Below are 72,089 nucleotides of genomic sequence, written 5' to 3'. Positions count from 1 at the left end.
CTACCTCCACCTTAAAAATATTCAATGACTCTGTCTCCACTGCCTTCTGAGGCAGAGAGTTCCAAAGTCACACAACCATCTGAGAGAAAAAAAATCTCCTCACCTCTGTCCTAAAGAGGCAACCCTAATTTTAAACAGTGCCCCTCAGTCCTGGACTCACCCATAGAGGAAACATCCTTGCCTTGTCCACCTTGTGAATACTGTTCAGGAGCTTATATACATCAATTAAGTCACCTCTCACTCTTCAAAACTCCAATGGAAACAAATCCTGTCTATCTAACCTTTCCTCATAAGACAATGCACCCATTTTAGGTATCAATCTTGTGTTATGGCACAGTCAATGGGAAATGCTGAGTTTTTCATATCCCGAAGGGAAACTTGAAACAACTGCCACAACTTGTTTTGCAATTTGTATAAATTTTGAGATGTGTGCCTTGAATTCAGTAGTAATAAGACCACCAAGTCTTATAGGTTTTTTACAAAACTAGATTAAACATTTATTAATAAGATAAAAGATTTTAAACATATGCATATATCTACAAATTATTACTACAATAACTTCTAAATCCCTTAATTAACCTGACTCCTAGTTACACTTTCGTTAAAGCAACAATAAGACACATAGATTTTAAAAGACCCAGGCAAGGTGACACACAATACCCTGAAACAGTCAAATTCAAAGTTAGTTTTCTTAACTTTGGTTCTTTGATAACAGCAGCTTGAGGCCTAGATGTTGAAGGCTTTTCACACTAGTTAGATTGTAAAAATGCCTACCCTTACTCACAGCCTTCACTCCTTTATACATATTTTCCCCTTTGAATGCAAATTCCCATTGTTTCACTATGGGCAGATTTTCACCCATGTTAGGCAGGCTCAGTGGGGGTGGGCGGGGGCAGTTGGGAAGCCAACCACCACCCGTGATCGGGGCTGGAAGGCGATTTCACGCTGGCAGGATAATTAAGGCCAGCCCAGCGTGAAATGCGAGCAGCAGCACTGAGCACTGCCTGTGCCGACGGTGGGGGGCGGGGTGGGGTGGGGGAATGTGAGCTGGGCAAGCACGACCTTCAAGCATGCACACAAGTGTGCACTTCATAATCTCCCTGAGGCACAGAGCTGCTTCAGGGAGATGAAGTGTTATACGTAAAAAAATAAAGAAAATAAAAACGTAATGAAACATGTCCCCTCATGTGACTCTGTCAAAAATTTTAAGATTGTGTCACATGAGCAGGGACTTGTTATTAATTAAGTTTCAAAATTTTAATTCATTTTTATTTGCTTTAGGGAACCTTATCCTGCCCGTGGATGAGGTTTCCTAAAAAGCGCAAAGGCTGCTTGGCCTTTTTGCGAAAAATTCAAGTTAACTGATCATTTAATGGCCATAGCGGGCCTTTTAAGTGTTGGTGGGCACGCGGCCGACTTTGGTCCGCACCCGCCGACTGAAATATTGCGCACGTGCGCAATAATGTTGGAACGCTTGCCCGACATCATTCCTCATCATTTTACGTTCGGTTGGGTCACGCCTGCCCGATGAACTAAAAATTTTACCTTAGCTATCTGTTTTAACATTTCTAGCCAGCTTCCTCTCATACTCTAATTTCTTTTTCCTGATTAATCTTTTAGTCATTCTCTGCTGTTCTTTATATTCTGACCAATTATTACCATATCTGCCACTCATGTTTGCAGTTATATGCTTTTTCCTTAAGTTTGATGCCTTCCTTAACTTCCTTAGTTAACCACAGATGTTAGGTCCTCCCCTTAGAATTTTTCTTTATTGTAGGAATATATTTATTCTGAGTATTCTGAAGTATCCCTTTAAATGTCTGCCACTGCTTCTCTATTGATCTATCACCTAGCCTAGTATCCCAGTTCACTTCAGCTAGCTCAGCTTTCATGCCCACATAGTTGCCCTTATTTAAGCTTAGAATACCAGTCTTAGACCCACTCTTCTCTCTTTCAAACTGGATGTAAAATTCAATCATATTGTGGTCACATCTACCTAGGGGTGCCTTCACTCTGAGGTCATGAATTCATCCTGTCACACTACACAATACCAAGTCTAATATAGCCTGCTCTCTGGTTGGTTCCAGAATGTGCTGCTCTAAAAAGCTATCTCAAAAGCATTCTATGAACTCCTCATTTAGGCTACTACTGCCAATCCGATTTTTTCAGTTTATATGTAAATTTAAATCACCCATGAGTATTATCATTCCTTTATCACATGCACCCAATATTTCTTCTTGTATACTTTGTCCTACATCATGGTTACTGTTAAGGGGCTTATAGACCACTCCCAATAATGACTTCTTTCCCCTACTATTCCTCATCTTTTCCAAAACCAATTCTACATCCTGATCTCCTGAACCAAGGTCATCTCTAACTATTGCATCAATGCCATCCTTGGTCAACAGTGCTACCCCTCCACCTTTACCTAGCTTCCTATTCTTCTTGAACGTCATACACCCCTCAATATGCAGGTCCCAATCCTTGTCATCCTACAGCCACATTGACGTAATGGCTATCAAATTGTATTTATTTACTTAAATAGTGCTATCAGTTCATTTACATTGTTATGAATGCTACATGCATTTGGACACAGAGCCTTTAGTTTTGTCATTTTGTTATCTTTGTAGCATCTAGTCTTGACTACTGGTGTGTTCATAGGTTTTATCTCTCTGTCCCTTCATGCAATTCTATGACCCCCATTTCCCAAATTACCATTTTGCTCTCCTGCTTTGACTCTACCCCTTGATTTGCTACATCTACCCAAGTTTGCTCCCTCACTGTCTTGTTTAATTTAAAGCCCTCTTTACTTCCCTATTTATTGATTTGCATGAACACTTGTCCCAGCATGGTTCAGGTGTGGACCATCCCGAAGGTATAGCCCCACTTTCCCCAGTACTGGTGCCAGTCCCCAATGAACTGCAACCCACTTCTCCCACACTGGTTTTTGAGCCATGCATTCCCCTCTATAATCTTATTTGCCCTATGCCAATTTGCATGTGATCCAGAGATTATTACCTTTGAGGTTCTGCTTCTTAATTTTGGACCTAGCTTCTCATGCTGACTATGCAGAACCTTTTTCCTTGTCCTGCCTATGTTGTTGGTACTTATATGGACCACAAAGACTGGATCCTCCCCCTCCCACTGCAAAATCCTTTCCAGCCCTGAGCAGATGTTCTGAACCCTGTCACCAGACAAGCAACACAGCCTTCTGGACTCTTGCTCTTTATTGCAGAGAACAATGTCAATCCCTCTCACTATACTGTCCCCTACTACCACTACATTCTTGTTTACACCCCCCACTTGAACGTCTTCCTGTACCATGGTGTCATAGCCAGCTTGGTCATCCACCTTGCAGACTTCACTTTCATCCACACGGGTTGTGAGCACCTCAAACCTGTTTAACAATTGCAAAGTCTGAGGTCACTCCGCTATTATCTGCTTGGTCCCTTTACCTGCCTCACTCATGGTCACATTCTTCTGTCCCTCACTGCGGACCAGAACAGACAACCCTGGGAGGCATGACCATCTTCTGGAACAATGTGTTCAGGTATTTCTCCCCCTGCCTTATGTTGCACAGTGTCTGCAGTTCAGTTTCCAGATCAATAATCCTAATCCGGAATTCCTCTAGCTGCTTACATTTTCTGCCAACGTGTTTACCATGGATCGCTTGGTGTCCAAAAGCACCCACATTCCACAGCTGCAACAATACACCTGTCCTGCTATTGTTACTTATATTATTTAGTTAATTTAATGTAATTACTGTCTTAGTTAACCTAGAATAACTCCCATTTTTGCCACATCCAGAATTTTAAATTGATCGGGTGGGCACGTGTCCAACCCGAATACACCGTAAAATTGAATGAAATGACGTCGGCGGTGCTCCCCAATGTCATCGGGCATATAAGCAATATTAAGGTCGGCAGGCATGCGCAGGAGTCAGAGCCATGTCCGCCAACAATTTAAGGGCCAATTAAGGCCATTAAAAACCCTTTTGTCCACAATTTTACATTGCCCATGCAATTTCGCGTTCATTCCACAGGCAAAACGGGCAGGCAGGCAGCCTGGGTTTTTAATGAAACCTCATCCAAGGGCAGGATAAAAAGGGTCTGGAGCATTGCCATTGTGAGTCGTGAGGTGTTTTGGAGATAGTTTGCTGCTGGTTGCTTAGTGAAACTTGACACCTTTATCTCTGTTTTGAGCTTCAATCTTTGGAATGCTAGCCTTCATTTCAGGACTCATTAGTGTCTCCAAGGCCCCTGCATGGGCCCTTCCAGTAACCAGACAGCCTTCTGTTTCTCTGGTAGTGGGGATTATCTACTCCACTGGTGGTAGCTCCTCTGAGGAGGAAGAGAGGAAGCCAGGTGTCCGTAGGCAGTGTCCAAGGGTGCAACCTGTGGGAGGAGAGGCACGGGCACAGAGGGCGCAGGGCCAGCAAGGAGTCCAAGGTGAAAGGGGCTGCAGAAGATGTCACTATACTGCTGCCAGAGTGTATAAGCAGCGACACACCTCAACATGTCAGAGGTGCAGTGCCAAAGGAGGCTCCATCTCTTCAGGGAGACTGTGAGCTCCATATATCAGATGATTTGGCGAAAGATCACCTCCAACTGTGTGGGTGGTCACCTCATGCCTGTGGCTCTGAAGGTCACAGTGGCCCTCAACTTCTATGCTTACAGCTATTTCCAGGGGTTAGTGGGGGAGTGTCCCAATCAACTGTCAACAGTTGCATGAAGCTGGTGACTGACACCCTGTTCAGGAAGGTCATGACATTTATTCATTTCCGGATGGACAAGGCCAGCCAGGTTGAGCGAGCCAAAGGCTTTGCTGCGATTGCTGTGTTCCCCCGCATCCAGGGTGCCATCGACTGTGCACATGTGGCCATCAAGGTGCCAGCAGGTGAGCTGGTGCCTTCATCAAAAGGAAGGGCTTCCACTCCATGAATGTCCAGATAGTTTGTGACCACAAGATGCAGATTCTGCAAGTCTGTGCAAGGTACCCTGGCAGTTCCCATGACACATACATTCTCTGACATGCACAGGTGCCAAGGCTGTTCATGGCTCCTCTAGGTGGATGGTTGCTGGATGACAAGGACTATCCATTGAAAAGGTGATTTATGAAGCCTCCCTGGCATCCAAGGAAGAAGTAGAGCAGAGGTATATTAGGAGTCATGCCTCCACAAGGGCGGCGATGGAGAGGACCATAGGTCTGCTGAAGATGAGATTCAGATGCCTGGACCGTTCAGGGGGGCACTTCAATATGCTCCAGAAAATGTATTTCTGATAGTTGTTGGAAGCTGTGTTCTCCATAATCTGTCTCTGGCTCTGGCAAGGGTGGAACCCACTGGAGGAAGAGGATCTTGAGGCAGCTCCACAGACCACAGATGAAGACTCCAGTGGTGGATCAGAAGAGGATCCCAGGGAAGAACACAGTGAGGATATGGAGGCAGACCTCTGCAACCTTCAAGGAGGTAGAGACACCAGGGGGGCCTTGATTCAACGCTCCCATGAAATGACTCATTTCAAAGCCCATTCAATCCCTGTGCAATAAAGTTTAGAGCCACTCACATCCAACATGGGATACTGGTATATCCAGCACCTACAAAAGAAGCGAAGCATACTCAGGCCATTAAAACAAAAGCAAAATTTATAAAATGTTGGCACCCACAGAAAATGAACATAACAATATAAGGCATTAACGGTCACAGCAGTAAAGAAATTAATAAAACATGGCAGAACAGAAGATCACCTGTGAAAAGTCCCTCTTGTGCTCACAGTGCCTTAAAGTTATGTTTGCGAGTGCTGCATCTTGGTGACCTCACTCGCTGGCAGCAGCATTGGAGGCAGCCTGCTGACTGTGCTGTCCTGTTGGCTTTAATGACCTTGGTGGTCGTCCTCTGGCTGGTGGAGCATGTGCAGGCCCTGCCTGGGATGGAGTGTCTAGCGCCACAGCTGGGCACTCCTCAGTCATCGTGGCCTCATCAGATGCCACAGTCACTGGCAGAGGGGTGGAGGAGCTGCTGCCTTCATCCAGCGCATCCAGAGAGGAGCCCTCAGAGAGGACAAGAAACTTGTGCGCCAACATGACATAGGTCTGGATCTCCCTGCTTGCCATTGATGGACGGGCACCATGAAAGTTGCCACTCTGTCAATCACAGATCCATGTCAACTCGGTACTCACCCTTGCCGAGCGCAAAAGATCATTGAATACTTGCGGCACTGTACCCATGTGTGCCGCACAACATCATGGCCATATGGTCAGATGCGGTGGCCTTCTCTTGCCATCACTGGGAATGAGGATTTCTTCACTGGCACTAACCTCCTCCACGAGGATTCCCAGGCACTCATCCGAGAACCGGGGGAGGCTGAATGCCCATAGGACTTGCCCTCCCGCCTGGTGTGCCCAGCAGGTGCAGATGCCATTGCAGCTGAAAAAAATGTTTTGTCAAACAACTCCAAAGCTACAAAGTGTCCTCTGGCAGCCTTCAAGGAGCTGCCTCTGCTGCTTTTAAATTCCCCACTGGGTCACCATTGGACCGGTGCCTGACAGGCTCCTGCCCCCGCCCAGCCCTTCCTACCATTGAGCAGATGTGTTTCACGCTGGGTGGCCCTTAACTGGCCACCTAGTGTGAAATTGTGTTGTAAGCGCGATGTCGCCGGGAACAGATTATACGTCCGCACCTAGGCCCGCCAAGCGTGAAATTCAAGCTCACACCTTTTTCTCCTGTGCACCAAATTCCCACATGAGCCTAATTTACCACTCACCCGGTCTCCGTTTCACTCCGGCATAGTCGCCTGTCTCCTCATACGCCCCTTACGGATCAAGCAGTTTGAAAAGCCTGTCTCTTTTCTAGGCCCTCTGATGAGTCACTAGCTAGTTTAGCTTCCTGCTTCAGTAATTAACACCACATGAACTAACTGCTTTCAGGCGATTGACAGATAACTGCCACTCCAGGCAGTTCTCAACTTAACAAGCTAGCCTAACTTCTTTGAAAATTAGTACTGTGTCAGATCTTGATTCTTAATCTATAGTTAAACTTAAAAAGGACTTACTGGAACTTACCACATGAGCTTAATTCACTACTCATTTGGTCTTCACCTCACTCCGTTGTAGTTGCCTGTCACCTTGCCCTTCCCTTACTGGAACAACGTGTGAACAGCTGTGCTTCACCAAAGAGGTCCTCTCTGAGTTCATCTAATTGCTGTAGCCACAGCTGCAAACTTCAGAGCAGGGAAAGGGCTGTATTGTCAATGGGTGTGAAGGTGGCTATGAACTTTTATACATTTGGCTTTTTCCAGGCTGGAACTGGAGATACTTGCAACATCTCTCTGATTGCCATCCACTGTTGCATTATGTAGTTCACTAAGACTCTCCATTCATGGAGAACTAACTTAATTTAATTCTGTCTTGCCAGAGCCAAGCAGATGGAGCAAGCATGAAGGTTTTCTAGGATCACAGACTTCCCTATGGTGCAGGATGCTATTGATTGCATGTTCTTTGCTTTACATGCACCACCCATCAATTCTGTTATCTACCAGAATCAAAAGGAATTCCACTCCCTCAACAGCAGTTCATCACGCAGGTCAATGCACAGTATTTGGTGGCAGACATGACACCTTCATTTTGTAAGAATCCATTATGCCAGTTGCAATTTAGTCAAGACAGGAAACCAAGAGGTGGCTAATGGGTCACATGGGCTATCCACTGAGCACATGACTCATGACTCCAATTTGCAACCCATGCACACATGCACAACATGCATATAATGAACAACATGCTGCTTTAAGAAATTTTATAGAGCAGACCATTGGTGTGCTGAAGCAACAATTCCATTCTGGACTGCTCTGGAAGAGCCCTGCACTATCTGCTGCGCGCTGCACAACATTGCCATTGAAAGGACAACCCGTATCAGGCAAGAAGCTGAGGAACAGGAGCGTATGGTGGAGAAGGAAGAGGAGAGAGGACGAAGAGAGGTGGCAACCTACAGAGCTCCTTTCTGCTCTACTTTACATGAAGAAACCATTTGAGAGCAATACCAGTTACTGTAACCACAATTCCCCATTCACCAACCATCGCAAACTCTTTATCATCCCTCGGACATCGATTATTACATTGTTCCTTTGACCACAATGCAAAAATAAAAGCCACCCAAAAAAAAAATCCAAACCAAATGTATAAGTAAAACTTTGCCATATTGCCTACAAACATCAATTAATCAACATTGTGCATTCCCATATTGCCTGTCCTCCATATGCCTTTGCTTGCCCTGGTTCTTCTCAGTCAGGAGTTGGTATATTGTGGCACTGAAGTTGCATGTAGCTCTTTAACATTACATTTGCAGCTCCCAGCCTTTTCCAGTTGAATCATATTATCATGAAAAAAAACCAACAAAAAATCAAGTCAAGAAAATGACAAATCAAAGAACCAGAAGGCAACCCAATTTTCTTTATTAAATTATTCATTTGCTCAGGCAAAAATTTAGATATACGCTGTTGGGCTTCAAATGTGGTATTGAACAGCTTTAATAATTGATATCATGGTGAAAAAAATGTGTTTCAATGTGCATATACCTCTTGTTTTCAAGAAAGGATTCACATATGTTGTTATGGAATAAAATGTTTGATGTTAACAAAAAGTTGAATTCTACCTTACAATTGCAAAGCTCAAAACCTTTGCCAAAAAGTATCCATCTGTATTGAAAGAAAATGTGTCATTATTCTCCAGGAAAAAGTTGGAATGCAAATTTAAGATTTGGGTAGTATCAAGATTAAACTTTGAAAACAAAAATAATGCTTTTTACCTATTCCTAGGATGTAAAAACTGGATTTTTGCCCAATCTATATACAGAATTGAAATTAAATGAAATTCAGTAGTAACTGTGGTCAGCATCAAATAAATGCATAATGTTCCTTAAATGTTTGATGAATATGCTTTTCCTTTTAGGATATGCTTATGCTTTTACTCCATTCTTTAATTATTTTAGTCTTGCAGTTTTCAATAGTTTTGATTATAGACAATTTTTTTAAATAAAGTCTCTTCAGGTAAAAATTTTGCAAACCCCTTTCCAGTGCTATTCCCATGGTTGCAGCATGGCTTGTGGAAGGCAGCAGATTTTTAGAGGAGGAGATTGCAGATGGTCTTGCAAGATGACTTCAAGCAGCTCTGGGCCTAAAAGTTGCAGCTTCAGACTGCGCCATCTTGGCATGGGCAGCAGCAGTCTGGGCTGGTTGACTTTCAGTCAACAGCAAGAGCACTGGTGGTGTAGCAGTGGTAGGAAGACAAATGCTGTCATTCTGAGAGAAGACAGCAGGTTCTTTTGCGATGATGCACCTGTCAATGACACCTCAGCAATCCTAGTAAGCTGTTGGTGGACAGACCACTGGACTACTGTGACACATGGCAAACCCTTGATGGTAGTAGTCTGAGTTGTATGACATAAATCTCAGTTACCCCTGCAGCACCCAAAGATTGGGTGCTTTTGCTTGTGCTGCAATGGAAACTGAGGCATCAGTCATCATGGTTCAGTCTACAAGTGTGCTAATGGAACAAAAACAAAAATATCTGGAAAAACTCAGCAGGTCTGACAGCATCTGCAGAGAAGTATACAGTTGACGTTTCAAGCCCGTATGACCCTTCATCAGAACTAAGACATATAGAAATGAGATGAAATATAAGCTAGTAGAAGGGGGTGGGACAAGAGAGTTCGATGGGCCCCCTATCAAGCTCTCCTGTCTCACCCCCTTCTACTAGCTTATATTTCATCTCATTTCTATATGTCTTAGTTCTGATGAAGGGTCATATGGACTCAAAACGTCAACTGTATCCCTCTCTGCAGATGCTGTCAGACCTGCTGAGTTTTTCCAGATATTTTTGTTTTTGTTCTAGATTTTTAGCATCCGCAGTATTTTGCTTTTATCTTAGTGTGCTAATGGAGTTGGCCAACACTTCCACAGTGGAAAGGAAGGGTTTGAGTTCTGCACAACGTCCTGTGCCAAGTTGGTGCTGGATATCTTCATTCTCCTTGAAATTGAACACAGGCTTTATGGCAGGCTTTCCAATGCACCAAGCATTTTGTTGTGTACACCTGATAGCAATCTTCTGTAGCCTGTTCCATCGAAATGCTCATATGAGTCCTTTGGCAAGTTGGCATCTATGCTATCCTTACACCATGCCCTAGCTGCAGCACACTTGTGCTTAGCTTCTCATCAAATATAGATCCTGTCTCTAATCTATCTTTCAAAATGTGTGTAGGGTCATGCATTCTTCATCACTCTCTTATTGCAGTTTTTCTAGGTTGTACTTCTTGGTATCTGAAAGAAAAAAGATGCAGAGTATTGATGGGTTGAGGGGAGGGTTGGTGGGATGTAGGGATGAGTTTAAGGAATTAGGGATATCATGATGTTCAATAATTTCAGCTCTGCTGCTAGGCAGAACCTCCGCAATGAGGTCCTGATATTTTCCAGCACTAGCTCCACCACTGGAGCTCGAGCACCTCTCCTCCTCTGGTTAGTTTTTGTTGCCTTTGGTTGTACGCCGTCTTCTCCTGAAATGAGAGGAAAATGTGCCAGTGAGTATTAGACAATAAGTTTGGGTGATGTGGCTGTCATGTTGGATAGTTGACTATGCAAAGCATGAGATGTGAATGTGAGGCTTGCAACAATGCTAAGCTATGAGGTTGAGGTGAATCATATGAATGTGAGAATGCAAATCCTGATTGATAGAGATTGATGTTAGGTGAATGGTGAGCATATGGTTATTTGAGATGAGTGGTGCAGTGGTAGGATATAGCATTTAGAGATGCATTCACTGACCTTGACCACTTAGGTGAGGTAATTAAACATCTGCAGCACTGCATTCAGGTCTTCTGGGTTTGGTTCCTGGTATTAACCACCTCCAATGAAGTGTCAGAAAACCTGAGTGTCTGTAAAGTCCCATGTTCAGCCAGTCTGCTGACATTTTCAGTCAGCTTCTGCTTCCACAGGATTCCTCAGCACCTGCTGCAGTAATAAAGCACTTTTTTTGAGGTAGTGCAAGTGGTTCTTGCAACTATCAGTTTTGAGCTGCTTGCTGATTTGTACAGTTAATCAACAGAATGTTTAGTACTGGTTGCATACAGAAATCATGTAAGTGAGCAGGCAGGCAAAGATGGCCTGCATTGCATCCAATGGATGTGGGTTAATTGCAACACATTCCCCATGCTGCTTTTGGGGGGCTATCCAATTCCATCATTATTGGTCCAAGCCTCTGGATTACTAGTCAATAAGCATTTCCAGAGCACTACTGTTCCCTATAATTTGAACTCCCTGTGAGGAGGCTGTCACAGTTACCATTTGCTACACTTTTCTGAGTCCTCAGGCAGTTTCAATGAGCTGTACCCTTAGATCACTGATTTTAATTGGTTTCTTTGTTTTGTACATAGGTTTAAATGAATGTATTTTTTTATTGCTGTAACTCTAGGATTGACAAAATGCTGACGTAATCACAAAATCCCGTGAACACGAGAGTGCTGATAACACTGAGGAAGGCAGGAAGGAAGCAGTGTGGTTTAAGTGCATATTACCACCTTCCCTTGTTTGGACCAGTTCAATAAAATAATGATTAGAATGCTAAACAAATAAAAGCACTGTGCTCTGTAGCACTAAGCCATTGAGATTTTGGAGCCTATGCTTTGTTTCTAATCTGTTCTAGGTTGGTTTATTTCAGCCAGGGTAGCAGTTGGGTGCCACAATTGGCCACAGTGTCCATGAGTGAATCTTTGGTAAATTGGTATCATGTGAGGATACAATTTGGCTTGTCTGTGATGTGCCACATGGCAAAATATCCTGTCAGCACTCATTGCTTTGATTCATTCACAATCACTTGGATGATGTGGTGGGGTTGCCAGTACCCATTGAACATACCCTAGTACTTTCACGGGAGTAGTAGGTGCTAAAATTGACCCAAAAACCTAACCATAATTCACCTTCCTTTGGTCAAGTTAAAGCTGATAATACCCACGTACAAAGGTTTTAATGAAGCACAGTGTTTGACTTAATCAAAAGCATCATCCAGCCATAACCTATTAAAGTTTCAGTAATCTCTTTCTAATGATCCAAAACATAAACAGTAAGAGACAAACCAACACAGAACATCAAAAGATATTTTACTTAATTTTATTTGTTAATGACTTTTCATTAAATCGTCCATCTTGACAGTAAAAGGATTAAATTCTTCTGAGTGAGGTTGTCAGAAAACTCGTCAAACATGCTTGTGTTGCAGTGCAAAATAATTACTATCCTAAAGTGTAACTAAAAATTAGCAAGCACAACATGATGACGTTTAAAGCTTCAACTGGAAATTATAGAGGACATGAATCAATTTTCTATCAGAAGTCACTTCACATTCTACACCTGTTCCATTATGTTGAAAATGATGGAAATTTCCAAAGAAAATTATAGCTTGGAAATAATTATGAAACAAAAATGTTGTTTGTGCTTTATTGGGGAGAATTTTTGGCTCGGCGAGCGGGGGCAGGGCCCGCTTGCTGAGGCATAAAATGGCACAGGGTCACGTCAGGCGTCACCGCGCATCATTTCGATTTTTCGACTCGGCTGCGCACCCGCTGAACTGTCAAAGGCCTATTAAGGCCTTTAAAAACTAATTAAATGAATAAACTGAGCTGCCCATCCAACATTAAGGTTGGCGGGCAGACGAAGAGCCCAGGCGGCCTTTGCATTTTTCATCGAACCTCATCCACAGGCGGGATGAGGTGTCATGAAGTGTTTATAAATTGAATAAAAATTTTTATAAAAGTTCATTGACATGTACCAGCTCATGTGACACTGTCACATGAGGGGACATGTCTTAAATTTTTTTCTTTTCTATATTTAAATTTTTAAAACTTAAACTAATCTCCTTGAGGCAACTCTGTGACTCAGGGAGATTTCTGCAGGCCCCGACTCAGGGAAACCACCCCCCCCCCCCCCCCCCCACCCTCCACAACCCTCACAGGGAGCGCACAGTGCTTCTGGGTGCACATCACGCTGGGAGAGCCTTAATTGGCTTGCCCATGTAAAATGGCAGCATGGACCCGATCAGGGTTGCCAATTGGGTCCACGCCCATCCCTGTCTGCCCTTGTACAACCCTCCCCAACGGGGGGAATATTATCCCCATTGTGTTGTGTTACCTACTAACTCAGTACAGACTAACTTTGCACTAGGGATCTGCAAGAGTGGAAGGTTAAAAACAATATTTATTCCTTATGCTGCCTGAAATCCAGAACCAAAAATACATTTCAATTCTGAATATATTCAATGGCAATTTTCTACGTTTCTGATTAAATCAGGATTTATAACATAGCTCATAACTTTATTTATTCTTTCATGGAATGTGGGCATCACTGGTAAGGCTAGCACTCATTGCCTATCCTTAATTGCTCTTCAACTGAGTGGCTTGCCATTTCAGAGGACAGTTAAGAGTCAACTGCATTGCTGTGGGGCTGGAGTCACATGAAGGCCAGATAAGAAAGATGGCAGATTTCTTTCCCTAATGGATATTATTCATATTATTGATTTGTCCTCCCATCTTAGTATGACTCTATTTTGTTGACAGACCTCAAATTGTCTGACTAACTGTATCATCTTCTCCAAAGTTAAGTCTTCTTTGGATTGCTGTAGATCAGAAAGAATGTCATCAGTTACCCAACTACGGTATGGTTCCAAGTCAGCTCAGATTTAAGATCACCGTATACACAACCTTCAGCCAATCAATACAGGCCATCAAATGATAGTTGCATGGTCACCGTTACTGAAACTGACTTTAAATTCCAGATATTTATTAACTAATTGAATTTAAATTCCCCCAGTTGGCATGGTGGGATTTGAACTCATGGGCTGAATTTTCCCCCCATTGGGGGGGTTGTGCAGTAATGGGTGGGGGCGGGTGCAAACCTGATCGGTGCCCTCAATTGGGGACGCATCGCCATTTTACATGGGCGGGCCAATTAAGGCCCGCCCAGCGTGATGCTCGCCTGGAAGTGCTGATCACTTCCTGTGCAGGCTGGTGAGGGGGGGGGGGGGATTCCCCGAGTCGTTCCCTGCGCTCTTTTGCACATGACATTGGTTTGACGTGTAAATTTAAATAAAGGGAAATAAAAACTTGTAAAACATGTCCCCTCCTGTGACACTGTCACGTGAGCTGGGACATGTGAAAGAATTGTTTTTAAAATTTTTATTGACTTTTAAAACACTTCATGAAACCTCATCCCGCCCATGGGTGAGGTTTCATGAAAAATGCGAAGGCCGCCTGGGCCCTTCGCCTGCCCGCCAACCTTAAGGTTCGACGGGCAGCTCATCTAATTAAATTAGTTATATTTAAATGGCCTTAATAGGCCTTTGACAGTTCGGCGGGCGCGCAGCTGATTCAGCGCCCGCCCTACATCACCGCGCATCATTTTACATGTCGGTGAGCAGGCCCCACCCCAGCTCACCGACCGGAGAATTCTGCCCCATGTTCCCAGAGCATTAGCACAAAAAAAATTGGCTGCTCGAATCGATTCTCTAAAGGGAAGAAAGCAGTGAACTGGCCTTAATAATTACTTTAACTGATTAATTTAGAAATTCGGTAAAGTTAGGAACAACTACAAAACCCGACTCAGTGACTGCAATGGTTTTGGTAAAATCCTGATCAGCATGGAAAAACTCCATTACTGCAACAGAAGATTTAAAAATCAAGGCAAGCCATCTAAGAGCTGAAAACAGAATTCCAAATTTACCTTGCCAGAACGATATGGACATATGAAAGGGCCAGACCAGACACAGAATTGGGCACTATGGAGGAAGAGATTTTTAAGATTCAGAATTGCATCCAGATTAAACAATAAATCAGAGGTTGAACAAGGCAATACATTATTATACTCTATTGGTGCAATTCCTGATGATGTGATAGCAAGACAAGGCATTAATGAAACATCAGGCAAATTCGAAGAGGTCTTAAGAGCTTTTGATAATTATTTTAACCTATACAGTAACAAGGCATTAGAAAGAGCCAGGTTTAACAAAAGGGTCTAGTGGATACCTTTATCAATGGCCTGTATCGATTGGCTGAAGGTTGTGAATATGGTGATCTTAAATGTGAGCTGATATTGTACCGCATTGTAGTCAGGTAAGTGATGACACCATTTCTGACCTACTGAAATCCTGACAAGGCTTAACTTTGGAGAAGACGATAGAGTTAGTCAGAAAATTTAAGGTCCGTCAACAAAAGTCATACTAAGAGGACAGAACACCCCTAGTAATGGTAGAGCTTATCAAACAAAAAATGTCAAGGACACTTCGGGGCTAAAAAGACCTTATGGAACAAAATCTCAAGATGTCTGTAAACCATGCCAGAGCTGTGGTGCCAAAAAGACTCACAGGGCGCAATTAGTGTCTTGCAAGCACTGTAGAATGCTCGTAAAAGGGTCGGACATTTCGGAAAGATGTGCAGAACAAAAACATCTGGATATTTAGAGGATCAAGAGAGAATCTTCACACATAAGACCATCAATAAAATAGAGGGGTCTCACCAAAAAAGGAACAACAATCCTTCCTAGGTGAGATCAAAGATCCAAGATCTCTGGAATGTGGATATGTGCGTCAATGGACACATCACTAATTTTAAATTGGACACAGGAGCAAGTGTCACAGTTTTATCTGATAAAGAACAGTGGCTAGCAACCCTAGGGCTGAGGAAAACTGAAACACTGTTATATGGTCCAGGATGGATCAAACTACCAGTTGTAGGCATGCTATAAGCACCACTCCAATACAGGCACAAGCAGATTCTAGAGGTATTATAGGTGCTTTGCAATCAGGAATTTTCTCTGCTAAGCTGAAATGCCTGTGTCGGCCTCAACCTCATTAAGACAGTGGAAGACGTCAAGGAACAGATAGTCATCGATTATGCCAATCAAAACCCCTCAAACCGTCTAATGGCTCTGATGACCTCGATTGGGACTTCGGTACTGATTTTTCGACACTTTTCACTGGATCCAATAAGACGTCTTCCACTGTCTTAATGAAGTTGAGGCCGACACAGGCATTTCAGCTTAGCAGAGAAAATTCCTGATTGCAAAGCACATATAATACCTCTAGAATCTGCTTGTGCCTGTATTGGAGTGGTGCTTATAGCATGCCTACAACTGGTGGTTTGATCCATCCTGGACCATATAACAGTGTTTCAGTTTTCCTCAGCCCTAGGGTTGCTAGCCACTGTTCTTTATCAGATAAAACTGTGACACTTGCTCCTGTGTCCAATTTAAAATTAGTGATGTGTCCATTGACGCACATATCCACATTCCAGAGATCTTGGATCTTTGATCTCACCAATAATCCAGCCTTTTTCCAAGAAGATCTCCAGGGGACAGAAAGTAAACTCATTCTTATTGAAGGGGAAATGAACTGGTTGGATTAACGAGTACCTGAGTGCGATCATGACCTTTCATCACTCGGTGCATCAGCAGAGAGGGTGGAAGATAAAACCCAGTCACATGGGTATGCTGATATAATGCCACATTCATCTGACAAGGTGATCCCTTAGTAAGTGCATCCATACCTATCCATCTATCAGAAGTGGTGGCTCCAGGACTGGAAACAGGCGATGTCCATCTTTTCCACGTTGAAGAAATCTGATCTTCCTGCCACACCAGGGTTACTGGAGTCGGAGGGGCAGCAAGATGTTGATCAAGTGCCTTCCTCACAGCTTCCTGTCTTGCCCACATAATTACCCCTTGAGGTGGCAATCCAGGATTCCCGGAAACCCCACGAACCAGAGGCTACAAGGAATCATTGCTCCAGAGGTAAAGAACGGCAGAGGAAATCATTAAAAGGAACCAGAGTCAAATCAACAAAAAAAGATAGGGAACATAGTCAATGTAAAGAGAGGAATAAACCCATAAAATCCAACCACGAGAAAAAAACAATGGATCAAGCAAAGTACAACAGCAAGAGAGGAAGAAGAGGATCAAGTCTAGATCCAGTTAAGAAAATTTTCTAATATACATTTGGGAGAACCAGATGTTAAAAGTCAATTCACCAGATAACAGAACTCTTACTGAGGACCAACTAAGTCAAAGCAAAGAAGTCCAAGGGGAAACGACCAATCTTCCAAGCCTCACAAGGATACTATTAAGTCAGAGAGTTTGGGGGAAGATATAAATATGTAAATAAAGATATAAAATATATTTGACAAAGACTCGGGTGGGGAGATGTAGTAGTAGGGTCTTCAGGGCTGAAAGAGATCATAGCCAGAGTATTTCCCTCATCGGGCGGGCTTGGCAGGGGTGGTCGGGGAGCCTACTGCTGCCCGTGATTGGCTCCACTCCACGATTTCACATGGGCGGGCTAATTATGGTCCACGCTGCGACTTTGTCGCATGAGCTGGGACATGTTTTTAATTCAAAAATAAATTTTTTAGTTAATGTTTATTTGCTTTAGGGAACCTCATCCCACTTGATGAGGTTAATTTGATTTTAATTAGTTTGTTAAAGGCCTTAATAGGCCTTTCAATTATCGGCGGATGCGCAGCCAACTCCGGTGCGTGCCTGCTGAACAAAATATCGCGTGAACGCACGATGATGTCAGGGCACATGCTCTTGCATACATTCTCGCAGTTAACTCCAAAACTAAGCAGGAAGAGACCTGGGAAGGAGAGAAAATAACAAACACCATTAACAAAAGTAATGAAAATCTTAAAACATTTGCCTTTGGTTTGGGCCACTGAAGGTTCGAAGTAGCTGCACGCCTAATGACACTTGTGATGCCTCTGATCATACACAATGCTCTCACCTTCCCTACTTTTACTTGTCAATTATTTAAAATTAATTACAGCTGCAGTATTGGCTTTGCTTCATTAATTTTGTATGCCTTTTGCTTTAAGATTGGAGTAAGCGGATTTGCTTCCAATAGAAAATTAAAAAGTAGGGGTTTTAAATCACTTTTTATATTCCATTGTAAAATGGTTGATATCCATTTTAGAATTTGCAGCAGAAGCAACACTATTATCATGACAGTTGTATTCTATTATCCTTATAGCTCACAGTGCTGGTGTAAGATGTACATTTGTAAAGATCTACTGGGAAAATAGACTGACAGGTGAATTCTATAACTGTCACTTGGATAAATGTATTGGCCAAGCTGCCAACTGCTTTAAATGCTTTGAGGTATCTCAAATGTTTTAAACATTTGAAATGAGATTTGATTCTGGATGCTTTATTAAAGTGAAATTTCATGATGAATGTTTTGAAATTAAGAAGTATTTAATTTCCCCCACCCCCCACAATTTTCTTTAATCTTCTGAAGATGCTAGCTCTTTTTGGCATGCAGTTTCATGAAAATTGTTTGCATTCAGTTATCTCGCCCAAATAGCCATTCTTCACGTGTAAGCCCAAATAGTGAATACCCAATTCTGAGCCCAATTCTTCAACCCTCCCCAAGTCTACACATAAACACTTTACTGCTAGTTTCCAGTGGTAGCCAAAATGAGCACATGAATGAATGCAGGGAATTCAGGTTACACAGGCATGCTACAGATTAGAAGGGACATGTCCTGGTTGTAAAAAGAAGACTTTCCTCTTTACTCCAGGTGCCTTGAATCAGACAGCTAAAAAATTGTGACCTTCAGTACAATAGGTACTTTAATAATATACATTGCAAAATTTCACTGGATCAACAATTCCCTCTTGGTGTGTAGCTCTCAGTCGGTCTCTAACTTTAACTCTTGTAATTCTCTCATTTGGTCTCTGAATCTTTCTCCCATAGTTCTCTCATTCAGTCTCTAACTCTCTTCAGATGTGTGATTCATTTTGAGTATTTTTTTTTTGAAGCTAGGTTATTTGGAACTTTCCTGTGACAGTCTACTTTTTCTCTAACAGCAAAACTTGTATTGATATAGCACCTTTATTCTACTAAAACAGCCCAGTGCACTTCACACAAGCATAATCAGACAAAGGCCATTTTTTTTCTTCCTTACATATCTTAATGCGCTCCATCCTGCACTTAAACTCATGGTTGAAATGGAGCAATCAAATGAGCTCCCTTTCCTCGATGGGCTAGTTAAGAAATCTGCCAAAGGGTTCTCTACTACTGTCTACTGCAAGCCTACTTTCATTGGTCAATGTACGTGTTGGGATTCCTACAGTTCCATGCACTATAAGATTGGCCTTATTGGCAACCTTGTAAGTAGGGTCTGAGAAATTTGCTCACCATGCAAACTTGATGCTGAAATAATGTGCATCAAAGCCATCCTGCGGAATAATGGCTACCTTCATCAGATCCTTGCTCACTGTATATCGTGCAAACTCATGAATGGGCCTAAGGACGCCACTTCAGTCCTGAAATATGCCCAGGCTACCTCAGATTACCCTGGAAAGGTAAGGTGTCTCAAAAATTTGAGCGACAGGTGAAGATGCCATTTCATGCTGCTACTATGCAGTAGCAACATGAGTGGTATTCTCCACTAATAGGATTCTGCCATCAAGCCAAAAAGACATGCAAAGTAATGTGGTATATGAATTTCAGTGCTGGTGTGATGCCAGGTATGTAGGCTGTATCTCCCAATGATTGGAGGACTGTATCAAACAGCATGTCCTTACAGCTGTTCACAACAGGCAAAGTACAGACCGTACCCAACCAGCACATGTTTGCAAAGCTCAAAACATAGGGCAGAATATTGAGCTTGGTGGGTGGGCGCGCACCAGACCAGGCCGAACGTAAAATGTCACATGATGACGTCGGGCGAGGGTCCTGACATCATCGTGTAGTCCCGTGATATTCCCTCCGGTGTCAGCAGTGCACCAGCTGACAATTAAAAGGCCTATTAAGGCCATTAAAAAGGTAATTTAATTCAAGTTTACACTGCCCATCCAACCTTACAGTTGGCAGACAAACGAAAACGTTAAGCGGCTTTTGCACTTTTTAGGAAACCTCATCCACGAGTGGCATGAGGTTTCCTAAAGCAAATAAACATAAAATAAAAACTTTATACTTGAATTAAAAACATGTCCCTGCTCATGTGACAGAGTCATATGGGGGGATATGTTTTATGACATTTTTGTTTTGTTCATTAGTTTTTTTAAACAGCGCTTCATCTCCCTGAGACAGCGCTGTGCCTCAGGCAGATTGAAGTGCTCTATCGCGCGCATTTTTCAATCAAACAAACAGTGCTGCCGCTTGCGTTCCCCGCTGGGTGGGTCTAAATTGGCCTGACTATGTAAAATTTTAGTGCGGTGCCGATCGCAGGCAGCAGTCAGTGTCCTGACCACCCTCACCCACCCCCGCCGAGCAACTCCGCCAAGGGCAAAATCCTGCCCATAGTGTTCAACATTAGATGTGATTCTGCAATTGGACAGTCCCTGCTAAACAATCCTGATTGTGCTAAGAATTACACTGAAAACCAATTTAAAGTTATCAGTCAGGCTCGCAGTGTAGCTCAATTACACATGTTAGAAGCTACATATATTCACACACAGGGCCCTGTCCTTTGCAGGCAGAAGGAGCATGTCCTCGTATTGTGCCTTTCTCAACAGTCAGCTGAAGATACTGCCACAATGCGGTTAGGAAGAAAGTTTCAGGATTTTGACCTAGCAATAATGAAGGAATGGCTTTATAGTTCCAAATCAGGGTGGCGTGTGAACTTGCAGGTGATGGTGTCCCTATGATTCTATTACTCTTGTCCCACTAGGTGACAACTTACTGCAGCTGTACAGGGCCTTGGTGAGACCACACCTGGAGTATTGTGTGCAGTTTTGGTCTCCTTACCTAAGAAAGGATGCACTTGCTATAGAGGCAATGCTGCAAAGGTTCACCAGACTGATTCCTGGGATGGCAGGATTGTTGTATGAGGAGAGATTGGGCTGAATAGGCTTGTATTCACTGGAATTTAGAAGAATAAAAGGAGATCTCATTGCAACATATAAAATTCTGACAGGGGTGGACAGACAAATGCAGGGTTGATGTTCTCTCTGGCTGGGGATCTAGAACAAGGGGTCACAGTCTCATGATACGGGGTAGACCATTTAGGACTGAGATGAGGAGAAACTTCTTCACTCAGAGGATGGTGAACCTATGGAATTCTCCACCACAGAAAGCTGTGGAGGACAAGTCACTGAATATATTTAAGAAGGAAATAGATTTCTGGACTCTAAAGGCATTTCGGAGTATGGGGAGAGTGCAGGAGTATGGCGTTGAGATAGGGGATCAGCTATAATCTTATTGAATGAGAGAGCAGACTCGAAGGGCTGAATGACCTACCCCATGCTCTTATTTTCTATGTTTCTATATAATTATGGCATGATCAGTGTGGTTAAATCCCCCGGACCATTATAACTGCTCACCCATCTGGTTTCTGCCAGGCTAGATCAGCCCGACTGATTTTCAATGATTTACTTGTAATAACCCACAAAATTGTCATCGTTTACAAATCTTTAAAAAAATTTCTGTATATGTATTAAAATTAATATTTTTAGTAAGACAACATTTCAATAGTCAGAATATTAGAAAATTGGTGCAAGCCAATAGGCTTGAGCCACAGCTACTTCAAGTCACCAAGCATCCAAATACACCTTGACCTTTCATAACCTCTCTGAATCCATTGCCTCACTGCTAGATCATTTCAAATATTCAGTTAATTTTTGAGTTAATTTTTTTCCTGGTCACTGTAGTACAAAAAGATACTGGAGCTACTGGAAAGACACAGAAAAGAGAAACCTGAATCTTTGAGGGGATGGTGAGATTGGATTATGATGAGCAATTACGTGAATTGGGCATATTCTCATTGGTGAAGAGAAGGTTGAGAGCTGATATGATTGTCATTTTTTGAGCTTTAAGGGGACCAGGATGGTAGAAGGTGAACTGGATGGTCCAGGATCTTTTTTCTTACAGCAATTCCCATGTTCCTAAGGGTTGTTTTAAATTTAGTTTCCACTGTTCTTAACTTGCCCTTCTGCACAGAACAGAGGGACACCTGTCAGAAATCAGTGGCGTCATTCCTTGAAAATTGTTAGCTTTAATCTGATGGTCTGTTTGTACACCCACATTTTTATTAGCCTATGATGCTTGAGGATTGGGGCATTTATACCATGGAGCATAGGTGACAGAGGAAGAGCCTGCTATGGATAGGCTTCTCCCCAATAAATTAAATTAGTAATTAATTCCATAATCCATGCTTAACCTTTCAAGGGAAAAGAAAGAATGTGTTAAAATACAACACAATTCAATGCAGATACAAGGCATCAAGATCTATAAATCCTAACAGTAACTGCAAAATCACTGGAGGTTTTTATCCTCTTAACCCATTTGTGGGGAATTCCTTTGTGCAATATTTTAACCCAAGTTACTGACTGAGTGAATTAAACCAATGCAATTGTAATTGTAAGTGAAGGTATAACGCAGTGGAATCCCAAAAAGACCAGCTTTGCTATACTTACTATAGAGACTACCCTATGGGCATTGGGTACTTATAGATCATTTTACGTTATAACGGGGTTAAGATAAATTGATAACAATTTGTGCATTTGGTCTAATATGGAAGCAATGGGCAGATTTTTTCCAGAATTCAATAATTTTGAAATGGTTAATAAAATACATTTACACAAATGTAGAAGAAAATAATAAATATTGTACAGATTAAAGCGCAACAATCTTGAAATAAGAACATAAGAACACATGATTGAAGAAATCAAGTAGCTTTGTTATTATTAGATGTTAAAGAAAGGTTTCTTTCTTTTTATTAGGGTTTGAGCAATGACAGTTTAGGTTCACAGACAAGGATTTCAGGAGAGCGCACCTCTTATCCTGCCCCTCCGCTTTGATTTCAAAGACACATCACCACCGCGTCAAAAGCTCTCTATATAAAAAAAACGGTTGCACTCGTCTGACATCGAGCCGGCCTTCCTTTCCTTCGACTCTTCCTGTCAGCGAGCTCTGAGTGAAACATAGCACTCAACTGATTCGGCTTCATCAGTACATAGTCTAAACATGTCATTGACGAAGTGCTAAAGTCAGAATAGCATTTGGACAGGTACAATCGCCTACTGGAGAGGAAAATCCGTGTGCATCTCTCGGGAGAGGTTCATATTACTTATTGTTTTGTATGTAAGGTGGTTCTAACGGCATCGCTTTTAATTTCCTAAGAAGATGCTGGGCACTTCTGTGGCCCCCTCCATGAATGAGTCTTTCCAATATCTGAACATTGCATGTTTGGAGAATGTCTGTAGCAACACAACAGCAGCTCCGAGACCCCCAGTGTTGATGGACGCCTGGTTGGTGCCCCTCTTCTTCGGGATTCTGATGGTGGTCGGACTGGCTGGAAACTCGTTGGTGATTTATGTGGTAACGAAGCACAAGCAGATGCGAACAGTTACCAACTTTTACATAGGTAACAAAATCGATGAGTAAATTCACGCAGTTCTGTATCTATATAATATCACTCTTCTTCCCCTTTCGACTTTTCCCATTTGACACGGGGTCGCCACAATGCTGGCTGATCACCCTTCATATCTACCATCATTTTTTTTCCATTTAACGAGTAGTTTTAGCCAGTTGCCCTTCCTGCCACCAACCCTCCCCATTTATCCAGGGTGGGGAACGGCACCGATACACCCTGACTTCCCTGCACCGGGGCTGAGTTCTACATCTATACAATCTATACAGATTAATTTATAAAGGACAATCTGTATCTGTAAAATGTATGTAGATGTATGCATGAGTGATAAAAATAATATATCAAACTAACTATAAATTCTACAGTCAGAGGTACTCTGATATTAATTGTAAACCTGGTTAGAAGGGGAAGGTATATTTTATTTCGAAGTATATTAGATAACCAGGCTCGGTAGGTGTAAGTGAAACCTTTAGTTTAAAAAAAAAGATCAATTTCGTTTTGTAACTGTAAATTTTCCAAGTTAATATTTTAAATTAAACCAGTAGTGGTAAAAATTCAGAAAACTATTTTATATTTATAAATCTGAAAGATAGAACTTTGGATAAATATCACTTTGATATATGGGGACAGAGTCAAGACCAATCCTTCAGCTCTTGATTAAAAGGTTTGTATTAACCCAGTTCATTGCTCTGTGAAATAAATTCTAACTTATTTATCTAAATATGGTAATGAGCACTGAAATATTTAAACTCTCTAAATTATAATAATAATTCACAGAATGACGTGAGGTAGCTGCTTGGTCTGCAACTTGATTGATTTCTCAATTCTCTTTGAGATTGCTCTGAGCTTTTGTTTCTTTTTCCAGCAAATCTGGCTACAACTGATATTATATTTCTGGTGTGCTGTGTTCCTTTCACCGCAGTCCTATACCCACTCCCCAGCTGGATTTTCGGGGAGTTCATGTGCAAATTTGTCAATTACATACAACAGGTGAATTTTCCTATGCTTTGTCTGTTACTTCTGACTGAACTTGTAGCTACATTCTTTGAGCCATGCTAACCCCAAATTTTACTGGTCACAGTTAACTAGCATATGCATCTCGACATATTCCAGCCATTTTCAAGCGTTGTCATCGCCAACCTGTAAAGTGTGTAGGTCACCAGATGGTTTAATTTGATAGAACAATGTGGGACATGATTTGCATCTGTGGTCAAGAAGGTGTCACTGGTGAAGATTTTTTTTGGGGTACTGTACCAATCCAGTTCTAGCACAGTCTGGAGCACAGTGGTGACGTTTACACCGGAGTTATGTTTTAACCTGGTTTATCCCTTTAAAGCTACTGTTTAAGTGTTCTTTGTGGGGCAGTGGTTTAAATCAGCAAATCTAAGTAATGCTAGTTGTTTGTTAAAATCTGGGCATGGATTAGGAGAATTGAAGGAAATGACTGATTTTTTAAAAGATCGCTTTGATGTGTTATATCCATCGTGTGTCACATATGCACTAAGCAGTAGGCAATGCGTAGTAAAGGATTCCAGGAAAAATACATTTTTATATAGAAATTCTCCATAATCTGCTTAAAATGGTCAAAACTGCAAAGAAGCAGAAGAAACAGAAATACTTTATTGATCTAATAAATTCTACTTAAGGATCCTACCTAAAGACAAACCACCTTTAATAAGTTGTTCTTAGTTCAGTGGTGCCACATGCTTCCTTAAGTGGTCTGGTTTTCTGATTCATAAAGGATTTGACTCGACTGCCCTGTATCTATAAATGTGATACAGAATATAACTGTGAAATTGCAAAGCATCCTGGATCACATTTCCACATCTTTTTTCCCTCAGCCAAAGGGTGTGAGCATTGCTGGCAAGGCCAGCATGTATTGACTATCCCTAATTGCCCTTGAGAAGGAGCTGGTGAGCTGTCTTCTTGAAACCACTGCAGTTGGTTGAAGGTACTCCCAAAATGATGCATGGTAGGGAGTTCCAAGATTTTAACACAGCAACAATGAAGGAACAGTGAAATATTTCCAAGTCACGATACTGTGTGACTTGGAGGCGAACTTTCAGGTTTTGGTGTCCCCATACACAGGCTGCCCTCAATCTTCCGGGTGGTAAGGTTGCAGGTTTGGAAGGTGCTGGTGTATTGCTAAAGTATATCTTGTAGATGGTACACACTGCAGAGGTGGTTAGATATTCCCTTGATGGGATGGCCATTGCCTGGCACCTGTCTGGCATGAATGTTACTTGTCATTTATCAGCCCAAGCTTGAATGTTGTCCAGGTCTTGTTGCCTGCGGGCACAGGCTGCTTCATTATTTGAGGAGCTATGAATAGAACTGAGCACTGTGCAATCATCAGTGAACATGTCAACAACTGACCTTATTTGAGGGAAGGTCATTGATGAAGCAAGATGGCTTGGGCCTATCCTGCACCAATGCCCGGGGGTGGGGGGCTCTAAATATTGGCTAGGATGTTGGGAGAATTTCCCAGGTCTACTTTGAATGGTATGTTGAACTCTTTGAGTCAACCTGAGAAGATAGAAAGGGCCTAAGTTTAATGTTTTATCTAAAAAGACTTTGATATAAAAGCATAAAGTCTCCATGAACAGGGCAGAGGTTCAGTTTTTCCAGCCTGATGCTGCATGCTTTTGTAGTGTCTGTCTGATTTTAAAAAAAACATCTCTGGTTGATGCTCAGAGATCAAAATGATTTGTTAACTCCAAGGTCCTGAATATCCAGAGATGTCTAATGAATTGCCTATTGTGTCATCTCTGAAAGAAACCACTTCTCACCTTACATATTAAGTATCCCTGATTTGCCTACAGATTCATAACACAGCATCTGACTAAAATAAAAACAAAAAAACTGCGGATGCTGGAAATCCAAAACAAAAACAGAATTACCTGGAAAAACTCAGCAGGTCTGGCAGGATCGGCGGAGAAGAAAAGAGTTGACGTTTCGAGTCCTCATGACCCTTCGACAGAACTTGAGTTCGAGTCCAAGGACTGGGACTCGAACTCAAGTTCTGTCGAAGGGTCATGAGGACTCGAAACATCAACTCTTTTCTTCTCCGCCGATGCTGCCAGACCTGCTGAGTTTTTCCAGGTAATACAGCATCTGATTATCCTGTCAAAGTAATCAGACAGCATTTGTAGAGAACACATTTTAAAATTGTTTTGCCAAAGTCTTTTCCATGGGGACTTGGTCAAAGAATTCCTAATCCTGAGAGCAATTTTACTTTACTCTGGTATCTTCAACTCCCATTGTGAGTCTTATGCCTTCAATGACTTTGGCAAATGTAAACTTACTGACCAGCTCAGTTGGTAGAATATGAAATGCTTAATCTCAGAGGTTGAGAGTACAATCTCGCCACTGAAATTGGTGAAATCAATAAATCTGGATATTTTTGAAAAACCCATGATCTGCCATCAGTCTGGCTTACATGTGACTCCAGCCTCTACACATCTATCAAGAACAACAACTTGCATTTATATAGCGATTTTCATGTCGAGAAAGAACCAAAGTGCTTCATACAGGCACAATCAGACCAAAATGGACAATATTAGGCTGTTACATGCTTTCCTGAATGACCAGACATTTCTAATCCCAGATTACTCCATCCCCCCGCCCACCAGCAGGTAGACACACTTGAGGTGGGGAAAAGTGGTATACAGCTGGGTGCGAGTTGCCCCAGGAGTCTTCAACATTGATTCTGGAAGTGTAATGGCTTCAGGTTAAACAAGGTCAAGAAAACCTCCTGCTGATCACCACTTGTCATTGCTTCCCCCACCAGTCCTCCTCAACTAATGAATCATGACTCTTTTATGGGAAGCAAATTCATAGAATGCACAATGGGTAACTACCATCAAAGTGGATCATTATACCACCAGTAACTTGGATGATGAAGGAATCAAAACAAAGAAATATCCCGCTTGGCTTTGCTTTCATCAACTTAACTGTCAGGCGTAACTGTCAACAGTATATTTGTAAGAATTTCCACTGCACAGGCTTTTTGAAGATAAAGGCTGGAATTTTCTGGCCCGGTTGGCGTTAGACATCATGGTGGGTGTGAGCAGACGATATGGAGAGAAGGGCAAAAATCGGTTTCACGCCATTGTCAAACAGTTTGTGATTGTCTGCTCCACCTGTCAATGGCAGGCTGCATTTCTCACTGCCACATGTCGGGAATCTAATTTTAAACTTTAGCATCTCATTATAAGTCCTGCTTGCTGGAATCATCCCCCATGCTGGATCACTGGGGCACACGCTGACATATTTCGCAACTATGCATAAGCGATGTCCACCTGGCGAGCTGCACTTAGCTCAGGACTTTAAGGTTTGTTTGCCTACCTTGCTTTGGGCAGCACTCACAGTCATCAGTGCCCAGGCTTCACAGGCAGCACTACATCACTTTTAGGGGGGCCCACAGGTGGGTCTCTACCTACCAGACCAGCCGTAAGGCATGGGTGGCTTTTCAATGGCTGCAGGGCTAGGGCTTGCTTAAGGAAGGGGCAGAAGTGGCCTCAGGCATGGGAAGAGGCTGCAGGGGCGGGCTGCACTGGGTGAGGGGGTTATCTCAGAGTGTGTGTGGGGGCACATGTTAATCTGTGCAAGTGGCCTCAAGATGGTGAGGGCTGAGGAGGAAGTCTCCAAAGGAGATGAGGCCAGATGGAGATGTGAGGGTGTATGTGTGTGAAAGATTGAGCGATGATGTCCCTTGAGCTGGCAGTGAGTGAGATGCCAGTGAATGTGTTTTGGCCTTGTGAGTGTGGGATGGTTGCCTTACTCAGGTGGCATGGATGAGATCATTCATCCATTTTCTGAATTGGATGGCCAACCTCTTGTGTGCAGCATTGGCACTGAACACCTCTGCCACCACCTCCCAAGCCGGCGTAGTAAGTCTGATGGGCTTCCTGCGGTCAGAGCGGGGGTAGAGGATATCGTGACGAGCCTCCACGCCATCCAGAAGGTGTCACTGAATTGGGCGGCTGCAATCTTCTTGGCTTTTGGGGCAGTCCTGGGCTACAGGCATTGAGAAGTGTGCACGCAGCTGCAGTTCAAATGTGGTGTCCGGCATGAGGAAGCTGTGAGATAATGGCGTGACGGGCAACTCACATGCCACCAGCCAGCAAGGCGGTGTGTTTCCTGTGGGTGCATAATTAATGAGGTGGAAATGGGACAACATGGCGCAAAAACCCACCATTGCAGCCAGTGAGTAAAACAACTTTTTTCCCACCCGCTTTCCCCCTTTGTGCAAATATGGGACAATTCTGCCCAAAGTCTTATCTCTGTAGTAAGGATGCTCTCTATTGTGTAGTGTGCACTACTGCCATGTTAGGCAAAAAAGATTAAGGACAAATCTAACAGCCAAAATGTGGCCATCTATGAGGTGCTGTGGGCCGAACAGCAGCAAAAGTGCATCCCTCCACAATTTTAAATCTCATACAGGGTCTGGCATGCCCCACAATCCTTGATCACTACCAAGCTGGAAGATCTAATTGTGATTTAATGAGTGCATGCCAGGCATTGTATTAGGCATACCATACAATGAGGTACCAATTTAGAAATACTACACACATTGCTACCCGCACTCTGAATATCAAAAGTAGCAGGCTGTAGACAGAGCTAAGCAGTTCCATAACCAATTGATCAGAATAAGACTGTGTAGCGCTATCCCATTCAGTAAAGAGTGGTGGTGGGTAACCATGCAACCAGTGGAGGAGCAGAGTCCATGAACATCTCCACAAATAGCCCCATCCTTAACCATGGTGGAGTCCAGCATATGAATGAAAAAGAAAACTGAAATGTTTCAAGCATTTTAAGCCAAAAATGCTGAGTGATTGTACCTGGCCTCCTCCTGTTGTCTACATCATCATAGTTAGCAGTAACCAGCCAATTATCGTCATTTCAGCCTCTCCCTGCAACGTGATGGAAGGAGTAATCGGTAGTGCAATAAAGGACTTATTCATCACTAACCTATTTGTCAATGCCCAGCTTGGGTAATACCTGAACCATTCAGGCTTTGGACCTCATTACAGTTTTGATCCAGACATGCATGCAACAGCAAAACACCAGAAGAGAGGTAAGAGTGGGTGCACTCAGTACAAGACAGCATCCCAATGAATATGGCACCAGGGAGTCCTATTTGAACTGAGGTCAAGGGGGGGCTAAAAGAAAAACCTTCTAGTGGATAGAAACATACCTAGCATGAAGAAACATGGTTCGGAAGGTCAGAAGCAGGGTTGTTCATGGATGATTCCAAAGTGTTCATTCCCAATAACAATTCCTCCAATAAAGAAGCAGTCTATGCCAATCTACAGTAGGACATCCATGCCTGGTCTGACGAGTGGGAAGTCACATTTTTACCAAACAAGTGGCAGGCAAAGTCCAGCCATCTCTCTCTAATCTCCAACAGCACCCAAATCACCAAATCTTCCATTATCATCATCATCATCATCATTACCTTTGGGATCACCATTGATCAGAAGATTAACTGGACCAACTATATCAACGTTATAATTACAAGAGCATGGCAGAGGCTGGGGATTCTGTGACAAACACCTCAACTTGTGAATCTTCAAAGCCTTTTTTTACTATCTAAAAGGTTCAATCAGAAATGTGATGGAATACTCACCTAGATGGGTACAGCTGCAACAACACCCAAGAAGGTCAATACCATTAAGGACAGTGTAGTGCGCTCACCAGGGTTACCTCAATGGCACCTCGCCGTGCTGAGACCTTTATCACTTAGAAGAAGAAATGCAGCAACATCATGGAAATGGGATTACCTCTGAATTTCCCTCCAAGACACATAGTACCCTGACTTGGACATATTTTGTGGTTTCTTTATTGTAACCGGGTCAAAATCCTGGAAATTGCCTAACAGCTTAATTCGTTAGAACTTCAGTGCGTAATGCAGAAGGCTCACCATCTTCTAAAGCAAGCAGGGATAGACAAGAAAGGCAGCTTTACCAGCATTGCCCACGTTCCAAGCACAAATCTTTAAATAATTATTGTTCTTCATGAAACTAAGATTTGCAGAGACTCACGTTTTCATTTGCCTGCTATTCTCAGGGTAAAGAAGTTTCTTCTGAATTCCTTTTTGGATTTCTTGGTAATTATCTTATGTTGATGGCTTCTAGTAATTCTCCTCCCCACGAATGGAAACACTCTCTCTGTATGCACTCCATCAAAATCTTTCATAACTTTAAAAACCTCTATTAGGTCACCAGTCAGCCTTCATTTCTCAAAAGGAAAAGACCCAGCCTGTTTATCCTTTTCTGATATGTAAATCTCTGCATTTCTGTTATCATCTTTGTAAATCCTCTCTGCACCCTCTCCAGTGCCTCTACACCCTTTTTATAATATGATGATCAGAACTGCACACAGTGCTCTTAAGTGTGGTTTAACCAAGATTTGATACAGGTTTAGCATAACTTCCCTAGTTTTCAATTCTATCCTTCTAGAAATTAAACCTAGGCCAGCATCTTCCAATTGGCAAGCAGGGGCGGGGCCCGCTCACTGACGTGCATCCCGAAGTCGCCCCGCGTCATTTAGATTGTCAGTTTGGCAGGTGCGCATCCGAGTCAGATGCACGCCTGCCGACCTGGCAATGGCCTATTAAGGCCATTAAAAAATCAATTGAACTCATTAATGGACCTGCCCGTCCAACCTTAAGGCTGGCGGGCAGGCCGGGAGCCCAGGTGGGCTTGTGAAAAAACATGAAACCTCATCCACGGATGAGGTTTCATGAGTGATTTGAAAAATGCAGAATATTTTACAATGAAAGTTATGGACATGTCCCAACTCATGTGACAGTGTCACATAAGGGGACATGGCAGGGAAATTTTTTTCTAATCTTTATTCAAAGTTTTAAGTCGGAGCTAATCTCCCCGAGGCAGCACTTTGCCTCAGGGAGATCTGTGCACTCTTTCGCGCTATGCGCTCCATGTGCAGGCGGATGGGGGGGGGAATTCCCTCAGCTGGGAGTGTGCTCTTTCGTACATGTGTGCGAAAGAGCGCACAGATCTCCCTGAGGCTAAGTGCTGCTGCAGGAAGATTGGCTCCAAATTAAAATTTGCAATACAAATGATAGAAAAATTTCCCTGACATGTCCCTTCATGTGACACTGTCACATAACTTTTATTGAAATCTTTATTAAAACTTTAAATACCCTCATGAAACCTCATCCTGCCTGAGGTTTCATGCTTTTTCTGAAGCCTGCCAGGGCTCCTGGCCTGCGTGCCAACCTTAAGGTTGGACGGGCCGGTCCATTAATGACCTTGATTAATTTCTCAATGGCCTCAATAGGCCGTTGACAGGTTGGCGGATATACAGCCGACTCAGCTGCGCCCCCGCCGACCTGAAAATGGAAATGACATGGGGTGACGTCGGGAGTTCCACCCGACGTCATCCCGCGTCATTTTACACGTACGAAAGCGGGCCCTGCCCCTGCTCACTGACCAGAAGATCCTGTCCCTAGATCCTTTTAAAATATGTGGATGCAAGGAATTCATCAAGGCTCCTTAGATAGCATCTTCCAAACCCACGACTACTACCATCTGGAAGGACAAGGGCAGCAGATGCATGGGACCACCACCACCGGAAATTCCCCTCCAAGTCACTCACCATTCTGACTTAGAAATATATCGCCGTCCTTCATTGTCACTGGGTCAAAACCCTGGAACTCCATTCCTAACAGCACTGTGGGTGTACCTACACCACATGGGCTGCAGCAGTTCAAGAAGACAGTTCACTGCCAACTTCTCAAGGGCAATTAGGGATGGGCAATAAATGCTGCTCCAGCCAGTGAAGCCCACATCCCGTGAATGAATTTTTAAAAATCCAACTGCAGGACAAGAGATTTTATCCTCTTTGAGTTTCATTAGTTTATTCAAGGCATTCTCTCTTTATTTATTTATTTTTAAACTTCATTCATGGGATGTGGGTATTACTGGCTAGGCGAGCATTTATTTTCCATACATAATTGCCCTTGAGAAAGGTGGTGGTGAGCCACCTACTTGAACCACTGGTGTCCATGTGGTGTAGGTACACCCACAGTGCTGTTAGGAAGGGAGTTCCAGGATTTTGACCCAGCGACAGTGAAGGAACTTTGATATATTTCGAAGTCAGAATGGTCAGTGGCTTGAAGGCAAACTTCTAGGTGGTGGAATTCCCCTCATCTGCTGCCCTTATCCCTCAAGGTGGTAGAGATAGTGGATTTGGAAAGTGCTGCCAAAGGTGCCTTGGTGAGTTTCTGCAGTGCATCTTCTAAATGGTATACATTGATATCACTATGTGTTAATGGTGGAGTGAGTGAATATTCAAGGTGGTGGATGGGGTGCCAATCAACTGGGATGCTTTGTCCTGCATGTTGTAGAGCTTCTTGAGCATTGTTGGAGTTGCACTTATCCAGGCTATTGGAGAATTTCATCACACTTCTGACTTGTGCTTTGGAGAGGTCAACAAGCTTTGGGGAGTCAGGAGGTGAGTTGCCAAAGAATTCTCAGGCTCTGACCTGCTCTTGTAGTATTTATATGGCTGGTCCAGTTCACTTTCTGGTCAATGGTAATACCCAGGATGTTGAAGTAGAGAATTCAGTGATGGTAATGCCATTTTAAATGCACTTATCTCATTACACATCTCATCATTCAATGTCATGTCTACCTGTTCTATCACCCTGATAAATATTGAAGCAAGATAATTATTCAATATCTCTGCCATTTCTATCCCAGCCTTCCTTTTTTATTGAGGCGCCTGTACAATATTTTACTTTGTTGCATTCCTTGACAATTTAATTTCTTAGCTCTTCTTTGCTTTCCTAATTGGTTTTTTTTGACTTTTTTCCTAACCTCTTCGTATTCATTTTTATCATACACTCATTTGCTGTCTGTGCACTTAATGTATGCCTTTTTCCTAACCGTCAGTTGGTCTCTTATGTATTTATTCATATATAGAGTTGCACTTTAGAATTTTTTGCCTCATGACATAGAACCAAATGAAGGACCAAACATTATGATAATAAAGGTAAAGAATGCTTTGAAATTGATGAGTACTGGAAAAGCTCCAGGCATAGATGAACAAACAACAGAACATCTAAAAGACCTTGGAGAAACAGGATTCGAGTGATAACAGAAATTTGTGATCAAATATATACGAAAGGATACATTCCAACTGACCTGAGACATTCATTATTAATTAAATTACCTAAGAAATCTAAAGTAATCGAATGCAATCATTTTAGAATGATAAGCTTAATGAGTCATCTCATTAAAATGATTTTGAAAATCATAATTCAAGGAAATAATAAGAAAATTGAAGCAGAAATTGGTGAAATGCAGTCTGGATTTAGACCTGAGGCAGAATTTTGCTGTCAGCGAGCAGGGGGTGGGGCCTGCTAGCCGGCACGTAAAATGATGTGGGATGATGTTGGGCAGAACCCCCGACATCATCCCACCCCATTTCAATTTTCAGGAAGGCGGGGGCGCAGCAAAATCAGCTGTCGGCCCACCGACCTGTCAATGGTCAATTGAGGCCATTAACAGGATCATTTAAACAATTAAAGGACCTGCCTGTCCAACCTTAAGGTTGGTGGGCAGGTCAGGAGACCCGGCAGCAAATAGAGAAAACATGAAACCTCATCCAGCAGTGGGATGAGGTTTCATACAGGGTTTTAAACATTTTAATAAAGCTATTGTGTAAATTATGAACATGTCCCATCTCATGAGACATTGTCATATGAGGGGGACTTGTTAGGGAATTTTTACTTCTTCTATTTTTAATATTTTTCAAAGTGAAAGCGATCTCCCTGATGCTACACTTAGCCTCAGGGAGACGTGCGCTCTTTCATGCGCATGTACGAAAGAACGCACTCTCGCTTTTAGGAATCCCCTCGCCCACACAGGGAGTGCATAGCGCTTCCCGCTGGACATCACGCTGAGCGTTCTTTAATTGGCCCACCCATGTAAAATGGCGGTGCGGCCCGCTTCGCTGGCAGGGATCGGCCCGACAGGCAGAAAATTCTGCCCCTGGAGTGGGAACAAGAAAGGGAATATTTAACCTAAGAAGCACGCTGTTCTGAAGCCATGCTGACGTGGGCGGCAAATTTGACACGGTGGGAGGGCGAAATGATTCTGGTGTGAGGGCACAATAATAAGATGCAAATGCATTAAAATTAAGTTTCTGATGTTGGACAGCGGGAAGCACGGCCTGCCATTGATGGGCAGAGCAAATGATCACAAACTAGTTTCATGACGGCGTTAAATCTCACCATATTGCCTGTTCACGATGGCCATGCCGCCCGCCTCCAATGGGATTGGATGATTCTGCCCTATGCTCTGCCAGTGCTGCCTTGTTCTTAATTTATGGCAGGGTATATGTGAGAGTGGGATTATTGATTATCTCCCTATCTTCTAGAAAGTGCCTTCCCTCTGATCACAGGACTTAAATTGGAATTTTTTCATCTAATGCATTTGCATCCAATTTATGGTAGGGCACATTATTTATCAATAGATTTGGACTGCATTTTTAAAAAGATAGAAAGTAAAACTTTTGCAACCTCTGGATGTCCCAAAGTGCTTTATAGCCAAGTTTTATTGAAGTGCAGTTACTGCTGTAATGTAGGAAACACAATAGCCAATTTATACACAGTAAGGTCCCGCAAACAACAAAGCGACAATGATCAGATATTCTGCTTTTCAGTAATGTCAGTTGTGGGATAAATATTGCCCAGGACACCAAGGAGAACTCTCCTGCTGTTCTTTGAACAGTGTCATGAGACCTTTTATGTCCACTTGAGTGGGAAGAAGGGTCTCAGTTTATTGTTTCAGCCAAATTATGACATCTCTGCCAATGCACTGGAGTGTCAGTCTAGATTTCATGCTCAAGTCTCTGGATTCAGATATGAACCTAGAATCCCTTAACTCAGTGGCAAAAGTGTTATGATTGAGTCACAGCTGATGCAGTCTTCACGGTGCAGAATGATGGTAGCAATCAGCTGCCTGTTCTAAACCATTATTCCTTGCTTTGGTGGAAACAATAATCAGGCAAAAATGGGCCCAATTTTTGCTGGGATTAAAAGTGCAAATTCACTTTACGTGTTTGATAAGGACTGAATCCTGCTTCAAAGATATTTTTAAAAATTTCAATAATTTATTCAGAAACACAAACCTGTAAGTGTCCTGAAGCTTCTTCTGTTGCTTTGGAGATAAAACATTTACTTTGACAGATATCCTATTGCTACTTCTTTACTGCCTTCTTAGGATAAAAGCCTAATTATGGTTTTCAATAGAATTCAGTTTCGTAAATAAGCTTTTAAACCTTATACAAGGCATTTCTTTTAAAGAGCGAATGCATGATGGATTTTTAACATCTCTGAATAATGCTCCCCCCCACTGGTGTACTCTAAAACAGAGTTAGACAAATTAAAGGCCATTTGTAGCCCTTGAAGCTCAGGCAATTCATCCTCTACAGGGTAAGTCAGTTGTTATAATCAGGTTGGGCACAGAAACCAAAAGAACGTGTCAATCACAGTTTCCATGATAAAGTGGTCCTTTCTTCCTTAGGCATTTGATAAAGTCCTTCATAAGAGACAATAGCTAATGTTAAAGCTCATGGAATTGAAAGCAAATTATTGACCTGGTTAGGAAATTGGCTGAGTGGCAGGAGATAGCAAGTAGGGATAATGGGCAGATATTCTAATTGGCAGGGCATAATGAGAGGCATCCCATAGGGATCTGTGTTTGGGCCTCACTGTATTTATTAATTAGATAATGGATAATAAAGTCACATATCCAAGTTTGCCGATGGCACAAAGATAGGAAATGTTGATAGAAGCAAATGCCCTTCCATATGGTCCTTTTTCAGCTGGGATTATTCATCACTACCAAGATACAAATGTTCAGTTAAACAGCACATACATCCTATCCATCACATTTTTTCTGTACTATGCCCTGTTAATGCACATTGTACATTTAGCAACATAGGTACAGGAAGAGACCATTTAATTCTCTTAACCCTGTTCCACTATTCAAAGAGATTATGGTTGATCTGTGACCTCCATATATCGGCCTTTGTCCCATATCCTTAATACCTCTGGTTAACAAAAATCTATCAATCTCAAATTTAAAATGAAAATTAGTCCAGCATCAACTGCTATTTGTGAAAGAGGGATCCAAATCTAACAGCTGTTGCATGTACAAGTGTTTGCTAACTTCACTCCCGAAAGGCCTGGCTCTAACTTTAGGGCCTTATTCTTTATGGGTGAATTTTGTATATTCTCAGCAAATCTGACAAGTCACTGCATCACGTTTGGGCAACAAGAATTTTATCCAATGACTGTGAATGGATAACTTTATTTGACATTTTAGTTGTTTAATTGCTCTGCCATCTTCTTGTTCTTTATTATAAATTATCCTGTTTTGGGCTGCAAGGGGCCTACATTTGTCTTCACTAATCTTTTTCTTTTCACATACATATAGAAGCTTTTACAATCTGTTTTTATGTTTCTTGCAAATTTACTGTCATACTCTATTTTTCTCCTCTTAATCAAACTCTTGGTCCTCCTTTTCTGAATTCTAAACTGCTCCCAATCCGTAGGCTTGCTACATTTCCTAGCAACTTTATATGATTCCTCTTTGGATTTAATACTACCCTTAATTTCTTTGGTTAGTCATAGTTCAGCCACTTTTCCTGTTGTGTTTTTGTGCCAGAAAGGAATGCATAATGGTTGCAATGCATACATTCATTCCTTAAATATTAGCCGTTGCCTAGCCACCGTCATGCCTTTTAATGAAACTCCCCAATCTATCTTAGCCAATTCATGCCTCATAGTTTTGTAGTTTACTTTGTTTAGATATAGGACCCTAGCTTCGGATTGGACTACTTCACTTTCCATCCTGATGAAGAATTCGATCATGTTATGGTCATTGTTCCCTAAAGGTCCCTGCACAACAAGATTATTAATTAACCCTCTCTCATTGCACAGTGTCAAATCTAGGATAGCCTGTTCCCTAGTTGGTTCCTCGAGGTTCTGTCAAAAAAAAACTCATACACACTCCAGGAATTCATCTGCCACAGTATTATTGCTAATTTGGTTTGCTCAGTCTATATGTAGATTAAAGTCACTCATGATTACTGTAGCACCCTGGTTACATGCATCTCTAATTTCCTGTTTAATGCATCCCCTATCTTACCATTACTGTTTGGAGGTCTATAGACAACTTCCACTAATGTTTTCTGCCCCTTGTTGCTTCTTAGCTCCACCCAGACTGATTCTACATCTAGATTTTCTGAGCTAGTATCCTCTCTCATTATTGCACTGATTTCATCCTTAACTGACAATGCCACTCCACCTCCTTTTCCTTTTTGCCCGTCCTTCCTAAATATCGAGTACCCTTAGATATTCAGTTCCCAGCCCTGGTCACCCTGCAGCCATGTCTCCGTAATCGCAATAATATCGTACATCTATTTGTTAATTCGTCTATCTTATTGTGAATGCTCCATGCATTCAGATACTGTGCCTTTAGACTTGTCATTTTAACATTTTTACACATTTTTTTTTGTACCAAGGCCCTAGTTGCTGCTAGCCCTTCTTTCCTCCACCTTCCACTTTTACTTTGTACTTTCCTGTCTTTCATTCCTATCTTAGTTTTCCTCTCTTGTGTCTCCCTGCTCAGGTTCCCGTCCCCCTACCACTCTGGTTTACACTCTCCCCCACAGTAGTAGCAAAAGACCCTGTGAGGATATTGGTCCTGGACCTGCTGGGGTGCAACCTGTCCACCTTGGAAAGGTCCTATCTTCCCCAGAATCAGTCCCAATGCCTCAGGAATCTAAATCCCTCCCTCCTGCACCACCTTTCCAGCCACGCATTCATCTTGTCTATTCTCTTACTTCCGATCTTGCTAGCACGTGGCACTGGGAGTATTCCTGTGATTACTACCTTTGAGGTCCTGATTTTAATTTATTTCCTAGCTCCCTATACTCTGCTTTCAGGATATCATCCCTCTTTTTACCTATGTCGGTCGTACCGATATGGACCATGACCTCTGGCTGTTCACCCTCCCACTTAAGGATGTCCTGCAGCTGATCAGTGGCATCCTTGACCCTGGCACTAGGGAGGCAACATCCCATCTTCGTGTCATGTCTGCAGATACAGAAATGTCTATCTGTTCCCCATATGGCTGTCTAGGTGCCCTTTAAATTTGGCACCTGGATGTTTGACCCCATGAGGTAATGGTGCGGACGGTGACTTCCTGCTCACCCTGCCATGAGAATCGGCGAGCTCCTCATGGATGCATATGTAATGAGCTGAACAGTACAAGATCGTGCATAGTCAGCCATCCCGCCCCCACCCATGCCCAGCGGAAATCAGTCTTACTTCCGCACCTGCCACTAAACTTAGACTCCAGAATGTAATATTCTGGCCTGTATGTGAGCATGTTTGTTACAAAAATAACAACTATCACAAAAATGATAATTACTAAATCCTCCAGAATTCTTTAATTCAGTAAATCCAGTAATGTCAAAAGGAACCGGCAGATTTTTTGCAATGTGGCTAGACTCTATGAGTAGTTTCTGACTGTAAGATTTTCCAAGTAAATTTTTGCAAAAGTACATTACATCAGTCTCACAGAATCAATCTTAATTTTTCTTTGAGCTGTATTGATCTGCTTGATGTGTTGTATGATCTATTCTTCTATGTCTCTGTGCAAACATTACTAGTGAATGGAGGTGTACAAGAGGAAAGATGCATCATAACAGATTACACAGGCATTTTAAATATCATGCTTAAGCACAACTGCTAAAAACATGTTTTAAAGCCCATGAACTGAAAATGAGCATTAAACTGACCTTTTGGTGTGTACATGTATGTACATGTGTGGTGCAGGAACAATAATTTATCCACTGTTGCTAGTCTGTGTTTGGATTAACAGCAGATCCTTTTGTACCTTCAGCACCTTTATGAATAGTGGTGGATCCAACATAGTTTGCACTGCACAAAATCTGCACAGTAAATTGTGATAGTATAATTGGCTAATTTTCCTTTTGTGCCTGTTGCAATATAAGTACTTACTGAGCACGGCAGCTAATTTATTTAATATGAGTTAGTCAGTGATGGAATAATTAATTAATATCCTGCCAGACATGATGGTTAAACAGCCTGACAAAAGAGTGAAGGACTTATAATAAATGGATTTGAAATTATGAGTAGAATTTTACACCGGCGGGCATTTACGGTCCTGCCAAAGTCAATGGGCATTTGAACAGCTCGTACCGCCCCCCCCACCAAAATGGGGCCATAAAATTCAGCCCAATGACTCTATGTCTTGTCAATCAATCTTACAGAAATTCTTCTTATCTCTATCACTATATACGTATGAAAACTTTAAAGACAAAGGATGGTCATGAGGACTCGAAAAGTCAACTGTTTTCTTATTCGCTGATGCTGCCAGACCTGCTGAGTTTTTCCAGGTAATTCTGTTTTTGTTTTGGATTTCCAGCATCCACAGTTTTTTGTTTTTATCTCTGTGTTTAATTGACTGCCACTCCTCTTCAAGAAATGCCTACCTTGAAGAAGTTTTGTTCCTCTCTGCGACAAGATTTCCATATCTATTATCTGCTCCTATCACTGCTTGCTTGTCCTTACAACCACACCACCCCGCCATCCCCCCCACTTCTCTGCCCCCCCCCCACCTTAAACCAGCTTATATTTCACCCCTCTCCTTATATTCACTCAGTTCTGTGGAAGGGTCATGAGGACTCGAAACGTCAACTCTTTTCTTCTCCGCCGATGCTGCCAGACCTGCTGAGTTTTTCCAGGTAATTCTGTTTTTGTGATGTAACATTTTAGTTGGTACTGTACTTTATTTTGTCTTCCAGCATTGTGGTTAATGTGTTTCAGCAAGCTATCTCAAAGCTGCAGAGAAACGATTTGTATGTTATTATAACAGCAAAACAGTGACAGACACTGTTTAGACAATTTCTATTCCTGAGTGATTTTTCTGCAATATTAAAGATGTATGTGGAGTATCAACTTAAAGAGCTGTTATTTTCACATCAAGAACCTCTGACTCACTACTCTGTGAAAAGACAATTTCAATCCTTTAGTGTTCAAAATCTCATTCAGAGGTATTTCTTTGAAAGTATACAAATATGACCACAGAAATGTTGCAATGTGAATTTTTCAGACAATTTTCTATTCAGTGTATTTGACAGTAGAATTAAATACTGCTTTAAACTCCTAGAATTCCAATTTTTAACATTAGAGATGCCATTAATTGAATAAGTTTACATGTATGCATGCTGCAGCTTTTCAGCTAGTTGAGCCAACAACAATGGTGTCTATTACTCATATTTTATTTACTAATCAAAAATTAGTCACATCTAGACTTCCAGTTATTCTCATGTGGCTAATGGCAAATGTACTGGACAACACTACATTGCATTTTAAATGCTAAGATAAATAGTAACTTCATAGGAAAACTAATAGGTTTTTGCAACTAGGTTGTGTTTTCTTAGGGCTATCTGTGCTTCCAACATAAACCTAATGGTGTGTAAGACAAACAGTAGAGTCAACCTGACATGTGTTTATGAAAATTAATCCTATTTATTGAAAATATTTTCATTAGCGCAGTAGTGCTACAGAATTTTCTCCTAAGAATATTGGCTAATTCCTGAAAATGAGCATGGGGATTGTGATGTACAATTGACCTGCATACATTCATTGTGTTGCAGACAAGCACAGTAAATTAATGCTGCCTGTTGGTTTATATTGGTGCTGTGTGCAGCCAGTGCTACCCACACAGTTCATTGACTGCACACATCAGCAGGGGGTGATAACACACACAGTTAGTGCCACTTAAAGCAGCCAGCACCTCTTAAAGGAGGGGTGCACTGTAGTTACAAGAAATGGTGGAAGTAATTTGAAAGCTGAATCTGTGCTATGATATTCTGGGGAATGGTTGAACGTTTAAGAGAGCGTACACCAGATTTTCAAGCTGTACATTGGAGGTCTTGATGGAAGAGGTGGAAAGGAGGAAATATGTCTTATATCCACAGAGGTGGGGGATAGGAAGTCCTCCAAACCGATGTTTGGAAGGCAATGGGAAGAAGCAACAGAGGTCAATGCCAGAAATGTTTCTCCAAAAATATGGATGGAGTGCAAAAGTTTCATGATCTCACTCGAGTTGTCAAGGTGAGTGCCTCATCTTCAAATGGCATATCCCACCAATTGCGTCAGTCGCCTCATCCATTGCTTAATACATCAGACTTGCATCACCCATCTACCAACAAACTCTACTAATCAGTACACAACTCTATAATTAATATGCTTTACCTCACCCTCACAGACTTTAGCACTGTTGCAAGCTTTACACTCTCAACCCACATTTCACACATTCTGGCAGCCATTCAACCACATCACTCAAACATATTGCAGAACACTCACTTCTTTTTGTTGTGTCATTAGACCTTCCTTTGTCACTATTCCATGCAGGCTGTGGAATTCTGGGTGGCAGGAAGTTGGGTGTAGCATTATAGAACAATTTGCAGGCTACACAAAGACTGACAAGGACCCCGATGTGGCTCCTTCTGCGGCCCCCAGCACACTCATGATACACTTCCTTCTTTCTTGTGCGGGAAGATGGTAGTAAAGAACTAGAGGAGGACTAGTATGTTTTAAGCCCCACGGAGGAGATAGTGCTGGACAATGGGGGAGCTGAAATGATCAATGATGAGGGTATCTGCATAACTAATCCTCTTCTTAATGCACTCCTGCTTTATCCCTTAATCTCTTCTGATGTAGAAACTGCAGATGGTGTAAGCACGCATTTCTGACTTTCTCTTCTTCCTTCACCACAACCTAACTCTTGTCCCTTTTTCAGATACTCAAAAACTGGAGCTTTCTCAGTGAGTGGAAGAAGAGAAAGAAAACAGTGTAGAGCAAGACACATTGTCAGTTGATCTTCCATTCGCAGTCCCCAGCTCAGTTACTGACTGCATATCTTTTAGAGGCCAAGATAAAGGAGGGACCTGCATGCGGTGAGGCACTGGGGGAAAGTGCACAGGAGTCTGAAAGGATAGTGCAGGTGCCAGCATACCAGAGGCTGAGGTCATCCACTAGTTCTGCTGCAGAGGACTTGGATGAGGACTTTGATTGGCCAGGCTGCAGAAGAAGGATGCTGGAAAATGTTTGGTGCGTTGGGAAGCCTGCTAAACATGCACTCAATGGACTGATTTTCATAAGAGCGCAGACTGTGTGCTCTTTGGAAGAAAAGTCGGACCCGAATAGACCAACTTTTAAACAGCCTTTCTCACAGTGATTATACACTGCTGGTGGGCTTAACAGTGGACTAGGAAATCCCATCCTCAAGAGCTGCTGGCCAGCAGCTCTAGCAGCCCCAGTAGTGCCAGACTCAATACTGAGCACTGCCGGGATCATAAGCATCTCCATGAAGAAGAGCGATGAAGACTGGAGTGAGGTAAAACCCGGGCTTTTTGGGCGGAGAGCAATCAGAGAGCTGAGGGAGGGGGACGGGGATTGGGTGGCTGGGTTTGGAGGGCAGGTCAGAAGGAACAAATGGGTGGTTGATATCTTGGGGGTGATGGGGTTCCACCGATATGCACAGAGCACCCCATGATTGATGAGCCCCCTTTTCTTTCCTAAAAGATACTGTTCCAAAAATGATCTTTGCACTCTGGTCCACCTGCCACTGCCCAGCATTTATGGCAGTGGAAGCAGATGGAGGCTCTTAATTGCCACTTAGCTGGGCAATTTTAGGACCTCAAGGGGCCTAACGATCGACAGCCCAGTGGGCGCCTTACCCACCTCCTGTATTATGGGGAACAGGTCGGGGGGGTGGGGGGTGGGGAGGAGGTCAGCTGGACACCCAACATATTTTATGTGCCTCCCTTCCGAAACCGCGCCCAGCAAGGAACCATAAAATCTAACCCAATGTCAAAGACCTCTAGCACTAACTAGGCAAGAGCTTTCGAAAATGGAATGGGTAGTCATCTCCATCATCATGCTTGTGGAACCCAAAATAATGCAGTGTATGCTGGCTGGTGTCACAGCTGTTACAATTGAGAAAGTGAGGTGATAAAGGATAGAACTAGAGCCATCTTTTCATTTTACAGGCATTTATTTACAGAGATAGACATTACAGGCATACTTTCTAAGTCCAAAACACAGCTTCAGTCTGCTACCTCTTTTTAACAACATGGGAGTGTTTAGATGGGTTTATTCCATTTAACCAATTATTAAGTCTGTAGGCACCTAATTAAAATTGGGAATGGAGTGCAGTTGGATCTGAACCTGCATGAGGAGATCCCAATGGGTTTCAAATCCATCCCCTTACCCACTTACCATGGCTAAAGACCAGCTCCTTTTTATAGGGCCACAAGTGAATTCCCAGTTAACGCCCTTACAATTATACAATTAAGTACAATTAATATAAAAATAATAGATTCTTCTTCTCTCTTTAAGTAAAAATTAGTCAATATGTACAACCAAAATTTTAAAACACATTAAATCAAAGACCTTCATATTCTGTTCAAAGTATTGCATTGTGAAATGACCCTCCCCTAGGACCGCTAACAATTTCTTTGCACATGCATTTCTTTTTGTTAAGCAATCTAACAGTTCATTATTTGCATCCACCCAATTAACTTTAGAGATTTATTTTACTTCCAGCATTTGTTTCAAACCAGAAAGGTCGATCTATAACCTTTCCTCACTCACACTTTTCATAGAATGCACATTATTCTACAAGGAACAATTATCAACAAAACATTCAATAGGTATACTATCTTCAGTACACCCAATATACAGAATCACATGCAAAATATTTGAAAAGTGGAGTCCCATATCCTCTTCCTCGACAAGAGCCAGTAAGGCATATAAATTACTTATAACAACCCTTTTATTTTCTTAGCTTCCCAAGCCAAAGGACAGCATTTTCCATTCTCACCCATAAGAAACATTATTAAACCAGCTGCACCAGAAAGAATATCCATTAGGAAGATTAACAAGGGAAGCATCACTAAAAATGAATAGCTTCATGTTCCATGAGTCATCTAAGGATAGGGAACATAAATATGCAGTATTCAGATTTAACTTTATAATACAAAAGCAAAATATTGCATAAGTTGGAAATCTGAAATAAAAACAGAAAATGCTGGAAACACTCAGCAGGTCAGCAGCATCTGTGGAGAAAGAAACTCGTGCTGAAAAGTCACAAACCTGAAATCCGGTTTATTTCTCTACAGATGCTGCCTGATCTACTGAGTATTTCAGGAATTTCTGTTTTTATTAACTTTCATCATGTTTTATTTACCTTTACAAAATTCTCTACTTTATGGTATTTCATCATTGTACTTAACTGCAACACATCAAAGCTAGCATCTGGACTAGTCTGAGTGCACAACCACTTTAACTGAACAATCAAGCTTCACAATTTCTCCATCTCTTCTTTAGATACAATGGGCGGAATGGTCCAGTCCCATTGGATTTGAGCATTATGGTGGTCCAGGGGGGTACAACTCAGCATGAGGAGAACACCGGTTTCACGCTGGTGTGAAAGCACCGTGGGATCTTCCGATGGTGTCTGCCATGGCAGAACGTGACTCTCGCTTTAGGTCGCCGTGAACAGAATTTGCACCCCGCTAATAGAATGTAAAGTAAGGCCTGACCAGGATCGTCCCACCATGCCAGATTTTATGTTACACCGGTGGGAAAGCACGCTGGCCCAGAACACGTCTGGACAAGTGTGATGTGCAGAAGTCGGAACTCATTGTTAGAGCCTTGCTCAGGTCACGGACATTGGAGGAAAAAAAATGCAGGAGCCCTACAGCTACTAGACCCTGGAGGAACACATGCATCGCATGCTGGGTGGATTCTCATGGACATGGCTCCACCACAAAGCAATTCACAGCAGGTGGGAGGTCTCCGCTGATGCTTTGGGTCTGCTTCAGAACACCTTGGCCATGGACTACTATGAATGATCGGCAAGAGAGGAGGGAGGAAGGTCTCACTCTGAGTGGGAGAGAAAGGTGTACTTGTTGGAGGGGTGGGAGAGAAAGTCTAGGTTTGACTGTGAGAGGAAGGTGTAGCGGTACAGGTGAGGTTGGGAGGGGGGTACAAGTTTATGTAAGACACTCGTTAGACTTCAGCTGGAGTATTGTGTATAGTTCTGAGCACCACATTACAGGAAGAATATGAACACATTGGAGAGAGTGCAGAAGAGGTTTACAAGAATGGTTCCAGGGATGAGAAACTTCAGTTACAAAGATAGATTGGAGAGGTTGGGACTGTTCTCCTTGGAGAGAAGAAGGCTAAGAGGAGATTTGATAGAGATCTTCAAAATCATGAGGAGGCTTAACAGAGTAGATAGGGAGAAGCTGTTCCTGCTCGTAAAAGGATCAAGAATAAGAGGGCACAGATTTAAAGTGATTTTCTAAAGAAGGAAATGTAATGTGAGAAAAAACGTTCTCACACAACGAGTGGTTTGGGTCTGGAATGCACTGCCTGGAAGTATGGTGGAGGCACATTCAATTGAGACATTCAAGAGGGCATCAGAGGATTATTTGAATAGAAACAATGTGCAAGGGTGCAGGGAAAAGGCAGGGCAATGGCATAGGCTATAATGCTCATTTGGAGAGCCGGGCAGACATGGTGGGCTGAATGGCCTCCATCTGTGCCATTAAAATTCTGTGATTCTGAGAGGCATATTATCTAGATTGTGAGAGATTGCAGTGCACTGAGATGCAGAGGGATCTGGGTGTCTTAGTGCATGAATCTCAAAAGGCTAGTATGCAGGTACAGCAAATAATTAGGAAAACTAATAGAATGTTATCATTTAATGTGAGGGGAATTGAATACAAAAGTAGGGAAGTTATGCTTCAGTTATACAGAGCACTAGTGAGACCACATCTGGAGTACTGTGTACAATATTGGTCACCTTTTTAAGGAAGGATGTAAATGCATTGGAAGCAGTTCAGAGAAGGCTTACCAGACTAATACCTGGAATGGGCAGGTTGTCTTATGAGGAAAGGTTGGACAGGCTAGGATTAGATCCACTGGACTTTGGAAGAGTAAGAGGCGACTTGATTGAAACATTTGAGATGTATGGGGACTTGACAGGGAGGATGTGGAGAGGAGAATCTTCTGAGAGAATCAAGAACTGGGGGTCATTGTTTAAAAATAAGGGGTCACCCATTTAAAATGGAGATGAGGTGAAGTTCTTTCTCTCAGAGGGTGATGAGTCTTTGGAACTCTCTTCCTGAAAAGGCAGTGGAAGCAGAGTCTTTGAATATTTTTAAGGCAAAGGTGAATAGCTTCTTGATAAGCATGGGGGTGATAGGTTGTCAGGGGTAGGTGGGATGCAGATTTGAGGTTACTATCAGATCAGCCATGACCTTATTTTATGGTGGAGCAGGCTCGAGGGGCCGAATGGCCTATTCCTGCTCATTGTTCGCATGTTCATAGATAATACAGTGACAAAATATGTTCACACTCGCAACCACTTGTGATCAGAATTTCTTAACTTTTCTAGGCCTACCACTTCTTCTAGGAACTGCCCTGACATCCACAGCAGGGGTAGAGGCAGCCTGTGCAATGGCTGGCCTTGTTGACTCTGCTGACTTCGGCATGGGTCCTCTGGAGAGCCAAGGCCTTGAGAGCCCCGGCTTGCTTTGGCTGTCCTCCTGTGAGCCAGCTGTTCCCTCTGCAGTGATAGAGGATGAGGTTGAGGGGGTCATAGGCAAAGGGGACTCAGAGGGAGTGGACAGCTTCTGAGATCCCTGAGTGGATGACCCAGGGGTGTCCAGCTGTCACTTCTCCTTCCTTCAGGTGCTCAAGGACCCAGCCTGACTCCGTGAGGGGAAGGAGCATCTGGAGGGATGTCAAGGTGTCCTGTTTCCCTCTTGTATTGCCACTGCAGGAATGCACCCATGGCTACCACGGTGGAGTGCAGGTCTGCACACATTTCCACGTTCTGCTGGACCAGGGTCCCCATGGCATCCACCATCCTTCCCATGGAGAACTCCATGTGCGCGCATGTGGGAACCATTTCATCAGAGAGCAGCCGAATGTACTCCTCTGACTCACATGCCACTCTGTTGAGGGCTTCCAACAGCTCCGTGTTATGTTTTCCTGCCTTCTGCTGATTCTGATGAGTTGGAAGGCCGAATCCAGAGACTCGTCATCTGACTTGAACCTCACAGGTGCCCCTTCCCCAGCAGTCCTCTGAGTGCCGGGGAGCTCGGCTGACCTTGCCTCCTCCTGCTGTGGACACATGTCTATGCGGTGACCACCAGATTATGAACCCAAGCCTGTTCTAGATCTAGGTCCCACCAAGGTACGTGTCTCTGCGTTGGTGGATGGTGTGGGTAAGTGCTGTGATGGGTCTTCAAGGCTGCTTATTTCCAGCTTTTTAATGGAGGGGGAGTCCTCTTGGCAGGATGTGAGGACCTGGATGGAGCTGATGGACTGGCTGGCTGACATTGTCAGTTGCTTAGCAGAGCTCCCTCTGAACCAAAATAAAGATAATTAGTGCATGGCAGCAGAATCAAAAGCAGGAGAGAGAGCACTCACAGTTGTGTTGAGAGATGGATGATGTGGTGCAGGATCCTTACATGGATATTCACCGCCAACCTCAACATTGCCGCAGGCATGGTCCACGTCCTCACCAGTCAACGCAATGGCACGCTCCTCAAAGTGAGTGGAGGGCCTAATGTGGGCCACTCCACCTCCTGTCTGGGACCTCTCCCTGCTGTTGTGAGCCAGCTTCTCCAGCATTAAAACAGAAAATGTGAGCAGGATGCATGGCACTACATGGAATGTTTGTGTGGTGAGCAGAGCCATTGGCGGGATGAGGACACAAGCTCCAGAGGATATGAGCCTGAGGATATGAGCCTGATGGAGGCCTGAGGGTGTGTGTGAAAGTTAGTGTTGTTCTCTCTTCATGGGTTTGTGAGTGTGTGGGCTGAGAGTGATGAGATTGTTGACTTACCCTGGCAGAATGGTTAAGAGCATTCATCATCTTCCTGCACTGGATGGCTAATCTCTTCTGTGCTCTGGTGGCACTGACCATCACTGCCATCGTTTCCCAGGCTGGATTGACGACCCTGGTGGACCTCCTGTGGCCAGAGAAGGGGTAGAGGACATCACAGCAGCCTTCCACTGTGTCCAGCAGGCGCCCCAGGGAGGTGTCACTAAATTTGGGGGCTGCTGTCTTCTTCGCTTTCGGGGCCATCTGTCGCCTTGGGCAGTCCTGGTCTGAAGACATGGGGCAGAGTTTTCTGCCTGTCGGGTGGGCTGTTTGGGAGCGGGCACAGGTGAGCGTGGAGCCAATCTGGGCAAGGGGGTGAACCCTGGCTGCTTGGTGTGAGTGTACGGCTGCTCCAGGGTCACGATTCACATGAGCCCTGCAATGTTTCACTCAGGTGGGGGTGACAGGGATGCAATGGCAATCCAGGTACAGGGTGGACTAATCAATGCTCCTCTCTCCTTTTCAGGAGAAGACCACATACAATAACTCAGAGCAGATACGGACTGGTGGAGGCCAAGTACAGTTGGCGGTTATAACCTGATATGAGAGGAGGCTCTGGTGCTGGAGGGGTGCCATGCGCCCAGGTTCATCGGTGGTGGTGAGGCTTGGGTGCCAGGGGGAGGTAAGAGTGCTAAGCGCTGAGGTCACGATGTCTGTCCTTGCAAACATTTCACTGTTGGCTGTTTAGTGGACTAAGCTTCCAATATGGGTTTTCCATTGATTATGGAAGGAGGAGTGCACACTGATCCGGGGCCAGGCATGCACATTGACATTGTCTCGACTTCAACTAATCAAATGTCCTTGTTCTTCCTTTCAGCCTCACTGGAGCAGGGCCGGAACGAGGAGGCAGAGAGGTCACCACTAACACCTGAGGGCCCAGTCAAATCACAAGCACCAGCGTCACATCATTTCAGCCAGTCAGGCACCAGCGCAGATACTAGCACCTTGGTGGGGATTAGATCATCAGCTAGTGTCCCGGGGCACAGTGGTGAGGGCACTTCACACTTGCTTGAGGTGCAGGCGGAGACAGAGAGTGCCCATAGCGTCGGCAGTTGGAGGACTTCAGGGGAGCAGGAACATGCTCAGTCAGCAGCTGATGATGTGCCTCTGGAGCTGTCCCTAAGGCAGCAGATGCTGGAAGTCCAGCAAGGTCTGTGGGAGGATCTGGTGGAGATGCATGAGGCAATGTGTGGCATGGTCTCCATGATGGAGCAGTCTATGCGGAGCATCAGCAATGTAATGACCCTCATGGTCGAGTGTAATGCTTCCCCCACGGAGAGAGTGGTGACTCTCATGGAGAGGCTCCTCCAGGTGAACAATCAGGGCTTCCTGGGGGTGCATTCGGACCTTCAAGCCCTCACAGTGGCATTGACCTCAGCTGGACAGTGTCAGTGTGGGAGATGGATTGGGCACCCAGTATCCCAGCTAGGTGCCCATTCATCAATGGCGAACAGGGAAAATCTGTGCCTGCCCGCTCGCCAGCAATCCAGCGCGTTTCCTGTGAATGCATTATTAATGAGGTGGGAGGTGCTGGGAATGCGACAATATGGTACCAAAATCCGCCATTGCAGCCGGTGGGTAAAACAGCTTTTTTCATGCCTGCTACCACTCAGTGCAAATCTGGGACGATTCTGCACAACATCATCTTTCTGCGGTGACCTAGTGCTATTAACTGGTGTGAGAGGGACACTTTCTAAATAGGATTGTTGATTTAAAGTTAGTTCAGGCCTCCTTTTTTAAAATCTAAACCAATATATTTTAAAGCCCCAGAAGCCTGACTTCCAATTTTAAATTCTACCCTAATCTTATTACTAACTTATTTCTCAAATTCCGCAGTACGTTCCTTAAAAAAATCATTGACATGGCATCATGATGATGCTTGAAAGTTTTCCTTTTTGGTACCAATAAAACATTGGGGGATCTGCTTTTAGTTGAACACAACCTTTTCTCAGTGAACTAGATCTTACCGAACACTACCATACCCTGGAAGCATCATTCGGGCCATAGACACATATGTTTACCTTCCATTGTTTTTCTTCTGCATCTGCTGCTGCTTTGGGCAGTCTCATAAGCACTTCTTTCTGAAAAGTATTTCCCTGCAGAAATGTGGCTTTTATGTCAATTGACCTAAACTCCCATGAATCGGTGACCAAAGTGCTAAAAAAGTTTTTAAGATTTATTTTCCAGCTGTTGGAGGGTTCATTCTAACCTTTGCATTGAGCGGTCATTCTTCAAACCCCTAGCAACTAGCCTCACTTTTGCTTTAAGTCCCATCTGCAAGGACTTTTCAGTCCATCTATGCAACTAAGCTCTTTCCAATCATCCAACTCCCTTTGTTTTGCTTCTCTTACTAGTTTATCCTCAAGCTTATTGACAGCCATCAAAACTTCATGACCATGAGGACTTCTATTTCTAGTTCTGTTATGAAACTGTTCTGTGGTCTTTATTTTATTGTATAATCTATTCAAACTACAGCCTCTATTTCCACTTTTATGTCTGCTGTGACTACTACTGTGAGATTTTCCTCTTCCACTAATGGGGGCTCTTTCTCTGGTATCTGATCATTTTATGATGCAAGAGCCACTCCCTGACTCAATATCAGTTCTTGTACTGAGCTTTCTTACTTTCCACTCTTTCACCCTTTCTGCCAGTCCATGGACCTCACTTCTTGGCCATCGTCCCGAGCATTTAACCAGTATTAAGACTTGGCAGTGGCCTTTCCTGCATGTCCTACAATTATCGCAAACCACCACCCCCCCCACCCCCATTCACTAGACCCCTCTGGAAAATTTGTCAATCGAGTACACACTCTGGGCAATTAGCCTATAGATAGGATAGCTCTGTCATGTATGTCATGATCAATCACATTACTGCTATTCAACCCTTGATTTATTGCATTCTGTTCCTCAGGACCTTCATCACAAAACACATGAGCATTTGAGGTTGAAGATGCCTTATTTATTTCCGATCAATCATAAGGAATGAAATTTAATACTTTGATTGCTATGTTTGATAAGTACTGTCTTTACCATTACAACCTATTTATTACTTCACCAGGGTCTTTCTATTCCCTATGGCCCTCTCTTTTATAGTATACTAAATCTCCTGAATTGAAGTCTGTCTCAGGTGATCTTATATGATGTGTCAGAGCAGGAGGACTATTGCACAGAACAGAAAGCAATTTGGGATTCCGCCCATAGTCTAATTGATAGGGTGATAGGGACCATATCCTCCAATCATCTGAAATGAATTCTTTGTATGAACCAACCATACCAGCGGTTGCCAACTTGCAATTTGGGTGATTAGCTAAAATTTTATGTAGCATTTCATTGATCATCGCATGAATTCTTCCAGAGTCTTGTGCTGAAAGAACTTCCAACTGCAGCATTCATGACCATGATTTTCATACTTTCACACATATCTCTGAAATCATCATTGTCAAATTCCCCTCCATTATCAGTCAGAAGCTTCACTGGTGTCCCAAATCCAGTCCCTATCCATAACTCCATGATTTTGTCTATATTAATCCTTTTGTCCATATTATGTCTTTTATGTAGAAAGACTAAATCTGGTCATCAGATCTATAAAATGTATAATGAAAATATTTCTGTCTTTGTTCCATACCTTTAGATCCATGGCAATTACCTTGTTAAAATCATGTGCCAATGGAAGGCTTACAAAAGGGAATGATGATGTCCTCTGATACTTTTTATAGATTTCACCATTCTCGCTATCTTTTCTATTAGCTTCATACACACTTCATCAACACACCTGCATCTTTGAGCAGGATTTTTAACTTTTGACAAGTATGGTGAGTAAACTATCTATGGGTAGTATTTCGTGGAGGCGACAAGGGTCATAGCTGCCAACCAGAGAGCCATTGAGAGCCACGCATCACCTCCTTTCAGGAAGAAAAGCTGAATTAAGTACCAATTAGGCACTTAACTGGGCAGGGGTGGGCCTTCCCTGGGATCAGGTACCCTGAGGACAGAAATCCCACCCAAAGAGCTGCCAGCTAATCAGAGGCTGGCAGCTATGCAATGCTCAGCAGCACTAGTGAGAACGGTGGCTGCTGCTGACACTGTACTCACCTAAGGCCTAGGATTACCGAGGGACCCAGGCCACAGGTGAGTGATGGCAGGAGGATGGGTGTTCTGGGGTGGGGGTTGCATGGGATGGGGAGGGGTGTTGACAGCAAGGGAAGGGGGGTGACTCTCAGTATCACCCCTCTCTTCCTGATGCTGGGCCCCTTGATCAGGCATTGAGTGTCTTTGAATAAGGAACCCCTCCAGAAGCCCGCAGGCAACCACAACAGGATTTGTCTTTCAGTTTTCCCACATGGCAAGTCCTATGCCCACCACTGGATCAATACCCACAGTGGCAGGATGAGGCCCTTAAGTGGTCATTAATTGCCCGCTTAAGGGCTTCAATTGGTGGCGGGGCAGGAAGGCTGTCCATGAGCAGGGGCTCCTGTTCTACCTGCTCTGCATACTGGTGGTGGTTATTAAGTGTGTATTTGCATAACCTTTATCAAGCTGATTTCAGGCACACTTGTTGTCAGAAGTGTGTAATCATATCTTTGAGCATTGGGAGGGTATATATACCTAACAGCCACTACAGAGCCCAATTTCTTATCTATCATCTTTAATTGAAGCAATCTCCCTGCTAAATACCACTTAGTTTGAGCATGAATGTTTCCTACTTTTGTCAGGACTAAGAACCAATCTCCATCTTCAAATTGGCATGGGAGGTGGGATGGCAAATGGATTAATATACTGTGCTTTTAGCTTTGTAATTTTGATTAAATCAGTATTTTATTGACAACATTTTCCTTTGTTGGCTGTAAGGATTCACTGTGAAATAAGTCTTTGGTCAGTCTTACCCTAGTTTCTAGGGGGCAGTGCAAAATACCCCTGCTTTGGTAAATTAATGCAGAGAGACTGATGGCGGAAAGAAATGGATCTGGTGGTGCACTTTTCAGGTTTGATCTTCAGTCCTTTATTACAGCAGAGTAGAGGGAGGTTACTCTGCATCAAACCTATTCAAGATCTTCTTCTAACCCTGCACTGTAGCTGAACGAGATGCTCTTGCCTGTGGAGCTTTATTCTGCATCTATCCTTGTGTTGTACCTAATCAGGGAGTACTTGATGCTGACCTTGGGTATTAGAATTAAGCAAGTGTTCCATTCTCCAGCGCTAACATTTCTCGCACTGATGAGCACAAATTTCACTATTTTTGTTATTGGACCCAAAATTCCTAACAGACACAAAGACAGAAATGTGCTTCAAATAGCAGAGGTTTGCTATATTTGTAATCAAATAGATATGAAACACTTTGGGCTGGATTTTGCCAGACCTCTGGGAATGGACTGACAGGTAGGAAGGCAGTACAATGGCGAGGGAAGGCAGGAGGTGGCATGCCATTCGTCTTCCCACGGCTATGTCATATTGCCAGTGGTAGGGAGATGGTGGATGGCCCTCCTACCAAAAGGCCAATTATTTGGCTAAAGTAGCCAAATAAGGGCGTCTTCCTGTCTCTGCTGGCATTTTTCCAGCAACAAGAGTATCATCTGCTGCATGGAGAGAATGCCAAATAGACTCTGGCAGCTCCGGGTAGGCATCAGAGATGGGGAAGGCCTTCTTTCAGGTACTCTTCTTGGACCACCCGTGTGGGAAGAGTGCCATCTGCCCTCACCAACATCCACATCCCCTCGCTGGGGCCTGCCTGACTAGCCCTGACTACCCCAGAGGCCACTTACCAGACAGTGAGATGCACATTCATCACTGCACCGTCCTCCTCTGAGTGCAGCCTCAGCAGTGGTCACTGCTTCTGGTGGTGCTGCTGAGATGCCAGCCCTCTAATTGGCCAGCATCCTTAATAGGGATCTAATTGGCTGCTGCTGACAAAGTGTAGCCCCGGGTCCCACTGAATGATGAAAGGAGGTTACCACCTCCCTATCCCCCACTTTCGGGCCTGTTGCCAGGACCCCTGCCGTCAGGACTAAATTTAGTCCTTTGCTGCTTTAGAAAATTTCCATATAGATCACATTTAAAATATTTTGGCAAGAAATATTCTTTAATGATCATTTTTATTTTTGAAGTGATCAATTGCAGGAGGGAGGTTTTGTAGACTATAGAAACAGCTGAGGTTAACAAAAAGCATTATTTATGTAAAGCTGGCAGGGAATAGCTAATTACTTATCTTTCACTTAATTTTTCAGAACTAATCCGTTGTTGTCTAACTTGTAGCTTTGTGAAGATATTGTTGGAGTATCTGCTAACAATGTAATATAGTATTTGAAATTTAGCCAACAGACCTAAAGAAAAAGACAAGAATCTGCGTGACCATATAAGTCTTTAGTAGATGTCATGGTATACATGGGGTCACCTACTAAGGATGAAACATAATCACCTATATCGAGTAATGTGATCATTAGCTAGTCTTTAAATCTGTACAACAGCTTTTCTTTGTATGTGTCACATTTTTATGAGCAACTGTGAAGAACTGACCCCTGAGAAATTAGTCCGTATTTTATAGAATCCAAATGATCCAGAAGAGAGATCTATGTGAAGTATATCTGTGATTAGCTGATAATGTATATTTGACGAACATTCGCAGGGCTTATTTATGCTCTAAAAGATCTTGTGGCATGTCCTTTATCTGTAATTCCAGCTTTTAGTGGAACAATAATCAAGCCCAGAGTACAGTGATTCTCAAATCAGTAGGTTGTGACCCTTATCCCCTAGTTTCTAACCTCAGCTGGGCATCTCAGTGCATATTACCATAGCATTGGGACTTGGCCTAAATAGCCAAGTGGTTATGGTACTGGGTTTGTAACCCCAAGATCAAGAGTTCAAATCTCACAATGGTAAACTATGAAATAATGTAACTTCATCTGAATAGGAACAGATGGAAATGTGTTTGTACTCGAAAGAGTTACCATAGCATCCCCTACAGCTTATTTGGAGAACAGCATAGGCTAGAGGCTTGACAATGCAAATAGCTCTCAGCAGCTTCCCCCTTTGAATCAGTGAGCAGCTGAAAGATATGGAGGGGAATATTTACCTAGCTGACCTCAGCTAAGTGGGAGTGTGGCAACTACAATTTTCCTGAATGTCTCTGGGTCAGGGAATGAAAAATCAACTAGGGTTCCTACTTCCGACCATTATCCTGTGACTACCAGCTTCAAAGTGGATGTTAGATGAGGATATGATTGGGCTTTCTTGTGATGCCCACCATGGTTGAATAGCCTACCAACTTTCACATGGCAAACGTAAATAATAAATATATTTCTAGAAAATGGAAGAAACTTAGATTTAATAGTCAGCAGAGACTTGGACCTATGAACTAAGTTTGGGTATGAGTTTCCCAGTTCACTCCGCAAACCTTACTGCGGAGAAGGTGCCCTGGATGGTCTGATTTTGTTCCGAGGGGGCGGGTGTTAAAGGGAGTTGGGCCCGCCGTCCCCGGAAAGGATTTGGAGGCAGCTGTATGGGCTATCAGGTGCGAAGGCAGACTGTGTGAAAAGCCTGCCTTGGTGATCTGGAACTTCATTCCAGCTGGAAAAAAAATAAAACAAAAAGCAGCCTTCTAGCCCACAACCCTCACAATCCTTCATCCCGCCACACACTCTCCATGCCCCAACCATGCCACCTCATGCCCCCTAACCACCCCATGGCCCCTCATGTCCTACATGCTACCTCATGCCCAGAACCCACACCCCATTTCCCCTCATACCTTACATGCCAACCTATATCCCTCTATCCACCCCCATGGCCCCTCATACTCTACATGCCACCCACCCACCATCCTTTGACCTCATACCCTCCATGCCAACTCACCAAGTATCCACTATGGGGATACCTCAGGACCCATGCTGAGAAGAAATAAAGTTCTAAGTGTCTATTGCAGACTTTATTTAAAAAGTTCTCATTCTTAAAACTCATTCACTACATTTACATTCCTTCAACTACATAATCTCTTATATAAACAAACATTTCATTCAAGAAGTGCTTAATCCCTTATAAAAGCAAACATTTGTATTTATAGTTCCACATCAAAGGTTTATAGAACTGTCAATCAAACTATGAAATGACACACACCGGACTATGATAATGATAGATTGTGAAATCAGTCATGCAGCCCAAACCCTTTATAGTCCTCAAGCATATGTCAACAGACAGAGTGAAATGGCAAGCATTGATTTTTTTTAAACTGCAGAATGTTTTCTTAACCATAGGCCAGGAGATTTAGTGCCTTGACAGCTTTTCTTCCCCGCCCAGTGGTTTGACAGTTCCAATGAGATTTAAATACCTTGACAGTTCCAATGAATTTGACAGTTCTAATGGGATTATCCATTTTTTCCATACATTCATGTAAACTTTTAACAATCCCAAAGAATACTTAACCTCTCTCAAAGGGCACCTGACCTTTCCCAAAGGTGTCCCTGGACCTATCCAAAAGGGTCCCTTACCTCTCCAAAACAGTACGCTACCTCTCTAAATAACTCCGGCAGCTTTAGGAAATCCCCCTAGCGAAAATTGGATCTGTTTGAAGACAGCTGAAATTTCACACGTGCAGTGGCCTCTGTGAGCCACAGATGTGCAAACTACAATCCATCCTTGTTCTCCCCCACTCCTGGGCGCAAATGGTGGGTGCTGAGTTCAGGGGCTAGCCTTCTGAAATTGGGTCTCCGGTGCCATTTTGGCTATGCTGGAGACTCTCTCTCTGTCTTTATAAAAGTTCAGGCTGTAGAGTGGTTGTTTTTACATTTTATAGACAGCAATTCTCAAATCCGTAGGTCACAATGCCCCCAGGAAGCCACAAAATTCCTTAGTAGGAGCTGCCTCTATGTTCCCTGATATGCCCCTTGATGGCATCCCTAGCTCCCCCTGCTTTTGTTGCATCAGCTAACTCTCAGCCATTGATGAGTGCAGTAATTCAAAACCTGGGATAGTAAATTCTGCATGCAGTACTCAATTATAGGCTTGGATAAATGATTACCTGGTGAATTTCAAGTTTGTTTAGAATCATTCACTCACTGCCTTTATTCACTCAGCATTGTATGATTCACATCTTAGACCCATTGGTATAAATGTTTTCTGTTCGGTTCATATTTTTCAAAAGTGCACTCTGTGTTATTGCAGGTATCAGTACAGGCAACATGCGTTACATTGACTGCAATGAGTGTAGACAGGTGGTATGTAACAGTATATCCACTCAGATCCCTGAGGCAAAGAACACCCCGGGTGGCTATGGCCGTCAGTCTTGGGATATGGATTGGTAAGTGAAAAAGTCAAGGACAAAAATGCTTAAAGGACATTTATTAATGGAAATATTTGGTTAGTATTTTTTTTAGAGGATGCTCATTCAATCCTCATACAGTAAGAAATATTTTCTTTGTGGAAAAGAATACTCATTGACAACAATAACAACAGGTTCACTAATGTACTTCAGGAACGGGTAACTGACATTCTATCATTTTAACTACTAACTTAACAGTTAAAATGTAATTTAATTTTTACAACCACTATAAACAAACAAATATAGATAATAAATCAATCTTTTCCCAATTCAAACAACATATCATAACTTGCTATTCATTCCTGACAATCCTCAGTGTTAGCCTTCTAAACACAGATTAAACTGGATAAAATGTGTAATTAAATTGCAAAATAAGATGATGTCTTGGTTACATTAATCTGATCCCACCATAGGTGTCTTTGCCTTAAGCTGCCTAGGCCTTATGTTCTGGATTTCCCTTGCTAAACCCATGCAACTCACCAACTCACTCTCCTTCTTCAAGGCACTCTACAAAGCTTACCTCAATGCACAAGCTTTTAGTCAACCCTTCCTAATCTTTCCTTATGTGACTTGGAATTCAGTTTTCGTTTTGCCATGCTAGCATCTTGGCATATTCTTCAATATTAAAGTGGCTATAAAGGTAAACTGCTGTTCAACTGATTCTATTGGCTCATATTGACATTCCATTAAAATAATAATTGATTCACATCATGAAATGGCAAAAATAACAATTGGAAACTCTACAAAATGAGATATAAACTATACTTTTATATGAAATGGTGGCCTCTTGTTATCTATTGCAGGGTCTTTTATTGTGTCCATACCAGTGGCTATGTATCAGAAGATTCAAAATGGATACTGGTTTGGACCTCAGGTCTATTGCAGTGAATCTTTCCCTTCAGCATCCCATGAGAAGGCCTTCATTCTGCATAACTTCTTAGCTGTCTATCTTCTCCCATTGGTCACGATCTGTGTGTCTTACACTGCCATGCTGCATCAGATGGGGCGACCAGCTGTGGAACCCATTGACAATAACTACCAGGTAGAATTTATTTATGTATACTCTATTAATTTAAAGGAAACCCTCTGTGCTTCAAATTACTTATAAATAGTGCCACAGGAAATCTACTAGTTGAGCTAAGCTACATTTTTTGATGAAGTCTTCATTTGCAAATAGTCTCCCGAATGATCAAGTGGATTAATATGCCAATACATAACACCACAAATAAATAAAACATTGGTTAAAGTGTGTGATGCAGCATATAGAAGATTCCTGCTTTTTGTTTTGACATCATGTGGTGACTTGCCATTTTCCTGCAAAGAGAGCGAGAGGAAGAATCAGAGGGATGGAACTGAATCTAGGAGAAAGAGAGGGAATTAGAAAAAATGCAATATAGTATTGAAAGGAGGAAGGAAGGAAAAGTCAACAAAAGTAATTTGCTTTTTTTATGTAATGCTCACAGGAATTATTTTCTGAAAATTCACACTTAATCACTCACTTTTCCAGAACAGCTTCATCCAATTCAGGGTCGCAGGGAGTTGGAGCCTATCTTGACAGGAAATGGGTACTAGGTAGGGTACACCCAGGGCAGGGTGCCAGTCCATCAAAGAGATGGACATTTGCATGCACACACACAGCCATACACAGAGGGCAATTTACCGTAGCCAATCCACCTAGCCAGCATGTCTTTGAACGGTGGGAGGAAATGGGAGCACCCAGAGGAAACCCACATAGACACGGGGAGAATGTGCAAACTCCACACAGACAGACACCCGAGGTCAGGATCGAACCCAGCAGTAGAATTTATGGGTCAACGGGCGGCTGCGATCGGCAGGCCCGGGAGCGGCTGGGGAACAGACCACCAACAGCGACCAGCCCCTGACCGCGATTTCACGCTGGCTGGCCAATTAACGTTCAGTCAGCATGAAACGTGCGCTAAAAGGCTCAGCGCTGGCTGGGGTCGGGGCACAAGAAGGGTGAGTGCTGAAGTCTGTGCGGGCATGGGGGGACACGCAATGAAAGCTCCCTGAAGGCAGGGAGCTGCCTCATGGAGTCGAAGAATTTAAAACCAATCAATAAAGATTTGAAACTGCAGAAAAAAATATCCACACATCAGATTCGCTCACATGAAAATAAAGATGATGAAAATGTCCAAACTTGTAAAAAAAATTAATAGTAGAAACCTCATCCCACCCTCAGATGAGGTTTAATCAAAAACACAAAGTCCGCTTGGCAGATTCGCCTGCCCGCCTGCCAACTGTAACGTTGGATAGGCAGTGAAAAATCGCTACTTTAATGGCTTTAATAGGCCTCCTAATTATTACCAGGGGTGCTGTTGACTCTAGCATGGGCTTGCTGACCGAAATATCACGCGAGTGTGTGATGACATCGGGATGCTCACACGACGTCATCGTGTGCTATTTCACACTCGAGTGTGTCAGGTGTGTGCGCGCACACCCTTCATCAGTTCTGTTGAAGGGTCATGAGTACTCGAAACGTCAACTCTTCTCTTCTCCGCCGATGCTGCCAGACCTGCTGAGTTTTTCCAGGTAATTCTGTTTTTGTTTTGGATTTCCAGCATCCGCAGTTTTTTGTTTTTGTCTGAAAGAGTCTGTCTTGATCTCGGTCTTCATTTCTAAACATCTTTTGGAACTCAACATACAGCTCCCTGGAGCTGTGAGGCAGGAAATTCATACTCATGAATATTATTTTTAGTTCAGTTAGAGAAATAGACATAATTATGGTCTAGATTTGCAAATCACAATTATCTAATTAGAATACAGTATCTAATTAGAACAAATGGTTAAAATCAGCCATTAAATATGGCTATCAGAACATCAAGGCTAAAAATCCTCAAGTCCTCTCCTATACTAAAATTAAATCAGAAATATTTTATCTTGTTAAAGTTCCACTTTTGCTGCAGAGCTGACACTGAAGTCCTCAAAGGGTCAATTTTGATTAAGGATGAAATTAGTTGCTTCAAAAATTTAAAAAAATCTAATTAATCATCAGCAAAACAAGTTTACACTTTTTCAACAGACTCTGCAACAGGCATGTGGATCCTTCCATCCAACTCTCCTTTCTGTGCTCTGGCTGTCCAATGCTTCTACCCTCCATAAACTTGAGGTCATCCAAACTCTGCTGCCTCTGTCTAGCTTGCACCAATTCCCATATACCCATCTCCTCTGTGTTCACTGACCTACACTGGTTCCCAATTAAGCAACTCCTCAACCCTAACATTCTTATTCTTGTTTTTAAATCCCCCCATGGCCTCACCTCTCCCTATCTCTGTAATCTCCTCCAGCCCAATCATTCTCTGAGACATCTGCACTCCTTCAATTCTGGTCTCTTGAGCATCCAATTTTAATTGCACCAATGGCAGCTGTAGCTTCAAAGGCTAAAGCCCTAAGTTCTGGAACGCCCTGCTTAAATCGCTCTGTGTCTCTGCTTCTCTTTCCACCTTTTAGGCAGTCCCTAAAAGCTACTTTTTTGACTAAGCCTTTGGCCATCCACCCTCATATTTCCTTAAGTGGCTCAGTGTAAAATTTTGTTTGGTAATGTTCCTTAAGTCATTTTACTATGTTAAACGTGTTATATATATATAAGTTATTATTGTTATGCACAGGTAGCAAAGTTGAAAACTCCCCTGACTGGTTTCTCTGCTGTGGAGTAAAGGAGTGGCGAATGTTCTAAACTGCTCTAAACAGGGGGGTGGGAACCTGAGCAGTGACACAGAGGAGGGGGGAAATAAGGATTGAAACAAAAGACAGAAAAGTAAGAAGCAAAAGTGGAAGGCAGAAAAAACAAGGGTGAAAAACAAATGGGGTCATAGTGCAAAATAAAGCTAAGATGACTAACAAGGTTAAAAAGACAAGTTTAAAGGCATTGTATCTTAATGCATTCACAATAAGGTAGATGAATTAACAGTGCAAATAGATGTAAATGGTTATAATAGAGTTGCAATTATGGAGACATGGCTGCAGGGTGACCAAGGTTGGGAACTGAACATCCAGGGGTATTCAATATTTAGGAAGGACAGACAAATAGGGAAAGGAGGTAGGGTAGCATTGTTATTAAAGGAGGAAATCAATGCAATAGTGAGGAAGGATATTGGCTCGAAAAATCACGATGTTGTTGGGTGGAGATAAGAAACACCAAGGGACAGAAAACATTAGCCCCCAAACAGTAATGGAGATGTAAGGGAAGGCATTAAGCAGGAAATTAGAGATGCATGCAATAAGGGTACAACTGTAATCATGGGTGACTTTAATCTACATATAGATTGGACAAACCAAACTAGCAATAATACTATGGAGGAGGATTTCCTGGATTGTGTACATGATAGTTTTTTAGACCAATACATTTAGGAACCAACTAGAGAACAGGCTATCCTAGACTAGGTATTGTGCAATGAGAAAAGATTAATTAACAGTCTTGTTATGCAGGGTCCCTTGGGGAAGAGCAACCATAAAATGATAGAATTGTTCATTAGGATGGAGAATGAAGAAGTTGAATCCTAAACTAGGGTCCTGAATCTAAATAAAGGGAACTAGGAGGGTATGAGGCGTGAGTTGGCAATGATGGATTGGGGAACCTTACTTAAAGGGTTGACAGTGGATAGGCACTGTACATCCACATTTACAAATATATCACCATTTAAATAATATTTTGCCTTTCTGTTTTGTACACCAGTCAATGAAAGTATATAGGCAGGTGCAGCAAGCAATTAGGAAGGCAAATGGTATGTTGGCCTTCCTTGCAATAGGATTTGAGTTTACAAGTAGGGATGTCTTACTGCAGTTATACAGGGCCTTGGTGAGACCTGGAGTATTGCATGCAGTTTTGGTCTCCCTACCTAAGAAAGGATATACTTGCCATAGAAGGAGTGCAACGAAGATTCACTAGGCTGATATCAGGGATGGCAGGACTGTCGTATGAGGAGAGATTGGTTTGACTGGGCCTGTATTCACTAGAGTTTAGAAGAATGATAGGGGATCTGATTGAAACGTATAAAATTCTAACAGGGCTAGACAGACTGGATGCAGGGAGGATGTTCCCCCCGGTTGGGGAGTCTAGAACCAGGGGCCACAGTCTCAGGATACGGGACAGGCCATTTAGAACTGAAATGAGGAAAGATTTCTTCACTCAGAGGGTGGTCAACCTGTGGAATTCTCTACCACAAAAGGCTGTGGAGGCCAAAGTCACTGAGTACATTCAAGAAAGAAATTGATAAATCTTTGGATATTAGGGGCATCAAGGGGTTTGGAGAGAAAACGGGAATATGGCATTGAGATAGAGGATCAGCCATGATCATATTGAATGGTGGAGCAGGCTCGAAGGGCTGAATGGCCTACTCCTGCTCCCAGTACCTTTGTTTCTATGTTTCTATGTTCTCTAGCAGGCAGCAGGCCAGGGGGACATGTAAGAATGATTGAACATTCTGGAATTTTGCTGGGTTGCCTTTGAGAGATCAGAGAATATTTATGCAGAACTTTCCATTAAAACTAAATACTGGGGTACAATCCATGATAGTGTAGATTGTACAGAGTCTGTGAAAGAATAGGCTTGATTAGTCTTTTGTTATTCCATGCTTTCATATTTATCACAAACTATAACTATATTTTACAGGTGCAACTTCTTGCTGAAAGATCAGAGGCCATGCGCACAAAGATCTCCAGGATGTTGGCAGTTATGGTCCTTCTCTTTGCTCTCTGCTGGGGTCCCATCCAGTTATACATCCTTTTCCAATCTTTCCTCCCAAACTTTAACAGGAATTACTACACATACAAAGTCAAAATCTGGGCCCATTGCATGTCCTACACAAATTCCTCCATCAATCCCATAGTATATGCATTCATGGGAGACAATTTCAGAAAATCGTTCAAGAAGGCATTCCCATTCATCCTCAAACAGAGAGTTGGGAATACAAACAGTGGAAATGCTGCTGGCAACACGGAGATGCATTTTGTTTCATCTGGAACATAAGAAAATGGCACACTTTGGAATATATTACTTAAACATTAAAAATATTTTAGTTGATTCAGGAGGGAATGATAGAGAGACTTTATATCATATGTATGTTAGAATTCCATTCTGTTCGGCTAAGTGCCAGGCACCCATTAACTAAGTCCTTCACACTTTAGTTCACATGGGTGAGTTGTTGATTCTCCACAGCCTGGAATAGCAGCAACATCAGCCTGTTTACATATAAAAAGACACTACTTATCACTTACATGATCGATGGATTTTGAAAAACATTTTATTGTATAGGCCCTAATAAATATCCCACACCATGTATAACAGGCATTAAATCCAGGAAGGCCCTAGGATTAATTTCTGGACTTTGCTGAGGTAGATGGTATCTGTCAGATTCATCACGAGATGTTACGGTTTGCCTCAGGACCCCTGGTCTCTGAAGGGAGGAAAATAACATCAATTAATGATGCTGCTCTTGACTGCTATCCAATAACCCTGCTGTAAATTGTGCGTGCATATAAATATCCATTGAGTGCAGGATTAGGTGTGTGTCTGATATCCCTTGTCGTTCAACAGCCTGCAGACACTTATGCTCTTAGTGCCTTCTGCCGCTACACTGAAAGTAATGAGCAGCACGGGTGCTGAGACAGAGGGAAATCAAAGAAAAGAGATAGTGACATTACTCCTGAAGGTATTGCTGTCATATAACAGTCATATCATAAGCATGTAATAATAAGTTTTCATTAAATGGGTAATCTGTTCAAAATATTTAAAGTGAAAACCTTTTTGCAATGTTGTCGACCTTAGGGGATTTCTAGTATTCTTCACAGGGCAGGTTCAGCTGTAATAATAAGTATGAAGTAGAGTCATGTCTTGTACATAAATACACGGCTGTGGGGGAATCAAATAGCAACTCTCTCAGGGGTTCCCCAAATCTATGATGTAACCTTGTATACTGGGACAAGACAGAAGTACAAACCACAGTAGGAGTGACATCTTTTTCAGCCCAAACCCTAGATCTTTGGTGTCCAGTAAACACAAACCACTCCATGCAAAGCATTAGTGGAGCTCTCAGTGTGCCGCAAAATCCCATACTGCCAATCCCTACATGATCCCAAACAGTAATTCAAGAAGCAACTGCAGAATTTGATGAGAAACAAAATGGTGATATCTTTGCAGGTCAAGGAGAAAGAAGGACCTTGAATTTATGTACACTTTTTATGACCTCAAAAAATCCCAAAGCAATTCACAGCAAATTAAATACTATTAGTCATAGTTGTTTCAAGTAGAAAATATTTTCTCTCCTGATCTCTACCTATTGTATGTGTCATTTTGTGCATAGCAAGGTCCCACAAACAGCAATGTGATAATGACCCTAATGTCTGATTTGATGATGTTCATTAAGGATAATTATTGCTCAGAACACCAGGAATCCTATGCTCTTCTTCAAATATTGTCGTGGGATCTTTTGCATCCACCTGGGAGGGCAGACAGGGCCTCAGTTTAACATCCCTCCTGGAAGATGCCACCTTTGCTCACTTAATTGGCACTGAAGTATCAGCCTGGATGCTGTGTTCAAGGTTCTCAAGTAAGACTTGAAACCATAACTTTCTGTCTTGTAGGCAAGAGTTCTACCTACCTCTGAGCCACAGCTGACATGTATAGAACACTGTCTTTTCTTTGAAGAGCTACATGCTCCAACCTGTCTATAAACAGCAAATCGCTAATTGTATTTAATCTCTGTGCATCTTGGTATACATTGTGTTGTGTACAATAACAGACATGAAGCACTTTTTTGTGTTAATCTTGCAAATATATTCATTCGATGTTTTGTTGCATAACATGATTCAGAGGTTGAAATGGGTCTTTAACTCTCTAGTTGCATGTTCAATCCATGTACAGTAAATTCTGGCTCAAAAAGAAAATAGCTATCATTACTGACCTATGCAGACTCGAAGAATTGAAGATGCCACTGTTGAAAACATTGTTGAGTTTTCTGACCCAATTCAAGCTGACAGTAGGATTATCTAAAAGCCTTTGTGCCCAAAGCTAAGGAGGGGTAAGTTCAGGAAGTATTTCCTCTCCTGATCTCTGTCTATTGTTTGTGGATATCAGATGCGTTAAGGATCAGATTTATTATGTTACCCTTGTGCACCCGGTCAAATAAACTGCCAACATTTACCATCTTTCAAAATGGCTGGTGGCTATTCCTGGTTTAACCAGAGAATTCTGGAAAGGAGCCATCCACAGAGTTAGATATATCATTAGATTATTGATAAATCTGATGCCCATTGTCTCCAATTTCTTATTGAATCATAAGATTTTATAGCACAGAAGGTGGTTACATGACCTATCATGCCTGCGCAGGTTTTTTGAAAGAATGATCCATTTAGTCCATTCCCCCATTCTTTCCCTTTTCAAATTTGGTCTTGTTCGCACTTCAAACATAGGCGACTAATTACGTTGGCAGCATTGAATTATGGGTATCTTTGATGTGGAAAACCTGCAGCTGGAATGATTGTCTTTTTGACTGACATAACAATAATAGTATTACTGGGATGACAGTTTGAATCTGGTCTTTGTGAATGTTTTCCATTTTTCAAACAGTAAGAAACATTGTAATCTTTATAATGGAAGCTTATTTTTGCACTGCATGCAATTGGCTCAATTAACTTTCCAAGTTGTGTTGCTGTATTGTAGTTTTAGATGTCTGGGCTATTATTTTCATTATTTGATTATCATTTCAGTGATTGTGTAAGTTACACAATGTGAGAAGAACCTGGCTCTTAAATTTGCTCAGTACAGTAAGAGCCTTTTATTAGTCATTCTAGATGGTGAATAAAATCATATGCTCCACCTGCTTTACAATTTTATTTGTTCATATATGTGCAATTACTAACAGCTAATTTACATCCATGCAGTGAAAAAATATATTTGTGATTTATGATGCCCAAGTTCATCTGACTAATCTAATACTAAAGGGCATTGAGCTATAATTATCTGTGCCAGGGAGAGAAGTAATTTCCTGCATCATGTGAACCCTTTTGGTCTTTTTGTTTGAAGCATATTCCACTAAAAAAGCCAGTAAGGGGTTAAAGTGTGATTAACTTTTACATTGCAATTGCCTCATGTAAGTATCTGCATGAAAATACTTGTGTTAAGTAAATAGTAATAGAAAATTTAAATTTTATCTGAGGTGTATTTTGAATGAGTCAACATCTCATAAAAATAGCATGTCTGTGTTCACCAATATGGACAATACTGGCCAGGATTTTATGGCCCCAGCATGGCGGCAAGCCATTTAAATCTCCATTTAGTTCAGTGGGCCCGTAATATCCTGGCCATGGCCATTAATTTCTAGGTTAAGATTTTTCTAACTGTTTAATATGGAACCTCTTCACAAGATAACAAGACACTAGTGGACGGGTAAGACTTTGTGGTCTATCTTACTTCATCCAACCAGAACAACCCCGAACTCTCTCCATTGCTCCATCAGATCACTTAAATGATTCTGGGGTTTTCATCTCCATCACTAAATTTACACTAAAGGGCACAATGTTAGATCAATGTCTATTTAAGAATGGAATTGAAAGCTATTAGGATAGGCATGGATAAGCAAATAAAATATGAAACAGAGCTGAATTTTCCTGGCCCCATGGTGATAGCTTGGAGGTGGGAGGAGGGAGGAGGGGTCTGGAAAACTATTGTTCAGCTGTGTCTAGATGGTTCCCCAATGCATTCCTGCTGCTAGGGAGCTTGCCTAGGGGCGGGCTGGGTAGTGGATCAGCTATCCATTCCACAGGGGCAGGCAGTCAATTAGCATTGTTAACACTCCAATTAGGGGTGATGCAAGCATTCTGCTTTGCTGTTTGCAGAGGCCACCAGCTCAGTGAAGGCAGCACCTCTGTGGAAGGCAGGGGTCCATCAGAGCCAGAGGCCCCATGCCTCCAATGACGAAGCCACAGACCAGAAGGGCCATACCTATGGCTCAAATAAGCCACCCAGACTGTCTCCCTCCAATTCGAAGGGTCTATCAACTTTGCATCTCAGAGGTTTTAACTTAAATGAGGGTGTCTCCAAGATGATCCCCAAGCTGCCTCAGCAGTGTCCACTGTCCTGGTGAGGCTGCTGAGGATCTAGATTGGGGTGACTGCATCAAGAGCTCACCCACTGTCCTTAGTAGAATGATGAGCATGTTGGCAGACAATTAGGAGGCCGCCTCCTGAAAATTGGTCAGCCTATTGCTGCAAATAAGGATGAATTACTTGTGAAATGCAACTTGTAAATATTAATGATTTAAACTTTGGAAACAAAACATGATTCCTAAATTTGTAGATGACACCAAACTGGGGGTAATCATCAATACTGAGGAGGAGTGTAACAAATGACAAGATGATATGAATAAACTTGGAAATAATTGGAACATTAATTTCAATATGGATAAATGTAAGGTATTAAAATTTGGCAAGGGAAATAAGGAGATTTCATATTACTTAGAAAATAGGCATTGAAATTAGGGAGAAGAGCAAAGGGTCTGGGGGTACAAATACACAAATCCCTAAAAAGTAGTGACATAAGAACAAGGTCTAAGAAAAAAAACAAACTGAGCACTAGGATTTATTTCTAGAGAGATAGAATTTTAAAGTAATGTTGCTAAACTTGAAACAAACTGGTTAGGGCACAATTGGAGAATTGCACACAATTTTATAAAATAAGTTGTAGAGGCACTAAAGAGGGTGCAAAAAAGATTTGCAAAGATGATACCAGAGATGCTGGAGTATATCTATCAAGAGAAGATTAACAGGCAGAATCACCTTTCTCTCAACAAGGGAAGGCTAAGGGGTGCCCTAATTGAAGTTTTTTAAAATTATGAAAGGTTTCGATAGAGAGAATGTTTCCACTTGAGAAGAGCAAAACTACATGCCATCAATGCAAGAGTTACTAAGAAATCAAATAAGGAATTTACAAAAAAAACTTCTTTACCCAGTGGTGTGAATATGGAACTTATCAGAGGGAACGGTTGAAGTGAATAGTATGGATGCATTAAGAGAAGGCTAGTTAAGCATATGAATGGAGAAAAAGGCTTGCATTTGTTAATTCATACCAAAGCCAGATGGTGATGTAGGAAACTAGATGCCAATCATTTACTTATTGCTAGATTTATTTACAGAATGTAACATTACATGTGTCTGCCTCCTGCCTAACCAACACCCAATGTCCCAGAAGTCATCCTTTATACTCTTTTGAGCAAACTAAAAACAAACAAATTAGCCAAGTAACAACCCCTTAAAGGAATACTGCAACTAAAAACAAAAAACTACAAAGGAGACTTATCAAATTAAAATAACATTCCTGGGGCTGATGATGCACTCCAGCCCCAGCAGCGCTCAACCATCGCAAAAGGTCTCAAGTGTATAAGTAAGTCACTTTATACTCTTTTGAGTACAAGTTAACAGTTGACAGTCGTTGTAGGGATGTGCCTCTTTATACTGTTTTGAGAAAATAAATGAATTAGCTAATAAACAAATTAACTAATGATCTGCCCCTTAAAAGGAGCACTGTAACAAAACTTTAAAGGAACTTAAATTAAATTACAATAATATTTTGAGGGGAGATAATGCACTTCAGCACCTGAGGTAACCAACAGTCATGGAAAACCTCAAGTGGATAGGTGGACATCAAATGCTCCCTCTCCAAGGACCTCTGGGCACGGACATAGCCACAGAAGAAGGGCAGGCGGGTCAAAAAGCCCCCACAATCGTCTGTTGCCTGGACCTGTTAATGGCCAGAGCCAGGAGCAGGTTAACAAGGAGGTCCTCCACTCTGCCCACCCTCCACACCAGGTAGCCAAACATCAGGAGTGTGGGGCTGACATGCAAACAAAAATTGAGGAGCAGCCCCCTCAAATAATGAAATAGGGGCTGCACCCCAGACAGCCTGGAACACTGATTCCTTGAGCCTGCAGAAAAGACAGGCAGACTGGGAGTCTGTGAACCACCTTAACCTTCTATTACGTGGGACTACTGCGTGAAACACCCACCACGCCAAATCCCTGATCTAGCAACACAGAACTGGACAACTGTGGGCCATCAGGAGCAGCAGAGTTGTACTCAACCACAAACTGTAACCTCATGGCCTGGCATATCCCCGACTCTACCATTACCAGCAAGCCAGGGAATCAATCCTAGTTCAAAGAAGACTGCAGGAGGCCATGCCGGAGCAACATCAGACATAAGTAAAAATGAGTGTGTCAACCTGGTGACACAACAACACAGGACTACTTGCATGCCAAACAGTGTAAACAGCAAGTGATGGACAGAGTTAAATGATCCCACAACCAATGGATCAGATCCAAGTTCTGCAGTCCTGCCACATCCAGTCATGAATGATGGTGGACAATTAAACAACTCACTGGAGGAGGAAGCTCCACAAATATCCCCATCCTCAATGATGGAGGAGCCCAGCATATCAGTGCAAAAGAGAAGGCTGAAGCATTTACAACAATTTACAACCAGAAGTGTGTCATAAATGATCCATCTTGGCCTCCCCCAGAGGCCCTGGCATCATAGATGCCAATCTTCAGCCAATTCGATTCACTCCACGTGATATCAAGAAACTGCTGAAGGCGCTGGATACTGCAAAGGCTATGGATCCTGACAACATTCCGGCAATAGTACTGAAGACTTGTGCACCAGAACTAGCCACACACCTGACCAAGCTGTTCCAGTACAGTTACGACACTGACATCTACCTGGCTATGTGGAAAATTGCCCAGGTATGTCCTGTACACAAAAGGCAGGATAAAACCAACCTGGTCAATTACCGCCCCATCAGTCTGCTCTCCAACAGTAAAGTGATGGAAGGGGTTATCAACAGTGCTTTCAAGCGGCACTTGATCAGCAATAACCTGCTTACTGACCAGTTTGGGTTCTGCCAAAGCCACTCAGCTCCTGACCTCATGACAGCCTTGGTTAAAAAATGGACAAAAGAGCTGAACTCCCGAGCTGAGGTGAGAGTGACTGCCCCTGACATCAAGGCAGCAATTGACCAAGTGTGGCATCAAGGAGCCGTAGCAAAACTGGAGTCAATGGGAATCAGGGGGAAAACTCTCTGCTGGTGGGAGTCATACCCAGCACAAAGGAAGATGGCTGCAGTTGTTGGAGGTCAGTCATCTCAGCTGCAGGACATCACTGCAGGAGTTCCTCAGGGTAGTGTCCTCAGCTCCTTCACCAATGACCTTCCTTTCATCATAAGGTCAGAAATGGAGGTGTTCGCTGATGACTGTGCAATGTTCAGCACCATTTGCGACTCCCCACATTCTGAAGCAGTCCATGCCCAAATGCAGCAAGACCTGGACAATATCCAGGCATGGGCTGACAAGTGTCAGGCAATGACCAGCTCCAACAAGAGAGAATCATGTTCAATGGCATTACCATCACTAAATCCCCCAATATCAACATCCTGGGGGTTATCATTGACAAGAAACTGAACTGGACTAGCCATATAAATGCTGTACAAAAACAGAATTACCTGGAAAAACTCAGCAGGTCTGGCAGCATCGGCGGAGAAGAACAAAGTTGACGTTTCAAGTCCTCATGACCTTTCAACAGAACTGAGCAAAAATAGGAGAGGGGTGAAATATAAACTGGTTTAAGGTGTGTGGAGTGGGGGGGGGGGGGGGGCGCGCACGCGCGTTGGGGGAGAGAAGTGGGGGGGTGGTGGTTGTAGGGAATTCTGTGGCTACAACAGCATGTCAGAGGCTAGCAATTGTGTGATGAGTAACTCACCACCTGATTCCCCAAAGCCTGTCCACCACCTACAAGGCACAAGTCAGGAGTGACGGAATACTCTCTTCTTGCCTGGATGAGTACAGCTCCCAGAACACTCAAGAAGCTTGACAAAGTAGCCCACTCAATTGGCATCACATCCACAAACATTCACTCCCTCCACTGCCAACGCAGAGTAGCAGCAGCGTGTACCATCTACAAGATGCACTGCAGGAATTCACCAAGGTTCCTTCAACAGCACCTTCCAAACCCATGACCACTATCATCTAGAAGGACAAGGGCAGCAGATAGGTGAGAACACCACCACCTGGAAGTACCCCTCCAAGCCACTCACCATCCTGATTTGGAAATATATCACTGTCCCTTCACTATCGCTGGGCCAAAATCCTGGAACTCCCTCCCTAACAGTACTGTGTGTGTACCTACACCACATGGACTGCAGTGGTTCAAGACAGCTCACCATGACCTTCTCAAGGACAACTAGGGATGGGCAATAAATGCTGGCCCAGCCAGCGAAGTCCACATCCCATGAAAGAATAAAAAAAACTCTAGTTTTATATTCTTGGCTAGTTTATTCTCATATT

General features: G+C 42.8%; 1 protein-coding gene across 1 annotated transcript; it reads left to right on the top strand.

The window, feature by feature from the left end:
• Positions 1-23,172: 23,172 nt before the first annotated feature.
• LOC121287450 (G-protein coupled receptor 54-like) lies at positions 23,173-63,727 on the top strand. The gene is made up of 5 exons (XM_041205347.1): positions 23,173-23,389; positions 24,261-24,385; positions 57,585-57,720; positions 58,545-58,783; positions 63,371-63,727. Exons 1-5 carry the CDS (start codon positions 23,176-23,178, stop codon positions 63,725-63,727), a joined length of 1,071 nt encoding a protein of 356 aa, XP_041061281.1. The 5' UTR covers positions 23,173-23,175.
• The last annotated feature ends 8,362 nt before the right edge of the window (positions 63,728-72,089 follow it).

Source organism: Carcharodon carcharias, chromosome 14, assembly GCF_017639515.1.
Source record: "Carcharodon carcharias isolate sCarCar2 chromosome 14, sCarCar2.pri, whole genome shotgun sequence".
In the NCBI taxonomy this organism is placed as follows: Eukaryota; Metazoa; Chordata; class Chondrichthyes; order Lamniformes; family Lamnidae; genus Carcharodon; species Carcharodon carcharias.
Note: the sequence above shows the minus strand (reverse complement) of the source record. Positions and strands in the feature narration are given on the sequence as shown.

Bases quoted from the DNA above. Each gene is read 5' to 3' on its own strand.
- LOC121287450 (XM_041205347.1), top strand. From the start codon at position 23,176: ATGAATGAGTCTTTCCAATATCTGAACATTGCATGTTTGGAGAATGTC. The intron at 23,390-24,260 runs GTAACAAAATCG...TTCTTTTTCCAG, and splicing joins AGTTACCAACTTTTACATAG to CAAATCTGGCTACAACTGAT. The intron at 58,784-63,370 runs GTAGAATTTATT...TATATTTTACAG, and splicing joins CCATTGACAATAACTACCAG to GTGCAACTTCTTGCTGAAAG.